The 60,948-nt window shown below is 44.6% G+C and overlaps 3 protein-coding genes across 5 annotated transcripts; all 3 read left to right on the top strand.

Annotated features, from left to right (window-relative positions):
* The first annotated feature begins 2,304 nt into the window (after positions 1-2,304).
* On the top strand, positions 2,305-42,074 carry LOC115542327 (zinc finger protein 25). Of its 3 annotated transcripts, XM_030354574.1 has the most exons (7): positions 2,316-2,483; positions 3,333-3,466; positions 5,257-5,369; positions 33,678-33,741; positions 34,327-34,439; positions 34,691-34,757; positions 35,024-36,356. In XM_030354574.1, the coding sequence occupies exons 2-7, from the start codon at positions 3,376-3,378 to the stop codon at positions 36,157-36,159; spliced, it is 1,584 nt and encodes a 527-aa protein (XP_030210434.1). In that variant the 5' UTR covers positions 2,316-2,483; positions 3,333-3,375; the 3' UTR covers positions 36,160-36,356. The 3 variants fall into 3 exon arrangements, 1 of the variants encoding a protein (XP_030210434.1); XR_003976500.1 differs by lacking the exons at positions 3,333-3,466; positions 5,257-5,369; positions 33,678-33,741; ... (1 more) ...; positions 34,691-34,757; positions 35,024-36,356 and adding exons at positions 31,817-31,949; positions 32,511-32,567 and having other exon boundaries at positions 2,305-2,483; XR_003976499.1 differs by lacking the exons at positions 2,316-2,483; positions 3,333-3,466; positions 5,257-5,369; ... (2 more) ...; positions 34,691-34,757; positions 35,024-36,356 and adding exons at positions 30,448-30,808; positions 31,817-31,949; positions 42,040-42,074.
* On the top strand, positions 9,615-19,568 carry LOC115542399 (zinc finger protein 845). The gene is made up of 2 exons (XM_030354664.1): positions 9,615-11,244; positions 18,447-19,568. Exons 1-2 carry the CDS (start codon positions 9,859-9,861, stop codon positions 19,365-19,367), a joined length of 2,307 nt encoding a protein of 768 aa, XP_030210524.1. The 5' UTR covers positions 9,615-9,858; the 3' UTR covers positions 19,368-19,568.
* A 3,100-nt stretch (positions 42,075-45,174) lies between the features above and the next one.
* LOC115542402 (zinc finger protein 658B-like) lies at positions 45,175-59,017 on the top strand. Its single transcript, XM_030354667.1, has 3 exons — positions 45,175-46,496; position 47,290; positions 58,232-59,017. The coding sequence occupies exons 1-3, from the start codon at positions 45,298-45,300 to the stop codon at positions 58,814-58,816; spliced, it is 1,785 nt and encodes a 594-aa protein (XP_030210527.1). The 5' UTR covers positions 45,175-45,297; the 3' UTR covers positions 58,817-59,017.
* Positions 59,018-60,948: the final 1,931 nt, after the last annotated feature.

Consider the following 60,948-nt stretch of genomic DNA (forward strand, 5'->3'; position numbering starts at 1 on the left):
TCGGCTTCGTGTGAAGGGGGCCTTAATGTGCTGAATTTTTAAACATATAGGCCTATTTTGCACAGCAAGAGAGCCGACTTTATCTGATTCCGCATAAGGTTGCATTGATTGGCTCTCTAGTATAGAATATTTGTAGACATTAAAAATGCAACGTTCCATTCATACATTATCATTCAAACGCGGCTATTGTTGACCCGTTTAGGAGAGCTTGGATCCTGCCCATATTGTTGGGCAGGATGAAGTTGGCTATAGGCAGGGTTCAAGTTATGATTCCATCTCTGTGGGGGTCTCTTACGCCCCGTGCCCACTACCTCCGTCCGTTGCGTGATCCCCATTGACTTTAATGGGGACGGACGCGCAATGCATTGTGGATCCGTCCGTTCCGTTGGAGCCTTCGGCTCAGTCAAGAAGTTGAAAAATGTTCAACTTTTTCGGCAGCGACGGATCCGTCATCCAAACAGATCGCGTATGCAAATGTAAGCACTGTGACGCGACTCAGGCTCTGACGATACTGGAAAGCGGGAAAGCGGGTCATCTTGCATCGCAACAAGCAGGAAGTAGCGGGAAGAACCCGGCGAAGCGATTTGATTGGCTGACGGATGCCTCTGCAAAGACTACTCCCCCATCAGTCAGCCACGCCTTCCCACGTCCGTTGACTGAAGGAGGTAGTGGGCACGGGGCGTTAAAATTGTTGACGGTGTGGGGAGACCGTACCGGCCTTGCGCTGAATTTTGACGGGGGGGGGGGGGGGGGGGGGATATAGGACGTAAATATGGGCTATTATGACACGGCTCTTCTCAATGCCGTGGAACGCTCCGTTCACTTGCATGGGACCTTCACAACAACGCCAGCGTCTTCGGTTGCTAAGCGACGTCAACGTCTTTGGCGAACTATTTCTCTGCTGATCAACTTTATCAACAAATAAATTATAAAAAGACACCTTGTGAAGTCAGGCTATTTTTTCGTTTGGCAAGTAGCTGCTCATAATCGAAAGCTCCCACTACCTCCCACCTAACTCGAACCCTGGCTATAGGTCTTTCTACACTGCCGAGCCGGTTCGGTCGCAGCATATTGGCATGCCCGGCAATTTCACCTTCTTATCTCAAGTTTCCTGTGTTAAACCGAGGGGGTTAAATCCCCCATTCGTCACGGCGCGGGGTTTCTTGGTTCACTGGGAAGGCGGGGCTGTGCACGGAGTCTCTGACCTCTTTAGAATAATTTGTATTATTGCATACTCCCAAATGTTTTATTTTTTTATGAATGAAGACACCCGCATGCAATAATGAGTTCACTCTATAGTAGGCTAACGATGCTCTTAGCGTCCTTCGAGTGCCCTGGAGCACTCGTTAGCTACGAGCGTTTTCAAGACATTCGTTACCAACGATGCTTTCGGGAAACGGTGTGAAAACTGTACGATGCTCGTACGACCCACTCTGCGATACACTTAGGCTAACGATGCTTTCGGGAAACGGGGCCCGGCTTTACTTGGCGCCTACTCTCTTTGCAGCCTGCAGATGTTAGGCAGTGGAATCTGCATTTGCTGCAGGGTTTTATAACCAGTGGTCCATTTTACTTGTATTGCTTTTTTAATTGTCTCCTTTCCTCAGCGCATTCCTCTCTTGTTAACACAATATTCATCCCTGTTCCTTCACTTTGTTGTTGTTTTTCAAGTTGGACACACACACACACACACACACACACACACAGTCTTGTTGTCTGACCCATTGTTTAATAAAAAAATACTTTCATTTGTTATTCTTTGATATATGTGATACTTTTGATTCTGATTTCAGAACAGATATAGTAAGGTTAAGCCACTAAAGTCAGTAGCCTAGTGCAACCCATGCTATTGCTAACACGAACGTGAAGCTTTCCCTCAAACTTAAACGTATCTAAGTAGCTTGCAGTTTTCACCCTACCACTCCAAATGTCAAACTGACGTTTACAAATATGCAACAATGGTCAAAAAAGTACTTGTGTTTTTTAATTTATATTTACCATTCTATATTGCAATCGCTGCTGGCAGTCCCATTGAAGAACACGGCAGCGCGGCCTGTTTTTGAACTATGCAGGCTTACATGAACCACGTGACGACCCTGCCGGCGAGATCAGAGAGTGTCGCAACCATAGACATACATATTAACTAGATGCCTCGTTCTAAACGCCACCGTAGGGCATCTAGTTAATATATATCTATGGTCGCAACTCTTCTCTCTCTATGGCTCTGGCAGCATCTTTAGACAGATGAGGAAGCCGGAGCCAATACGTCATAGGCCACGCCCACTGGATACGAAGGCAGCGCGGGAGTCAGATGAGGTCAGGAACGTATGGCCGTCCCGTTGCTAGAACACGGCAGCGCCAAACATTTCACTGACTACTGCTTCCTCAACTTGGGCCAATACAGAGCTGGACTTGCTCAACGTCTGAAAATCAAGTCTGGATCAGTACCAACTCTCCTCGGCTCAGCTACAAACCTCGAAAAGGTAAGTTAACTAACGCCATATCATTGTGTTGCTTTACTGTATAAAATGTGTATGGTTACCTTGTTAGCATTATAATGTTGCTTTAGCATTAGCGCTACAGCTAACAGCCAAGTTATTGTCGCTAATGTTAAGGTAGATAGCATCAGTTATGTGTGTAAATACCATGGACCTATTACAGAGAAAGGACAGTGGACTAATACATGGCCGCCCATTCATTCCTATAAATACACACACTGTAAGTCGAGTGTGCATCTCAGCAAGCATGGGGCATCACACGAGAATGGGCACAATTCAACAAAGGGGCTACAGGCACTGATCTCCACTGCTTGGATACCAAGGGAATGCAATGTTTTACAATGTCTGCTCACCATACAACAAACGAATACAACTGTATTCTACCGGCCACTGGACCGCAGTAGTTGTAGCGTTTTACTGATGAGGAGATTGACCTGTTAAACTCATCCTAAATACATATGGTGCGTTCCTGGGAAACACGTGTTTTCGCACCCTTCTACCCTCTTGTACTCCCAGTTATAGCTGGTTATTTTCGGGCAAAAAAGTGTACCTGGAACACACTATTATAGGGATGTTTTCCCCTTAACACCTGATTCAAATCAAAGGGTTATTAGCCGATTTCTGCAGAGCTTGATGTCATGTATTGGGTTGTTAAGATGAACTATAAAATATGTAAACAAATCAAGGATGTAATATCATTTCATAGAACTCATTTTAAGTATTAGGCTAATGTAATTCACTAAACATGCTTCTTATATCTTCAAACAACTTGCACCTGGAATACATACAAGGTAAAAAATGGAGTACTGATTTTTCTTTGTTGTCTCTACGCAGGCCAGCTCATCAAGTGCTTACATTCAGCAGCTTCTCTCAAGGGATGTTGCCTGCCAGACGGAAAACCTGGAAACGCATATTTGTAGGCACAAAGCTATCCTTAAAGTCTATGCAGCCCCATTTTAAAAGTGAAGGTGTGTACATTACTCATTGAGTATTTTTTTTCTTTGATTTGGTAGATTCTAGGCAGCATAAATTCTAGGCTGATGCTAGATTCTTCCTGCGTTAAAAAGCCTGGTCCTCGTTGGAAAAGCATCATGACCAGCGCCCTGCTAAAACACGAGTCAAACTTGGGAGTTGCATTTCAAAGATGGAATCAGTCAAGAGCCCAGAAGGGTTTCAAGACAGAGGAGCTGGTTTATCCTTCTCAAACATCACTGAATTCATAATGTATGAATGTTAGCTGATCAGCTTAGAGGGAAGGACACGTTGTTGCTTTTTAGTGTCAAAATAGAATTATTGTGCTTGCCTCGCATGTCATGTGGTGCTCAGATCACTTTGCGCTGGTATTCGTTGAGTGTCCTTAACCTGGCCAACCACTTGAGCTTTGAGTCTATGGAGGAGGGTGCTGGAGGAGACGTCCTTCCCCAAAACTGTGAATCTTTGTCAGCAGTACATATTTTAAACCCTCTGTGTCAATGTTACATACATTTAAAGAACTTCTTTCACGTGTACAAATACACAATGCCTCCCTTTATGCAAATAATGTATCAAAACAATTACTTTTCCTTTTTTCTCCCTCTGCAGTAGACTGCGATGCCTTTGGAGACCGTAGCAATCATCACAACGCCACCTCAGAGAGACTGGGTGTGGACGCCCCTGGCTCCTCCCACATGTCCAGTCACTGCAAGGAGCTGAAGATTCTGAGCGTCTACGGAAAAGGGGAGGACCCACTGGCGGTGGACGACCATGACACCCTCTTCACCGCGTCAGAAGTGGAGGCCCTGAACTCGCTGCCTGCGGACCACAGCGTGGCCAAGAGCCTGGAGCGTGGCGAGCGGCTGGTCTGCCGTGAGGAGCTGAGTGTGCAGGTTGGAAATAATCTTCTGATTCACCATCCAAAAGAGAGGCTTCCACTGTTACAACTCTAAAACAAACCCATAGAAAGCACACACCTTTATGATTCAGTAGATGTTTTTACTGCCAATTATGCCCGTTTTATGCCCAACTAATCTGTCTTTAGTGGGGATCGACATCTATTCTGTGAAAATGAAAGAATATGTCTTGTGTGTGTTTCCTTCTTATGTGGAAAGCAGCAGACCCCAGACACCATTTCAATCAAGGTTGAAGAGGATATTGGTGGAGGCTTGCCCGCCGTAGGTTAGTAATACACATTGCATCTATTCAAGAAAACAACCTTTATCAACTGAGAATGTACTTGATTCTACCTGCGCTAAAAAGCCTGGTCCTCTTTGGAAAAGCATCATGACCAGCGCCCTGCTAAAACACGAGTCAAACTTCAGAGTTGCATTTCAAAGATGGAATCAGTCAAGAGCCCAGATGGGTTTCAAGACAGATGCCACATGAGCTGGTTTATCATTCTCAAACATCAATAAATTCATAATGCATGAATGTTAGCTGATCAGCTTAGAGGGAAGGACACGTCGTTGCTTTTTAGTGTCAAAATATAATTATTGCGCTTGTCTCGCATGTCATATTGTGATCAGATCACTTTGCGCTGGTGTTCGTTGAGTGTCCTTAACCTGGCCAACCATTTCAGCTTTGAGTCTAGGGAGGAGGGTGCTGGAGGTGACGGCCCTCTCCAAAACTGTGAATCTTTGTCAGCAGTACACATTTTAAACCCTCTGTGTCAATGTTGTGTACATTTAAAGAGTTTCTTTAACTTGTACAAATACACAATGCCTCCCTTTATGCAAATAATGTATCAAAACAATGACTTTTTCCTTTTTTTCTCCCTCTGCAGAAGACTGCGATGCCTTTGGAGACCGTAGCACTCAGTGTGGCGCCACCTCAGAGATTCTGGGTGTGGTCGCCCCTGGCTCCTCCCACTGGTCCAGTCGCTGCGAGGAATTGGTGGTTAGCAAAATAAAGATTATTTTTGCACTTGTAAATAGTTAATCGCGTTTTAACCTACACTCAGCTGTGAACTCATTCTTGCATGCGAGGGTCTTGAATCAAAAAAAAAAAAAAGCAGGCAAGACATTGAAATTGCAGGGCGTGCCAAGCCGCGACCGAACCAGCTTGGCAGTGTAAAAACGCCTAATCTGTCGGTAGTGGAGATTGACAACTATTCTATGAAAATGAAAGAATGTCTTGTGTTTGTTTCCTTCTTTATGTGGAAAGCAGCAGACCCCAGACACCATTTCAATCAAGGTTGAAGAGGATATTGGTGGAGGCATGCCCGCCGTAGGTTAGTAATACACATTGCATCTACGCAAGAAAACAACTAACTTTGATAAACTGAGAATGTACTCGATTCTTCTACCTGCGCTAAAAAGCCTGGTCCTCTTTTGAAAAGCATCATCACCAGCGCCCTGCTAAAACACGAGTCAAACTTGGGAGTTGCATTTCAAAGATGGAATCAGTCAAGAGTCAAGAAGGGTTTCAAGACAGATGCCACATGAGCTGGTTTATCATTCTCAAACATCAATGAATTCATAATGCATGAATGTTAGCTGATCAGGTTAGAAGGGAAGGACACGTTGTTGCTTTTTAGTCTCAAAATATAATTATTGCGTTTGTCTCGCATGCCATGTTGTGATCAGATCACTTTGCGCTGGTGTTCGTTGAGTGTCCTTAACCTGGCCAACCACTTGAGCTTTGAGTCTAGGGAGGAGGGTGCTGGAGGAGACGGCCCTCTCCAAAACTGTGAATCTTTGTCAGCAGTACACATTTTAAAGCCTCTGTGTCAATGTTACATACATTTCAAGAGTTTCTTTCACGTGTACAAATACACAATGCCTCCATTTATGCAAATAATGTATCAAAACAATTGATTTTTCCTTTTTTTCTCCCTCTGCAGAAGTCTGCGATGCCTTTGGAGACCGTAGCAATCAGCGCAACGCCACCTCAGAGATTCTGGGTGTGGACGCCCCTGGCTCCTCCCACATGTCCAGTCACAGCGAGGACCTGCAGATTCTGAGCGTCTACGGAAAAGGGGAGGGCTCACTGGCGGAGGACGGCTATGACACCCTCTTCAGCGCGTCTGAAGTGGAGGCCCTGAACTCGCTGTCTGCGGACCACAGCGTGGCCAAGAGCCTGGAGCGCGGCGAGCTTTTATTTTAAAGAAATAAAAGCTTATTTAAAATTTCAGATAAGCACAAAAGGCTGGTCTGCAGCGAGGAGCTGAGTGTGCAGGTTGGAAATCATCTTCTCATTCACCATCCAAAAGAGAGGCTTCCACTGTTACAACTCTAAAACAAACCCATTGAAAGCCCACACCTTTATGATTCAGTAAACCAGGGTGTCCACGGAGGTCTTAAAAGTCTTAAAAAGTCTTAAATTCATTTTTCTAAATTGAAGGCCTTAAAAAGTCTTAAATTCGTCAAAAATGTCATATGCTGGTCTTATATTTATAACTCCGAGGTCTTAAATTTGTCGGGGCAGGGCTATTTAATATTTTTTTCTCGCGGGACTTTTCGGGAAGGAGATGTACGAGAGGCTACTTTCTTGCTAGCTGCATATATAAACGGATGTCTGCGCGCTTGCTAGCTAGTCTGCAACAATGGTTAAAAGCAAGTTCAACGTCAGTTGGCTGGAAGACGTCCGTTGCCAACCCAGAACAGGCCAGATGCATTCCGTGCAAAAGTAGCCTACATTCAAGCTCGGCACCATGGGGATTAAGGCTGTCGTCGGCCATATGCAGAGCCAAAAACATAAGACCTCTGCCAGGAGCCACACACAGACCCCAGCCATTTCTACGTTTTGCATCTCTGCCCCGGCGCCACCGCCGCAGACGGTCCGCGCTGCTAGCACTGACCTGAGGGTAGCATTTGGTGCGACACCAACACTGAAAGCAGAGGTGTTGTGGATTCTAAACACAGTGGTCAAGCACCAGTCCTACAACTCGAATGAGGGGATAGGAGATCTCTTCGGTTTGATGTTCCCTGACTCTCAAATCGCGAGCACCTTTACTGCTGGAAGGGACAAAACGGCGTATATAACTCGCTTCGGACTAGCGCCTTTCATCCGAAACGAGCTAATCTGCAGCGTCAACAAGGCTGATTTTGTTTTGATGTTTGAGACGTTGAACCACGCCACTAAAAGCAAGCAACTTGACGTGCACGTTCGATATTGGGTCGGAGATCAAGTGCATTCCCGGTACTTGGGCTCGCAATTCATGGGGCCCCACATATATGGGGGTAAAAGGGATGATGATGCATAATATTTTTTAGACAATATGCAGAATCTTTACACTCACGAATTAACACGGTCGGCTATTTTTGCCAGCACGCCACCCTAGCCATATTATGGGCAACCGTGTTCCCCTTGGCTGTGATTTGAACTTTTAATTCCTCGTAGGAGTTCATAATAATACATTGCTCGCCTTGGATGAAATACACCGCTCTTGCACGATTTATTTTGCATAAGGGTGAGTCAAATGACGCGAGAAACGCCCCTTTTATGTGAACGCGAATTGAACCTAAAGCGGAAAACCTGGTTCAACTAATTGAATCTAAAGTGAGCGTCGTGGTACCATTTTAACTGTGATTGCGAGTTGCGGCTCTGTCGAGCCAGGTTTTCCCAAGAAAGCCTGGGTATGTTCAACGAGGTTCGTGGTATACCCCCCAGGTCTTACTGAAGGCATTTATTTAATGGTGAAAATATTATTAATCAGTGGCGTAAATATCGACGGTCCAACCGGTGCAGCTGCCCGGGGGCCCAGACGCTGTCCCCCCCCCCCCCTCCCTCTCAACAACTCACAACTTGGGTGCACCATAAATACGTGCTGGTGCACCCAAATTAAAAATTTAGGCGCACCAGTGCACCCAAGGAAAAAGTTAGTCTGGAGCCCTGGAATATCACTTTCTGTTCAATAAACAGACAGAAAGTAAACTTGAATGAGTCTCATTGAGTGACACACATGCTATGCTTGGGTTGTAATACAGCGGGATCCCCCCTACCATCGCGGGTTTAAGGTCTTAAATTCCATTGAAGGTGGTATTAAAAAGGTCTTAAAGTCTTAAATTTGACTTGCTAAAACCTGCAGATACCCTGAGTAAACGCTTTACAACGCCAAATATACGCACAATTTTTCCCCTTTGTGATCCGCACGTTTACACTGACCGAGGTAACTAACCCTCTCTGACCCTACCCATATTGGCGGTTTCATGTTGATGTAAATGCGATGAGACAGCTTTGTGGTTCTAGGGGCGAGGCTTGGGTAGAGGTGTTGCCGCATTGTCTCTACAACAGAGACGATGCAGCGATATCAACATGAATAGTTGTAACTGGAGAGAAGGTGAAATCCGCAAGCTGCTGACCATCATGGGAGAGAAGGTGAGGCAGTCGCATTTAAAGAAGACGAAAAATGGTTGATCTAAGAGAAAGTACCAGACAAATTTTCCTTACAATGCTTCGTCAGCAAAGTGGTTAGCAAAATAAAGAATATGTTGGGATTTTTGCACTTGTAAATAGTTCATCGCGTTTTAGCCTACACTCAGCTGTGAATTCATTCTTTCATGTGAGGGTCTTGAATCAAAAAAATTATATATATATTTTTTGCAACTTCAGCTTGGCAGTGTTGCAAATTGCAGGGCGTGCCAAGCCGCGACCGAACCAGATTGGCAGTGTAAAAATGCCTAATCTGTCGTTATTGGGGATTGACATCTATTCTGTGAAAATGAAAGAATATGTATTTTGTGTGTTTCCTTCTTTATGTGGAAAGCAGCAGACATCAGACACCATTTCAATCAAGGTTGAAGAGGATATTGGTGGAGGCATGCCCGCCGTAGGTTAGTACACACAAAAAATGCAAGAAAACAATCTTTATAAACTGAGAATGTACTCGATTCTGCCTTCTCAGCAGGAGCCTTTAACCCTTGACCATCCAAAGGGCGACAAGGAAAATGCATAATCAACAAATAGAAGTTAGAAAGAATGTCAAAATATAATTCTTCCAACACACAAGTGTGTACAAAGTACATACTGTATACCTTTTGTGAAAACGATTAATTAAAAACATCACTTTCTCTCTTTCTCTGTTTTCCTCTCTGAAGAAGCCGGCATTGACATCAGAGACTGCAGCACGCAGCGCGGCGCCACCTCGGAGAGTCTGCGTGTGGACGCCCCTGGCTCCTCCCACGTGTCAAGTCACAGCGGGGAGCTGCGCATCCTGAGCGTCTACGGACAAGGGGAGGGCCCTCTGACGGTGGACGGCCATGACACCCTCTTTGTCGCGTCAGAACTAGATACCTTGAGCTCGCTGTCTGCTGACCACAGCGTGGCCAAGAGCCTGAACTGCAGCGTGAGGTTCGTCCGCCTTGAGGAGCTGACTGGGCATCAGGGTGGCCGCAAGGGCCGGCCCGGTGTCTTGTGTGGAAAGGTTATTCCCAACAATGCCAATATGATCGTCCACATGATGACTCACTCCGGGGAGAAGCCCTACAGGTGTGACCAATGCACAAAGCGCTTCAGTTATAGCTCCCACCTGAAGATTCACATGAGAACTCACTCCGGCGAGAAGCCCTACAAGTGTGACCAATGCAAAAAGCGCTTCAGTCGGACAATCGACCTGAATATCCACATGAGGACTCACTCCGGGGAGAAGCCCTACAGGTGTGACCAATGCAAGATGCGCTTCAGACAGAAACGCCACCTGAAATTCCACATGATGATTCACTCCGGCGAGAAGCCCTACAAGTGTGACCAATGCATGATGCGCTTCAGTCAGAATTACATCCTGAAGAACCACATGAGGACTCACTCCGGGGAGAAGCCCTACAGGTGTGACCAATGCACGAAGTGCTTCAGTCAGAAAGGCAGCCTGAATAACCACATGGGGACTCACTCCGGGGAGAAGCCCTACAGGTGTGACCAATGCACGAAGCGCTACCATCGGAAATGCGACCTGGAGATCCACATGAGAACTCACACCGGCGAGAAGCCCTACAGGTGTGACCAATGCACGAAGTGCTTCAGTCTGAAAGGCACCCTGAAGTTCCACAGGTCGACTCACTCTGGGGAGAAGCCCTACAGGTGTGACCAATGCACGAAGTGCTTCAGTCAGAAAGGCAGCCTGAATCTTCACATGAGGACTCACTCCGGGGGGAAGCCCTACAAGTGTGACCGATGCACAAAGGGCTTCAGTCTGAAATGCATCCTGAATATCCACATGAGAACTCACACCGGCGAGAAGCCCTACAAGTGTGACCAATGCACGAAGCACTACGGTCTGAAATCCCACCTGAAGCGCCACATGATGACTCACTCCGGGGAGAAGCCCTACAAGTGTGACCAATGCAAGATGCGCTTCAGTCTGAAAGACCACCTGAAGTACCACATGATGACTCACTCCGGGGAGAAGCCCTACAAGTGTGACCAATGCACGATGCGCTTCAGTCGGACAAGCAACCTGAAGATCCACATGAGGACTCACTCCGGGGAGAAGCCCTACAAGTGTGACCAATGCAAGATGCGCTTCAGTCTGAAAGACCACCTGAAGTACCACATGATGACTCACTCCGGGGAGAAGCCCTACAAGTGTGACCAATGCACGATGCGCTTCAGTCAGAATACCATCCTGAATAACCACATGAGGGCTCACTCCGGGGAGAAGTCCTACAAGTGTGACCATTGCACGAAGTGCTTCAGTCTGAAAGGCCCCCTGAAGCGCCACATGAGGACTCACTCCGAGGAGAAGCCCTACAAGTGTGACCAATGCACAAAGCGCTTCATTCGGACAGACCATCTGAAGATCCACATGAGGACTCACACCGGGGAGAAGCCCTGCGTGTGTCTGCAGTGCAAAGCCAGCTACAGCGACCCAAGCTCTTTGCGAGTGCACATGCTCAAGCACACTTTGGCACGGGGTAACGGGACGCTTTGATTGAGACCTATGTCCTGTATTGGTTGAAATTACTGCTTTTAGTTTTTCTTTTCATCACGATTAAACGCTTTCAACTTTTGATTCGCTTTCAGTTTTTATTGATAATCGATGTCTCTGTTTAACTCATTTCTAGGACACTTCTGACAGCAAAATATTTGATTTAATGTAGAGCTTGATCAGGGGAAGATACAGGCAGCAAAGTTACCAAGCATACAGTCAATGAGACGATGGTACATGATTCTTATAGGAAACGTTGACATCGTGGGTAAATACAAAGGAAACAAAGGTCAGGGGGAGGGGCCTTCGTGGAGTTTAGGATTGGCGAGAGGAGAGACCGAGTTAAATTGCAATTCACAATATGGGTGAAGTGGACATGGCTGCAAGACGGTTAAAGGAATCTACACAACAAAGAATTCTGGATTGGCCTCAGTATCAAACTTGGTGCCCACAGTTTCAAATGCAAACTATCTTAACACCTTTCAATTAGAGAGGGCGGGAGGTATCTAGGTCCATGGAGAATGCATAGAAATTTATTGAAATTGACTTATTCAAACAGGGTTCATATAATTGGTATATTAAAGTTATGCTTGACATTGCCACAACATTGTCATTACCGTTATCTTTGTTATTACAAAAAGCCTGCAAAGTTCACTTGTGAAGTAGACTGAGATTAAACCCCACATTATACATGATTGTGTTCATTCCACTGACCTTTCCACTCCGTGCGCTTAATGCTAACTACCTTGGATGGATTGTCTCATAATAGGTGATAATGGTTGAAGATGATCCATTTTAAAAGGTCCCTGGTTAAATGTCTAGATCTCAGTGATGCTCAGTTTAGGCCGGTCCTCCCTCTAGAATGCAGCATTATTCTAACGGGACAAAGTCAGAAGATTCCTAGCATTGGTCCCCCTTCACTCCCTGTTTGCAGCGGCGGCTGGTGATCCAATTCGTTGGTGGGGTGCAGTAATGGACGGGGGTCCTCCCCAAGAAAATATAGAATAGGTTCCTGGGATGCCCACTAGAAAAATGTATTCTGATTCATTGCCTACATCCTGAATTGCAGGGCCTGGACAAGCTTACACTGCTTTCACTTTCATTCCACTAGCCATTGCTATTTGACCCATGGTTTTTATTCTGATATTGAGGCATATCATGATCAATGTCCTATAGTGTTTTACCGGAGTCTCGAGGTCAATTTCAAATGCTGTTTGGGACCGTTGTATCATTTTTTTTTTATATGCTACAGGCCAAATGACTTAATTAACATGTAATTTACTTGTTCCTTTTAAGTATAACATTGCATGAGGAGTCCAATTCCTCCACTGACATGGGTAGAAAGTGCTTTTACGGCTCTCTGCTAGTTAACTATCTGTCACTTCTCTCTGCTTGTAGTTATGTTGCACAATGCACGAATGCTGCTGAGGGAGGTAGCCTATTTGATTCATTGGCTGAAATGTCCAATCAGCTCCAAATTACTGCAATGAGTTGAAACACAAGACACAGTATAGTGTCAAGTGTTTCTTTAATACTCTTGGTAGGATAACAAACCTACCATGATTTATCGTTCCTTATGTCGTATGGTCATGTACAGGGGTTGGGTTTGTGTCGGGTCTCTTCTTTTTCTGTTTACTAATTATTTGTGTGTGTGTGTGTGTGTGTGTGTGTGTGTGTGTGTGTGTGTGTGTGTGTGTGTGTGTGTGTGTGTGTGTGTGTGTGTGTGGGGGGGGGGGAGTTCATAAGCCAGAGGGAAACTTTGAACCAATGCAAAAGGCTTAAATTTGTTAAGAGCTGGAGCAGTGAATTTCTGTTTTTCTTTTCTTGTTTGATGGTTTCGGTTCATCTGTTCAAATATTGTGTTATTGTTTGGTCCAAAAGCTTTGATTTCTTTTAACAAACGAGCTGAACATCATCATCATCATCATAATTAAAAAAAAACGGTATCATTTGAACTTCATTATTTATTGCTCAGGATTTTTTCTTGCATTTATTCTGTTTGTATTATTTTATCCATGTTTAATAAAATCGATATTACGGGGAAAGGTTACCTCACCTTCCTCTTATTTTGCCCGCCCAGATTATTTGTCCCGCCGACCGCCCATGAGAAAATGAGTTAAGAACGTGTTCACATAGTTCTTTCCTTGAGAGACACCGTGGCTTGCAAACGAGCGAATGATCGCAGTTGCTCAGTGTTTGGATGTACAAAACCTCTAAAAAGTAAGTTAACTAACGCCATATCATTGTGTTGCTGTACTGTATATGGTTACCTTGTTAGCATTATAATGTTGCTTTAGCATTAGCGCTACCGCTAACAGCCAAGTTAGTGTCGCTAATGTAACGGTAGATAGCATCAGTTATGTGTGTAAATACCATGGACCTATTAAAGAAAGGACAGCGGACTAATACATTGCCGCCCATTCATAACTATAAATACACGCACTGTAACTCGAGTGTGCACCTCAGCAAGCAAGGGGCATCATACGAGAATGGGCACAATTCAACAAAGAGGGCACTGATCTGCTGCTTGGATATCAAGGGAATGCAATGTTTAACAATGTCTGCTCACCATACAACAAACGAATACAACTGTATTTTACCGGCCACTGGACCGCAGTAGTTCTAGCGTTTTACTGATGAGGAGATTGACCTGTAAAACTCATCCTAAATACATATGTTGCGTTTCTGGGAACCCGTGTTTTCGCACCCTTCTGCCCTCTTGTTCTCCCAGTTATAGCTGGTTATTTACGGGCAAAAAAAGTGTACCTGGAACGCACTATTATGGGCATGTTTTCCCCTCCACACCGGATTCAAATCAAAGGGTTATTAGCAGATTTCTGCAGAGCTTGATGTCATGGTATTGAGTTGATGAGATGAACTTTAAAATATGTAAACAAATCAAGGATGTAATATCATTTCATAGAACACATTTTAAGTATTAGGCTAATGTAATTCACTAAACATGCTTCTCTTATATATTCTTACGATGCACCTGGAATGCATACAAGGTAGTAAATTTAGTACTGATTTTTCTTTGTTGTCTCTACGCAGGCCAGCTCATCAAGTGCTTGCATTCAGCAGCTTCTCTCAAGGGATGTTGCCTGCCAGACAGAAAACCTGGAAACGCATATTTGTAGGCACAAAGCTATCCTTAAAGGCCCACTATGCAACTTCGGGCATTTCTTCGCTGTTTTCTTGGTTTTGGCACGCACATTTCTCTACACAGCGCCCCCTAAAGCTTCGTAGTAGATATTTCACAACATTGTCGTAACAACTCGTTGACGACCCTTCCCCATGCACTTCTACGCGAGCCATGTGCATTTGTTTTCAAAGAAGCCGGCCAATGCGTGGAGCCATGTCCGAAGTAGATGTTCATAAAGTGTAGGCAAGGTTATACATTTTTAAAAGGGTGTATTTGTATTGGAATAAACATAAATCCATCCTTTTATAGTTGACGGGGAGAATTTATATCCTAGATTATAATTGTTTTATCTTAGGTTGAACAGAAAAATCAGTGTAAGAGGTTTGGCCAACATAATAATCTAAATAAACAAGAACCTGGATTCAGGGATTCAGTCTGTATCTGGGGGACGAGACAGACGAACAGCAAAACACCCATGGAACCAAAGGTGTTTATATGGTTGCAACCAAGCAAGCTAGAAACATACAGGGCTCACAACAAAACGGTCGAAAAAACAATTTTTACAGGGCTCACAACAAAATGATTGAGCAAACACATTTGTACAGAGACTATCAACATCAAGAATACCACGAAGACAAAGGCCACCCAAGGGTACTTTCAATTACAAAAGCAACACGGCCGAGTCGGCGTCTGATTTGCAGTCTTCTTTTTCTTTCAGTACACGCTATTCCTGAACAGCTTGCCCAACGTTTACTCGTGTCTGGCCTCTCTGCCGGTCAGTCTCCCTTTTCTCTTCTTCTGTTCCTCCGACATTGGGTTTCTCTGTCTCTTTTTAGTCGGCTGATCTATGATGAATATAACAATCCCTTAGTGACTTGTGTTTATATCGAGCCGGTTCCGTGTTTGGGGGTCTGTGCCGTAAAGCAATTCGTTACTTCGCGAGACCCGAGACTCCCGCGAGAGTGGGCGGCGGGTCGCCGGCAGAAACATATTCCTTTTCTCCGCCAAGATGCACAAGGGTGAGTCGAAACAACGAACAATCGAACAAATGTATAATAGAACCATCGCAATGACTCTTAGCCTGTTATATTAAGGTAAATCAAGCCAAAAAAGTTGCATAGTTCCCCTTTCACTCGTGTCTGATCTCTTTTCTGGTCCATTCTTCTTTTGTTCCACCGACGGTCGCCTTTTGGGTCCCTTATCAGTCGATTGATCCATGATGAATGCAACAATTGCCTCGCAACTGGCTGTTTATATCTAGCCGGTGTCATGTTTGGGTTGTGTGTCTGTGCCGTAAAGCATTTTCGAAACTACAATCTGACTACATTTTCGAGGATACTTCCGCTGCGTCACATCCGGAATGTCCCGGTCCGAGCAGATCAAGTTGCATATGCGCTTTTTCACTGAAGAGGCGACATGGGAAAATGACATACCCACCAATCGACCCAGAAATGGATGCAGAACCATCAGCATAACTCTCAACCTGCATACTTAATGTGATTTTGGCTAAAAAAAGTTGCATACTGGGCCTTTAAAGTCTATGCAGCCCCATTTTAAAAGTGAAGGTGTGTACATTACTCATTGAGTATTTTTTTTATTTGATTTGGTAGATTCTAGGCAGCATAGATTCTAGGCTGATGCTAAATTCTGACTGCGCTAAAAAGCCTGGTCCTCGTTGGAAAAGCATCATGACCAGTGCCCTGCTAAAACACGAGTCAAACTTGGGAGTTGCATTTCATAGATGGAATCAGTCAAGAGCCCAGAAGGGTTTCAAGACAGATGCCACATGAGCTGGTTTATCATTCTCAAACATCACTGAATTCATAATGTATGAATGTTAGCTGATCAGCTTAGAGGGAAGGACACGTTGTTGCTTTTTTGCGTCAAAATAGAATTATTGCGCTTGTCTCGCATTTCATGTTGTGATCAGATCACTTTGCGCTGGTGTTCGTTGAGTGTCCTTAACCTGGCCAACCACTTGAGCTTTGAGTCTAGGGAGGAGGGTGCTGGAGGAGACGTCCTTCCCCAAAACTGTGAATCTTTGTCAGCAGTACACATTTTAAACCCTCTGTCAATGTTGCATACATTTAAAGAGTTTCTTTCACATGTACAAATACACAATGCCTCCCTTTATGCAAATAATGTATCAAAACAATGACTTTTTCCTTTTTTTCTCCCTCTGCAGTAGACTGCGATGCCTTTGGAGACCGTAGCACTCAGCGCAACGCCACCTCAGAGAGTCTGGGTGTGGACGCCCCTGGCTCCTCCCACATGTCCAGCCACAGCGAGGAACTGAAGATTCTGAGCGTCTGCGGAAAAGGGGAGGGCCCTTTGGCGACGGACGGCTATGACACCCTCTTCACCGCGTCAGAAGTGGAGTTCCTGAACTCGCTGTCTGCGGACCAAAGCGTGGCCAAGACCCTGGAGCGCGGCGAGCGGCTGGTCTCCCACGAGGAGCTGAGTGTGAAGGTTGAAAATCATCTTCTTATTCACCCTCCAAAAGAGAGGCTTCCTCTGTTACAACTCTAAAACAAACCCATAGAAAGCTCACACCTTTATGATTCAGTGAACGTTTTTACACCGCCAAATATGCCTGTCTTATGCACAATTTTTCCCGTGTGATCCGCACGTTTACACTGACCGAGCAAACTAACCCTCTCTGACCCTACCCATATTGGCGGTTTCATGTTGATGTAAATGCGATAAGACAGCTTTGTGGTTCTAGGGGCGAGGCTTGGGTAGAGGTGTTGCTGCATTGTCTCTACAACAGAGACGATGCAGCGATATCAACATGAATAGTTGTAACTGGAGAAAAGGTGAAATCCGCAAGCTGCTGACCATCATGGGAGAGAAGGTGAGGCAGTCGCATTTAAAGAAGACGAAAAATGGTTGATCTCAGAGAAAGTACCAGACAAACTTTCCTTACAATGCTTCGTCAGCAAAGTGGTTAGCAAAATAAAAGAATATGTTGGGATTTTTGCACTTGTAAATAGTTAATCGCGTTTTAGCCTACACTCGGATGTGAACTCCTTCTTGCATGCGAGGGTCTTGAATCAAATTTCTTTTTTTGCAATTCATTGTAAAGTCCTCCAGTGTGTAGCCCCGCCTTCTCCTGTTAACCAAGAAAGCCAGCTCCGAGATGAAGGGGGATTTTATCAGATGGCAGGGTAAAAATGCCTAATCTGTCTTTAGTGGGGATTGACAATGATTCTGTGAAAATGAAAGAATATGTATTTTGTGTGTTTCCTTCTTTATGTGGAAAGCAGCAGACCCCAGACACCATTTCAATCAAGTTTGAAGAAGATATTGGTGGAGGCATGCCCGCCGTAGGTTAGTAATACACATTGCATCTATGCAAGAAAACAACCTGGATCAACTGAGAATGTACTCGAATCTGCCTTCTCAGCAGGAGCCTTTAACCCTTGACCATCCAAAGGGCGACAAGGAAAATGCATAATCAACAAATAGAAGTTAGAAAGAATGTCAAAATATAATTCTTGCAATACACAAGTGTGTACAAAGTACATACTGAATACCTTTTGTGAAAATGATTAATTAAAAACATCACTTTCTCTCTTTCTCTGTTTTCCTCTCTGAAGAAGACAATGACATCAGAGACTGCAGCACGCAGCGCGGCGCCACCTCGGAGAGTCTGCGTGTGGACGCCCCTGGCTCCTCCCACATGTCAAGTCACAGCGGGGAGCTGCGCATCCTGAGCGTTTACGGACAAGGGGAGGGCCCACTGGCGGTGGACGGCCATGACACCCTCTTTGCCGCGTCAGAACTGGAGGCCTTGAGCTCGCTGTCTGCGGACCGCAGCGTGGCTAAGAGCCTGAACTGCAGCGTGAGGCTCGTCCGCCTTGAGGAGCTGACTGGGCATCAGGGCGGCCGCAAGGGCTTGTGTGGAAAGGTTATTCCCAACAATGCCAATATGATCGTCAACATGAGGACCCACAACGACGAGTAGCCCTACAAGTGTGACCAATGCACAAAGCGCTTCAGTCTGAAAGGCCACCTGAATAGACACATGATGAATCACTCTGGGGGGAAGCCCTACAGGTGTGACCAATGCAAGATGGGCTTCAGTGATAGCTACGCCCTGAAGATCCACATGAGAACTCACTCCGGGGAGAAGCCCTACAAGTGTGACCAATGCATGAAGGGCTTCAGTCCTAAAGGCAGCCTGAATAGACACATGATGAATCGCTCTGGGGAGAAGCCCTACAAGTGTGACCAATGCGCAAAGCACTACAGTCATAGCTACACCCTCACGATGCACATGAGGACCCACACCGGCGAGAAACCCTACAGCTGTGACCATTGCAAAAAGCGCTTCGCTCGGCATGGCAACCTGAACGTCCACATGAGGACTCACTCCGGCGAGAAGCCCTACAAGTGTGACCAATGCACGAAGCGCTTCAGTCAGACAAGCCACCTGAAGAGCCACATGATGACTCACTCCGGCGAGATGCCCTACAAGTGTGACCAATGCACGAAGCGCTTCAGTCGGACAAGCCACCTGAAGATCCACCTGAGGACTCACTCCGGGGAGAAGCCCTACAGGTGTGACCAATGCACAAAGTGCTTCAGTCGGAAAAGCCACCTGAAGATCCACATGAGGACTCACTACGGGGAGAAGCCCTACAAGTGTGACCAATGCACGAAGTGCTTCAGTCAGAATGGCACCCTGAAGATCCACATGAGGACTCACTCCGGCGAGAAGCCCTACAGGTGTGACCAATGCCCGAAGCGCTTCAGTCGAGGCCGCGCCCTGAGGTTCCACATGTCGACTCACTTTGGGGAGATGCCCTACAGGTGTGACCAATGCACGAAGAGCTTCCAACGGAAATGCGACCTGGAGATCCACCTGAGGACTCACTCCGGTTAGAAGCCCTGCCTGTTAGTGCATTGCAACGCCAGCTACAGCGACCCAAGCAATTTGAGTGTGCACATGCTCAAGCACACGGGCAATGGGGTGCTTTCACACAGGGTAACGGGGCGCTTTGATTGAGAGCTCTGTCCGGTATTGGTCGAAATTACTGCTTTTAGTTTTTCTTTTTATCATGATTAAACACTTTCCTGCTTTTGATTCGCTTTGTTTTGTCATTTTAGTAATTTATGTGTGTGATAAAGAACTTATTTCTTTGATTCTTCTGGCAGCAAAATATTATGAAACGTTCACATCATTGGTAAATACAAAGGAAACATGTGAGGGGAGTATACCACGAACCTCGCTGAACATACCCAGGCTTTCTTGGGTAAACCTGGTTCGACAGAGACGCAACTCGCAGTCAGAGTTAAATGGTTCCACGACACTCACTTTAGATTAAATTAGTCGAACCAGGTTTTCCGCTTTAGGTTCAATGCGCATTCACATAAAAGGTGTGTTTATCACGTCATTTGACTCCCCCTTATGAAAAGTGAATGGGCGTGCGTGGTGTATTATTATGAATTCCTACGAGGAATTCGAAGTCCACATCACAGCCAAGGGGAACACCTTTGCCCATAATATGGCTAGGGTAGCGTGCTGGCAAAAGATAGCTGTCCGTGTTAATTCGTAAGTGAAAAGATTCTGCATATTGTCTAAAAATATCATGCATCATCATGCCTTTTAGCCCCATAGATGTGCTGCACGCAAGCTCCTACGAACATGGGGCCAAGTCAAGAATAAATAAATATTAAAATAATATTTAATGTGCTAAGTTGTAAGCATCCATTTGAATAATTTCAGGTGAATCTAGCCTGTATGATTTGCAATGGCCTAGGCTCCAACCTTAAGTCACATGTTGATTACCTGTAGCAAAGAAAACCAAATTTAATACGACTGGGAGGAGGACCGCTCCGCCGCCCTTCACCACTTCGGAGGAGCTGGCTCTCGCCAATAACGAAGGTCGGCCGATGATGGTAGGAGTGGAAGGGGGGGCGTCCTCTGACCCCACTGCCTCGACTTCCAAGGCCTTTGTAATGAGTATGTATTCATGTATTGGCAATGGACATCAATAATTGTCTTGCTAATCAAATTGTTGTGAAATTGTTGTAAATTAATTGTCATTTTTAGTTGAAGGTATAAACATTAGTTTGGAGGAGCTGCCGGCAATCAATCTCCAATCAGAGGTATATAACTAACAAAGCAAAGTGTCATGTATTCTTCTAAATGTTTAATTTCTGGACAGAATGTCCTATAATAGGTTTCCCTGATTCTTGCAGGAGACTGTCGCCCTGTGACTCCAGGGCGACTATGGAGGTGATTTTTTTTTTTTTTTCTGAACAATTCTCACATCTATAGTATGAATTTGTAGAATAAAAAATGCCTGGGCCTAATTGTGTCACAGACATAGCGGTTATGTGTATGCGGCTGATGGTGGATGCTGCTGAAGGTGAATGCTGCTGATGGTGGATGCTGCTGAAGGTGAATGCTGCTGCTGGTGGCTGCTCCTGCTGGTGGCTTGAGCTGGCTGGGGCCGGATAACACTGCTGCTGCAGGTCGCTGCTGCTTGAGGCGATGGCTGCTTGAGCTGGCTGGGGCCGGATAACACTGCTGCTGCAGGTCGCTGCTGCTTGAGGCGATGGCTGCTTGAGCTGGCTGGTGGTGGCGAAGGATGGTGGTGTCGCCTTCTGCTGCTAGTGGTGGCGGCTTGTGCTGGCGACGGCTGTTGGTGGTGGTGGCGGCGGCGACTGCTGCGATTGTTGTCCTTCCTTTCGACCTGATGCACTTTATGTTTGTGGAGTATTTTCTTTGTTTATTAATAACTTATAATATTCCTCCCTGTTCCTTCACTTTGTTCTTGTTTTACAAGTTAGATATAGGCCTACACGCACACCTGTTTACACATTTGTTGTTCTTGTAGCACACATGACTAACATTGTTTTATTTATTGATACCCCCTGGCTCTACTTTGCTGTTCTTGTTCACTTACTGTATGTTTGCTCTGTCGTTCTTAGTCCTTGTTCCCACTTGTTTTTGGTTCCACAAACCTCAGCCTGATATATCTGGCATCTCAAACACTGGGGCCAGGGCCCCGTTTCCCGATAACGATGGATCTTCGCTCGTAAGATCATTCTCCCGATCGATCATTTCTTTGGAGCGTTTCCCGAAACTCCTCTTAACGTGAACGTGCATTCGCTGCACTCACGACGATCGTAGGATTGTACCTGTCCGCTGACATGGTTCTTAAACGGGCTATGACGCAGGTGGAGACGCAGGAATGTCGCAGGAAAATGGGGTTAAAAAGGGTTAAAATATCTCCCCATCAAGGCCAACCGCAGAGTAGCCTACGAAAAGAATAGATTGCAATAATATGAATGCTAAAGATATTAAAACACAATTGATTAAGCCTAGGTCGACATATCAGTCCGAATCCTGAACGCACTGTGCATACATTTATTCACGGCATTTCCCCCCCTGAACTAATTCCATATTACAAAAATCCAAAATAGCTTGTGTGACAACTACATTTATCTTAGGCCCCGTTCACACGAAGCCGATTTCATGGCGAAACCGCAAAGGTCTTGTACGGTTCGGCCTTCCGTACGCACGAAGCCGGCGAATCCGGCTTCGGAGACACAGGAGTCTAGGAGTTGTCCACAGCATTTCCTCTCTATATCCGTAGGCATCTCCTTGCATTTGGTGCAAATGCACCAGGCTGACTGCTGTGGGTCACTTGGACCAGGCTGTTGTGGGTCAGATGTGGGATGAGGGATGGACATGGCCAGGAGGTCAAAGATGAGGGATGGTTCCCGTTCCAAACACAGCTCCAGCAGATGGTGGGAAGCTTCTAGGTTCAGGTTTCTGATTCGAACCTGGCCAGGAAATGTACAATTACTTATTACACATTTATACAGAAAATTGGCTCGCCTGATTTTTTTTTGTTAAAAGTATGACATGAAATAAACATACCTGCTCATTTGTGATTCGTTGAATCCTGATTGTTTCCACACGGGCCATGTCCTCTTGCCCTATCGTGTCAAGACCTCTCCGACCGCGACCTCGTCCCCTTCCTCTGCCCCTGCCTCTGCCCCTAGGCTGCCTGCCTCTAGCAGCAGGACGACCGCTGACCCTACATATCCCACGTCCTGTGCTGCTAGGACCTGGGACATAATCGTCCCCAGAGCCAGCTTGGCTCTCTTCTTGGACACTCTTATAATGCAAAAAAATAGCGTTATTGTAGTACAATTCATGACTTCAAAACGTCAGTATATAATATATTGATGACCAGGTTACTAGCTCTGGCAGCTTATGCTAACGAACTACAGTTGCAATTAGTCTGCTATCTTGCTTGGCTGATACAGCTACCTTTCTTAGGCCTACCAGCGCAATTGCAATGATTTTAAGATAACATACATGGTATGTCTGTGAGTAAGATGTTGATGCTATATATGTAGGCTACTTATGTAGCTATCAGCACTAATGTTTAATTACCTCGGAATCGGACATGGTGTTTCGTCTTCCTATCAATGTAACTGAATTCACATGAACGCGCATAACTGACGTTCGGTGGGAGGAGCTACAGCAGGTAGCGTGGCAGGGAGAGGCCAGAGAGCACGCGACGGAATCTCAACGGCTGTTTTCTCCAAAATCGCTCACCCTAGCTTTAAGCCCGCGGAGTCTCAGAAATCACATGCGAGCATGCGCATAAGGGCAGCCTTTATGCGCATGCTCGCCTCTTCTTATTTCATTTCTTCTGGATTTCTGTACCAGAAGCAGCGCCCCTTATGGGCCTGGAATGTGTACTACAGCGTTTCTACAGATCTACCCGGTTTCGCTTGGCTTCGTCTTTACGGAGATACTCCGAAACCGGATAGATCGAATCCGTAACGGTTTCGCCCGTTTCGGCTTCGGGGCCTTAGGCCCCGTCCACACGAAGCCGATTTCATGGCGAAACCGCAAAGGTCTTGTACGGTTCGGCCTTCCGTCCACACGAAGCCGGCGAATCCGCTGACCGAAACCGCAAACTTCTGAAACCACCCTCGGAGGTGGTTTCAAATCTATCCGGTTTCGTTTTGGTTTCGTGTGGACGCCTGAAACCGACTGAAACCGCAAACACTGACGTCATCGCCCCACCCCTCAACCTCCTAGCCAATGGCTCTTAAGCCCGCGGAGATCACAACAAAAAAGATGATGGCGGACCACAAGCTTGTAATCGTTCTGCAGCATATCATGTCCCTTGTTGGGTTGCTAAGCCATTATTTATTGAGAATCTAGTTCGCCATCGTAGAAGAGCTGTTTGTTTGTGTTGTTAGTGGTTCGGGGGGCAGCCTTTATGCGCATGCTCGTCTCTTCTTCTTCTGGATTTGTGTACCAGAAGCAGCGCCCCTTATGGGCCTGGAATGTTTACAGCGTTTCTACAGATCTATCCGGTTTCGCTTGGCTTCGTCTTAACGGAGATACTTCGAAACCTGATAGATCGAAACCGTAACGGTTTCGCCCGTTTCGGCTTCGTGTGGACGGGGCCTTAATGTGCTGAATTTTTAAACATATAGGCCTATTTTGCGCAGCAAGAGAGCCGACTTTATCTGATTCAGCATAAGGTTGCATTGATTGGCTCTCTAGTATAGAATATTTGTAGACATTAAAAATGCAACGTTCCATTCATACATTATCATTCAAACGCGGCTATTGCTGACTCGATTAGGAGAGCTTGTGTGACCCCCAGGGGTACTTGTTTCTATAGTTTAGAGAATGATTAAACAATACTATCAAACTATATCCAGGTGTGTCCAATGAAGGCACAGAAATGGGACTGATGCAATCAATAAACATTTATTATACAATAATCAATGAACATGCTGGTTAGCAACAAGTGCAAATAAAACCCATGCAGTTAGCAGCAAATGAAAATCAAACACTAAAACACTGAAAACAAATACTGTTCCCACAAGAGATGATGTAAAAATGCCCATGGGCCACACAAGAAAGATATAATAAACAAAACAAACAAAAGACAAAACAATTTGGGTTAAAGGGCTACCACTAGCCGGTCTTCCCCCTAGTCTCCCAATTAGCCCACGATACGAGTGGCAGATGGTTATAGCACTCGTAGCAAGGTTACATTCAAATAGATACAAGTAGACGAATTCGGTCCTGGGAAAAACAGTGGCTGGTCGAACAGACGATGGCAATCCTCGTGTTTGGGCCAGCCCAGATGAACTAGACCAACAACTCCAGCACCACTGCGTTCACGTGTGGATGACGCAAAGCAGTGCACTCTCACCCGACGTGAGCTTTCCGTCCCTACACAAATAGCGAACGTGAAATGATCAATGCTAAAAACACTACTCCATACATTTGTATTAGACCAAGGGAGCCAGCACACTTACTGGCTGCTACCCCGTGTGACTCACAAATCGCTGTTATGCGCTCACGTGTCAGTAGACTCGTGGTTGTGTGTACCATTTACTGGTCACCATATGAAAAGTCACCAAGCCAGGGCTACGTGCAGACACCAGGCTGAAGCTACAAACAGACAGTAGACTGTGTTAGGCGCTGCTTAATAAGAATAAGTTTGCATAAAAGGATAAAACGAACATTTCAAAAAGACTCACGTTCTGTTTACGCAGCTGCTACGGAGGCTTTTACTTCCACCGTCTTTGCACTAATACTGAGTTTGCACCTCTTTTAAGACGTGCCACATGTGCCACCTGATCTAGATTGTTGCCAGTGGGAGGGGCCAAGGTGCATTACCCATCACTACCGTCCTACCTGCTACACTTGGATCCTGCCCATATTGTTGGGCAGGATGAAGTAGGCTATAGGCAGGGTTCAAGTTATGATTCCATCTCTGTGGGGGTCTCTTAAAGTTGTTGACGGTGGGGGGAGACCGTACCGGCCTTGCGCTGAATTTTGACGGGGGGGGGGGGGGGGGGGGGAGATATAGGACGTAAATATGGACTATTATGACACGGCTCTTCTCAATGCCGTGGAACGCTCCGTTCACTTGCATGGGACCTTCACAACAACGCCAGCGTCTTCGGTTGCTAAGCGACGTCAACGTCTTTGGCTAACTATTTCTCTGCTGATCAACTTTATCAACAAATAAATTATAAAAAGACACCTTGTGAAGTCAGGCTTTTTCGTTTGGCAAGTAGCTGCTCATAATCGAAAGCTCCCACTGCCTCCCACCTAACTCGAACCCTGGCTATAGATCTTTCTACACTGCCGAGCCGGTTCGGTCGCAGCTTATTGGCACGCCCGGCAATTTCACCTTCTTATCTCAAGTTTCCTGTGTTAAACCGAGGGGGTTAAATCCCCCATTCGTCACGGCGCGGGGTTTCTTGGTTCACTGGGAAGTCGGGGCTGTGCACGGAGTCTCTGACCTCTTTAGAATAATTTGTATTATTGCATACTCCCGAATGTTTTATTTTTTTTATGAATGGAGACACCCGCATGCAATAATGAGTTCACTCTATAGTAGGCTAACGATGCTCTTAGCGTCCTACGAGTACCCTGGAGCACTCGTTAGCTACGGGCGTTTTCAATACATTCGTTACCAACAAAAAAAAAATTTGTTGGTAAAAATTTGAAAACTGTACGATGCTCGTACGACCCACTCTGCGATCCACTTAGGCTGACGATGCTTTCGGGAAACGGGGCCCGGCTTTACTTGGTGCCTACTCTCTTTGCAGAGTGCAGATGTTAGGCAGTGGAATCTGCATTTGCTGCAGGGTTTTATAACCAGTGGTCCATTTTACTTGTATGGCTTTTTTAATTGTCTCCTTTCCTCAGCGCATTCCTCTCTTGTTAACACAATATTCATCCCTGTTCCTTCACTTTGTTGTTGTTTTTCAAGTTGGACACACACACACACACACACACACACACATTCTTGTTGTCTGACCAAGGGCCGGCGATTGGCATAGGCGAGCTAGGCGACTGCCTAGGGCGACAAATGCGTTGGGGGCGCCCTTAATCAGTCAATTAAAATATACGACGCGAACGGAGAAGGGAGGGGGCGCGGGAGCAATCGCCAGGGCGGCCCGAAACCGAAACCGTCACCGTAGCACCCCCCCCGCTCGGAAGACCTCAACTTAAAGACCTGTCCGCCTAGGGCGCCGAAACGGCCAGCGCCGGCCCTGGTCTGACCCATTGTTTAATAAAAAACAAAAAAACTTTCATTTGTTATCTTTTAATATATGTGATACTTTTGATTCTGATTTCAGAACAGATGTAGTAAGGTTAAGCCAATGAAGTCAGTAGCCTAGTGCTACCCATGCTAACACGAACGTGAAGCTTTCCCTCAAACTTAAACATATCTAAGTAGCTTGCAGTTGTCACCCTACCACTCCAAATGTCAAACTGACGTTTACAAATATGCAACAATGGTCAGAAAAGTACTTGTGTTTTTTAATTTATATTTACCATTCTATATTGCAATCGCTGCTGGCAGTCCCATTGAAGAGCGCGGCCTGTTTTTGAACTATACAGGCTTACATAAACCACGTGACCACCCTGCCGGCGACATCAGAGAGTGTCGCAACCATAGATATATATATTACCTAGATGCCTAGTTCTAGACGCCACCTTAGGGCATCTAGTTAATATATATATATATATATATATATATATATATATATGGTCACAACTCTTCTCTCCCTATTATGACTCTGGCACATGGACATAATAAAGGATGGACCACGGACTGGAAAATGGCCGCCCATTCATTCATATACAAACTGCTCAGTGGCGCATGGTAACATACAGGAGCGATTGGCTTCCGCGTTATGCGGCCAAGACACGTGGGCTAGTCCGTGACGTACCGGATGCAGAAATATAGAACTGATACCGTAATGCACCGCTTCTTTGTCTTTGGATCTTTTGAATAAATGGATCAATACATGATGAATCACAATGATCGCAAGCAGAGGACCGTGAGAGTTATTGAGCAGCAGATGAACCAGTCCAAAAATCGGACACGTTAACGGAACACTGAACTAGGCCCTCTCGGATGCCATTTGTTTCACTAGCACTCCTTTCAGCTGCACACCAGCGAGATAACGGCTAATAAAACGCTTGAGGTGGCGTTTTGAAAAGAAAAAACTTACATTTTTTTAGGACATGGCATGAAGGTAATTATGAGCCTTTGGTTGATATCCAGACATTTTTTGCGGAGACACAATCCTGTTCCCCACTTGTATTGGAGTGGACGGCGATATCTACTTCTGGGCCGCCTGAAATGACGGACCCCCGTCCACAGCCAGCTTAAACAGCTGCAATACCAGGCTTGGCCTCTGAGCACTGGTGGATTGCGGAAGTATGTGCCTATCCTGGGGGCCTGCCCTGGCAGCATCTAATAGTGACCTGTGTTTACATCGAGCCGGTTCCGTGTATGGGGGTTTGTGCCGTAAAGCAATTCGTTACATCGCGAGACCCGAGACTCCCGCGAGAGTGGGCGGCGGGTCGCCGGCAGAAATATATTCCTTTTCTCCGCCAAGATGCGCAAGGGTGAGTCGAAACAACGAACAATCGAACAAAAATGTATAATAGAACCATCGCAATGACTCTTAGCCTGTTATATTAAGGTAAATCAAGCCAAAAAAGTTGCATAGTTCCCCGTTCACTCGTGTCTGATCTCTTTTCTGGTCCATTCTTCTTTTGTTCCACCGACGGTCGCCTCTTGGGTCCCTTATCAGTCGATTGATCCATGATGAATGCAACAATTGCCTCGCAACTGGCTGTTTATATCTAGCCGGTTTAATGTTTGGGTGTGTGTCTGTGCCGTAAAGCATTTTCGAAACTACAATCTGACTACATTTTCGAGGATACCTCCGCTGCGTCACATCCGGAATGTCCCGGTCCGAGCAGAGCAAGTTGCATATGCGCTTTTTCACTGGAGAGGCGACATGGGTAAATGACACACCCACCAATCGACCCAGAAATGGATGCAGAACCATCAGCATAACTCTCAACCTGCATACTTAATGTAATTTTGGCTAAAAAAGTTGCATAGTGGGCCTTTAAACAAATTAGACATAGTCCAAACAAAAGCCTTAAGAGTGTGCTGTGGAGCATTCTGTACAACTCCAATAGCAGCATTACTAATATAAATGGGTGAGATGCCGCTAGTATTAAGAAGATATAAACTTGGCTTGAAATACCTAATGAAGCTCAAAGGGCAAAGGGAAGTGTTACCAACAAAAGACCTACTGAGTGATCATTGGGAGTTTATGGGAATAAGAAAAACTAAAACTAACTTTGCAGAAAATCTTAAATCTGTGGCGCAGGACATTGGTATCAGGGATGTTAGTGTTTGTCCTCCAGTGTGTCGCTCAGTTGCTCCGCCATGGCTGATCCCAGATCCCAGTGTTGACCTAAAGTTGATGAGTATAAGCAAATCAAGGATGTCAGAGGGTGTAGTAAAAGAGATAGAAGTCTGGCAGCAACAAGTATGGGGAGACCATCTACTCATTTACACTGATGGGTCAAAGGAGCGTGAGAGTGGTAAAGTAGCAGTGGGTATTAGCATTCCTGAAATCGGGTACAGAATAGGGCATAGAGTCTCAGATCATATGTCATTATTCACAGCAGAGATGGTGGCAGTCTTATGGGCCTTACGATGGGTGGAGGATAATCAACAGGGGTATTCAACAATATGTAGCGATTCAGCTGCAGCTTTAATTTCAATAAAAGAAGGAAAATCCAAGTCCAGACCGGGTTAGGGTTAAGGCGGGAAGGGAGGTGGGGTTTCTCTGGGTGCCGGCTCATGTGGGTGTGAAAGGGAACGAGGAGGCGGATGAGGAGGCAAAGAAGGCGGTGAAGGAGGAAACAGTGCAAATTCATCTGCAATATGGGGCACCCGAGTACTTGGCAAAAATGAACAGGGCTCTAAAGGAAAGGTGGCAAAATTCTTGGGAGAAGGAAAGGAAGGGAAGGGCATACTTTACAATACAGGAAAATGTAAAGAAAGATAGGTGCACTTTTAGGTGCATAAGAAAAGATGATGTAGCAATCACAAGACTGAGGCTTGGACACTGTGGGCTGAGGAGTGGGCTGGCTCTGATTGGCAAACACCCAGATGGCAGGTGTGAGTGTGGAGAAGGAGAGACTGTACAACATGTACTTCTCCAGTGGGGGCGCTATTCCAGGCAAAGGAGGACTCTGTACCGGAGGCTTGGATCAGCTGGGGAATCAGTTTTTAGTATGCGCACCCTTTTAAATCTGGATTCAGTGGATAAAACAAAGGAATTGATGGACTACCTTCACATCATTGATAGATAGATAGATAGATAAATACTTTAATAATCCCAGAGGGAAATAATTTTTGTCACGAACTCCAGATATACACACACAAATAAATAAATAAATAAATATTAAGAATAAAATATAATGTAAAATATAACATATATGTATCCATATCCATGTATATACATACACACACACACACACACACACACACACACGCATATACGTATATATATATATACACACATATACATATAAATACAACATAAATACACATACATACACAAAAGATAAAAGATACAACCTAAGAAAAACAAATCACAAATTTAAGGACAATATAAATATATATACAACACCAGGCATATATACATACATATATATATATACATATACATACATATATACATACACACACATATATATATATATATATATATATATATATATATATATATATATATATATATATATATATATATATATATATATATATACATACACATACATCCATAAAAGACAGCACTGTACAAAAAGAATTGTACAGTATTGTGCAAAAGGTGCAAGAATTATAGTCCTTGTTTGAGGTCAGAGATTACAGAGAGGGACGGTGTCTGACATTCTAAGGGAGTATTTACCTTTATTGCCTTTATTTAGTATTTACGTAGTCATTGGAGTATATAAAAGGATTTAAAGTTTAGGGGGAAATAACAAACAGTGGGGGGCAGTAATACGCCATAGCTGCGTCCAGACTACCTAAATAAAAGAAGAAGAAGAAGAAGAAGAAGAAGAAGAAGAAGAGGAAGTTACGCCTCCGTCTTGCAGGACGCAGACAGGCCCTACTCTACGATTGTGTACTACACGTAGTTCTTTCCTTGAGAGACACCATGGCTCGCAAACGAGCGAAGCATAGCAGTTGCTTAGTGTTTGGATGTACAAATGAACACAAAAGTCTGTATTTTGTTCCTTCCTCCGAGCCGCTGAAGAACCAGTGGGTTAATTTCATTGTCTCTGGAAATGCGCCAGTCTGCGCCAAACATTTCACTGACGACTGCTTCCTCAACTTGGGCCAATACAGAGCTGGACTTGCTCAACGTCTGAGAATCAAGTCTGGATCAGTACCAACTCTCCATGGCTCAGCTACAAACCTCGAAAAAGTAAGTTAACTAACGCCATATCATTGTGTTGCTTTACTGTATATTGTTCCGTTGTTACCATTATAATGTTGCTTTAGCATTAGCGCTACAGCTAACAGCCAAGTTACTGTCGCTAATGCTACGGTAGAGAGCATCAGGTATGTGTGTAAATACCATGGACCTATAAGAAAGGACAGCGGACTAAATCATGGCCGCTGTAGCACCCGATTTGGTTCCCCCCCCCCCCCCAGTTCCTGTTCCCCCTTACGCTGATTTACTGATGAGCCGTGCGTAGTTGCTATGTTACCGTACGTAATTGAGGAAGAAACGCTGATCGATAACAGCTGGATGTACGGCAAGCGAAATGGGACAAACCTCACACCAGGCTGTGCGGCAGTAGTCGTCTACTAGTCTGCTACGTTGATTTTAGCGTCACAACACAACTATAACACACACACGTTATTCATGAAGGTATTTGTTAGACCATTCATTGTCAATCTTTGCAAAGGAATACGGTTAAGAGAAAAATAGGGGAAACCATCTCCATCAATAATGTATTTATTACGGTTGGACAAAGATTAAAAGTTTTAATCGCATCAACTCGCGATTAATCACTCTTTTATCCACTCCAATTTAAGTTGAATGAGATATCAAATTGAATGACACATTACCATTTATACCAAATGTACTTATCAATAACTTGGCCAAGCTTTCTTGAGGGAGTTTTATTCAGTCACCCAGTGTGGTTTGAATATGACAATTACGGAACACTATTATAGGCAAGTTTTCTCCTTCACACCTGATTCAAATCAAAGGGTTATTAGCAGATTTCTGCAGAGCTTGATGTCATGGTATTGAGTTGATGAGGTGAACTATAAAATATGTAAACAAATCAAGGATGTAATATCATTTCATTAGGCTAATGTAATTCACTAAACATGCTTATCTTATATCTTCTTACAACTTGCACCTGGAATATATACAATGTAATAAATTGAGTACTGATTTTACTTTGTTGTCTCTACGCAGGCCAGCTCATCAAGTGCTTACATTCAGCAGCTTCTCTCAAGGGATGTTGCCTGCCAGACAGACCACCTGGAAACACGTACTGTAGGCACACAGCTATCCTTAAAGACTTTGCAGCCCCATTTTAAAAGTGAAGGTGTGTACTTTCTACATTGAGTATTTTTTCCCTTGATGTAGTAGATTCTAGGCAGCATAGATTCTAGGCTGATGCTAGTTTCTACCTGCGCTAAAAAGCCTGATCCTCTTTGGAAAAGCATCATGCCCAGCGCCCTGCTAAAAGATAAACTTGGAGTTGCAATTCAAAGATGGAATCAGTCAAGAGCCCAGAAGGGTTCAAAATGTATAAATGTTAGCTGAGCCGCTTACAGGGAAGGACACGTTGTTGCTTTTTTGTGTCAAAATAGAATTATTCTGCTTGCCTCGCATGTCATGTGGTGCTCAGATCATTTTGCGCTGGTGTTCGTTGAGTGTCCTTAACCTGGCCAACCACTTGAGCTTTGAGTCTAGGGAGGAGGGTGCTGGAGGAGACGTCCCTCTCCAAAACTGTGAATCTTTGTCAGCTGTACACATTTTAAACCCTCTGTGTCAATGTTGCTTACATTTAAAGAGATTCTTTCACATGTACAAATACAAAATGCCTCCCTTTATGCAATATCTAAATGTAAACATACTTTTTCCTTTTTTTCTGCCTCTGCAGAAGACTGCGATGCCTATGGAGACCGTAGCACTCAATGCGGCGCCACCTCAGAGATTCTGGGTGTGGTCGCCCCTGGCTCCTCCCACATGTCCAGCCACAGCGAGGAGCTGAAGATTCTGAGCGTCTACGGAAAAGGGGAGGGCCCACTGGCGGAGGACGGCCATGACACCCTCTTCACCGCATCAGAAGTGGAGGCCCTGAACTCGCTGCCTGCGGACCACAGCGCGGCCAAGAAGCTGGAGCGCGGCGAGCGGCTGGTCTGCCACGAGGAGCTGCGTGTGCAGGTTGGAAATCATCTTCTCATTCACCATCCAAAAGAGAGGCTCCCTCTGACACAAACCCATAGAAAGCTCACACCTTTATTATTCAGTAAACGTTTTTACACCGCCAAATATGCCCGTCTTATGCCCAACTTTTCCCCTGTGTGATTCGCGCGTTTACACTGACCGAGGTAATTTACGGGCTGTATTTCGCACCCCTATTAACCCACTCTGACCGTACACATATTGGCGGTTTCATTTTGATGTAAATGCGACAAGGCAGCCTTGAGGTTCTAGGGGCGAGGCTTGGGTAGAGGTGTTGCTGCATTGTCTCTACAACAGAGACGATGCAGCGATATCAACATGAATAGTTGTAACTGGAGAGACGGTGAAATCTGCAAGCTGCTGACCATCATGGGAAAGAAGGTGATGCAGTCGCATTTAAAGAAGACGAAAGATGGTCGATCTAAGAGAAAGTACCAGACAAACTTTCCTTACAATGCTTAGTCAGCAAAGTGGTTAGCAAAATAAAGAATATTTCAGTATTTTTGCACTTGTAAACAGTTAATCTCGTTTTAGCCTACACTCAGATTTCAACTCATTCTTGCATGCGAGGGTCTTGAATCAAAAAATATGTAAATATATTTTGCATTCATTGTAAAGAGTCCAACTCTCCGTGTGTAGGCCCGCCTTCTCCGGTGTACCAAGAAAGCCAGCTCCAAGACGAAGGGGGATTTTACCCCTCAGTTTTACATAGGACATTGAAATTGCAGCGCGTTCCAAGCCGTGACCGAATCAGCTTGGCTGTGTGAAAAGGCATAATGTGTCGTTAGTGGGGATTGACAACTATTCTGTGAAAATGAAAGAATATGTCTTGTGTGTGTTTCCTTCTTTATGTGGAAAGCAGCAGACTCCAGACACCATTTCAATCAAGGTTGAAGAGGATATTGGTGGAGGCTTGCCCGCTGTGGGTTAGTAATACACATTGCATCTATTCAAGAAAACCACCATGATCAACTGAGAATGTACTTGATTCTACCTGCGCTAAAAAGCCTGGTCCTCTTTTGAAAAGCATCATGACCAGCGCCCTGCTAAAACACGAGTCAAACTTCGGAGTTGCATTTCAAAGATGGAATCTGTCAAGAGCCAAGAAGGGTTTCAAGAGCTGGTTTATCATTCTCAAACATCACTGAATTCATAATGCATGAATGTTGGCTGATCAGCTTAGAGGGAAGTACACGTTGTTGCTTTTTAGTGTCAAAATATAATTATTGTGCTTGCCTCGCTAGTCATGTTGTGATCAGATCACTTTGCGCTGGTGTTCGTTGAGTGTCCTTAACCTGGCCAACCACTTGAGCTTTGAGTCTAGGGAGGAGGATGCTGGAGGAGACGTCCCTCTCCAAAACTGTGAATCTATGTCAGCAGTACACATTTTAAACCCTCTGTCAATGTGACATACATTTAAAGTTTCTTTCACGTGTACAGATACACAATGCCTCCCTTTATGCAAATAATGTGTCAAAACAATTAATTTTTCCTTTTTTCTCCGTCTGCAGAAGACTGCGATGCCTTCGGAGACCGTAGCACTCAGTGTGGCGCCACCTCACAGATTCTGGGTGTGGACGCCCCTGGCTCCTCCCACATGTCCAGTCACAGCGAGGAACTGCTGGTTAGCAGAATAAAGAATATGTTGGCATTTTTGCACTTGTAAATAGTTAATAGTGTTTTAGCCTACACTCAGATGTGAACTCATTCTTGCATGCGGGGGTCTTGAATCAAAAAAAATAAATACACAGGGAAGACATTGAAATTGCAGGTCGTTCCAAGTGCAGTGTAAAAATGCCTAATCTGTCGGTAGTGGGGATTGACAGCTATTCTGTGAAATATGTCTTGTGTGTGTTTCCTTCTTTATGTGGAAAGCAGCAGACCCCAGACACCATTTCAATCATGGTTGAAGAGGATATTGGTGGAGGCTTCCCCGCCCTAGGTTAGTAATAGACATTTCATCTATGCAAGAAATCCACCTTGATCAACTGAGAATGTACTCGATTCTGCCTTCTCAGCAGGAGCCTTTAACCCTTGACCATCCAAAGGGAGACAAGGATAATGCATAATCAACAAATAGAAGTTGGAAAGAATGTCCAAATATAATTCTTCCAACACATAAGTGTGTACAAAGTACATACTGTATACCTTTGTGAAAATGATTAATTAAAAACATTACTTTCTCTCTCTCTGTTTTCCTCTCTGAAGAAGACGTCAATGACATCACAGACTGCAGCACGCAGCGCGGCGCCACCTCGGAGAGTCTGCGTCTGGAAGCCCCTGGCTCCTCCCACATGTCAAGTCACAGCGGGGAGTTGCGCATCCTGACCGTTTACGGACAATGGGAGGGGCCACTGGCGGTGAACGTCCATAACACCCTTTTTGCCGCGTCAGAACCGGAGGCCTTGAGCTCGCTGTCCGCTGACCACAGCGTGGCCAAGAGCCTGAACTGCAGCGTGCGGCTCGTCCGCCTTGAGGAGCTGACTGGGCAGCAGGGCGGCCGCAAGGGCCGGCCCGGTGTCTTTTGTGGAAAGGTTATTCCCAACAAGGCGAATATGATCGTCCACATGAGGACCCACAACGACAAGAAGCCCTACAAATGTGACAAATGCACAAAGCGCTTCGGTGATAGCTATGCCCTGAAGATCCACATGAGAACTCACTCTGGGGAGAAGCCCTACAGGTGTGACCAATGCATGAAGTGCTTCAGTCTGAAAGACACCCTGAATAAACACATGAGAACTCACTCTGGGGAGAAGCCCTACAGGTGTGACCAATGCATGAAGTGCTTCAGTCTGAAAGACACCCTGAATAAACACATGAGGAGTCACTCCGGGGAGAAGCCCTACAAGTGTGAGCAATGCAGTAAGCGCTGCAGTCGGAGAGATGCCCTAAATATCCACATGAGGACTCACTCCAGCGAGAAGCCCTACAAGTGTGACCAATGCATGAAGTGCTTCAGTCTGAAAGACACCCTAAATATCCACATGAGGACTCACTCCGGCGAGAAGCCCTACAAGTGTGACCAATGCCAGATGCGCTTCAGTCAGAATAACATCCTGAAGAACCACCTGAGGACTCACACCGGCGAGAAGCCCTACAGGTGTGACCAATGCCCGAAGTGCTTCAGTCTGAAAGGCAGCCTGAAGATCCACCTGAGGACTCACTCTGTGGTGAAGCCCTACAAGTGTGACCAATGCACGATGCGCTTCAGTCAGAAAGGCACCCTGAAGATCCACATGAGGACTCGCTCTGGGGAGAAGCCCTACAAGTGTGACCAATGCACGATGCGCTCCAGTGACAAAGGCACCCTGAAGAACCACATGAGGACTCACTCCGGTTAGAAGCCCTGCGCGTGTCTGCAGTGCAACGGCAGCTACAGCGACCCAAGCAATTTGAGTGTGCACATGCTCAAGCACACGGGCAATGGGGTGCTTTCACACAGGGTAACGAGGCAAGATTGAGACCTCTGTCCGGTATTTGTCGAAATTACTGCTTTTAGTTTTCCTTTCATCATGATTAAACACTTTCCAGCTTTTGATTCGCTTTGTTTTAATTTTAGTAATTTATGTCTGTGTGATTAAGAACTTATTTCTCTGACTCTTCTAACAGTAAAATATTAGGAAACGTTCACATCGTTGGTAAATACAAAGGAAACTTGTGAGGGGAGTATACCACGAACCTCGCTGAACATACCCATGCTTTCTTGGGAAAACCTGGTTCGACAGAGACGAAACTCGCAGTCAGAGTTAAATGGTTCCATGACACTCACTTTAGATGAAATAAGTCTAACCAGGTTTTCCGCTTTAGGTTCAATGCGCGTTCACATAAAAGGTGTGTTTATCACGTCATTCGACTCCCCCTTGTGCAAAGTAAATCGAGTGTATTATTATGAATTCCTACGAGGAATTCAAAGTCCAAATCACAACCAAGGGGAACACGGATGCCCATAATATGGCTAGGGTGGCGTGCTGGCAAAAAATAGCCGTCCGTGTTAATTCGTAAGTGAAAAGATTCTGCATATTGTCTAAAAAATATCATGTATCATCATGCCTTTTACCCCCATAGATGTGGTGCCAGCACGCTCCTACGAACATGGGGCCAAGTCAAAAATAAATATTAAAATTATATTCAACGTGGTAAGTTGTAAGCATCCGTTTGAATAATTTCAGGTGAATCTAGCCTATGATTTGCAATGGCCTAGGCTCCAACCTTTAGTCACATGTTGATTACCTGCAGCAAATAACAATAAAACTAAATTTAATACGACTGGGAGGGGGACCGCTCCACCGCCCTTCACCACTTCGGAGGAGCTGGCTCTCGCCAATAACGACGGTCGGCCGATGTGGTAGGAGTGGAAGGGGGGGGATGTCCTCTGACCCCACTGCCTCGACTTCCAAGGCCTTTGTAATGAGTATGTATTCATGTATTGGCAATGGACATCAATAATGGTCTTGCTAATCAAATGTGAAATGATTGAGTGTAAATTAATTGCCATTTTTAGTTGAAGGTACAAACATTAGTTTGGAGGAGCTGCCGACAATCGATCTCCAATCAGAGGTATATAACTATCAAAGCAAAGTGTCACGTACTCTTCTAAATGTTTAATTTCTGGACAGAATGTCCTATAATAGGTTTCCCTGATTCTTGCAGGAGACTGTCGGCCTGTGATTTTTCTGAACAATTCTCAGCTATAGTATGAATAAAAAATGCCTAGACCTAATTGTGTCACTGACATAGCGGTTATATGTATGCTGCTGATGGTGGATGCTGATGATGGTGGATGCTGATGGCTGCTGCTGCAGGTCGCTGCTGCTTGAGGCGATGGCTGCTTGAGCTGGCTGGTGCCGGATAACACTGCTGCTGCAGGTCGCTGCTGCTTGAGGCGATGGCTGCTTGAGCTGGCTGGTGGTGGCGAAGGATAGTGGTGTCGCCTTCTGCTGCTAGTGGTGGCGGCTTGTGCTGGCGACGGCTGGTGGTGCTGGTGGCGGCAACTGCTGCGATTGTTGTCCTTCCTTTCGACCTGATGCACTTTACTATCCTTAACCTCAGCCTGATGTTTGTGGAGTATTTTCTTTTTTTTAACAATAACTTATAATATTCCTCCCTGTTCCTTCACTTTGTTCTTGTTTAACAAGTTAGACATACACGCACACCTGTTTACACATGTTGTTCTTGTTGCACACATGACTAACATTGTTTTATTTATTGATACCCCCTGGCTCTACTTTGCTGCTCTTGTTCACTTACTGTATGTTTGCTTTGTTGTTCTTAGTCCTTGTTCCCACTTGTTTTCAAACACTGGGCCCAGCTTTACCTGGCGCCTACTCCTTTGCAGCGTGCAGATCTTAGGCAGTGGAATCTGCATTTGCTGCAGGGTTTTAAAACCAGTGGTCCATTTTACTTGTATTGCTTTTTTAATTGTCTCCTTTCCTCACCGTATTCCTCTCTTGTCAACACTTATGTATACAATAATCATCCCTGTTCCTTCACTTTGTTGTTTTTTTGAAGTTGGACACACACACACACACACACACATATTCTTTTTGTCGGACCCATTGTTTAATACAAAAATACTTTCATTTGTTATTCTTTAATATATGTGATACTTGGTGTTCGGCTTAGTCTTAAAAATAGCATGGTTGTGTGGTCAGCTCCTGCCTCATCAGAAGAAGTTGCCTGGAAACTAAATGCTAAATGGACTGTTGCTACTCTGCTTTCTCAATCGCGCTCTGACCACGGGTACGTGAATCGGAATTACAAGCAAAATCAAGAAAATGTAATAATAAATTTAATTTAGAGGCGCCTTTCAAGACACCCAAGGTCACCTTACAGAGCATATAGTCATCATAAATCGTTTAAAAAACAAGACTGGAAAATAAATAATAATAAATAAATATTTAAAAATATTTATATATAATAGTCGAGTTGTGCTAAAATGAACATCTTGAATCGTCTTTGGGGTCCACAGATGTAGTAAGGTTAAGCCACTAAAGCCAGTAGCCTAGTGCTACCCATGCTAACACGAACGTGAAGCTTTCCCTCAAACTTAACAACGTATCTGAGTAGCTTGCAGTTGTCACCCTACCACTCCAAATGTAAAACTGACGTTTACAAATATGCAACAATGGTCAGAAAAGTACTTGTGTTTTTTAATTTATATTTACCATTCAATATTGCAATCGCTGCTGGCAGTCCCATTGAAGAACACGGCAGCGCGGCCTGTTTTTGAACTATTCAGGCTTACATGAACCATCCCCAGAGAGTGTCGCAACTCTTCTCTCTCTATTATGGCTCTGGCAGCATCTTTAGACGGATGAGGAAGCCGGAGCCAATACGTCATAGGCCACGCCCACTGGATACAAACGCAGCGCGGGAGTCAGATGAGGTCAGGAGGCCGTCCCGTTGCTAGAACACGGCAGCGCCAAACATTTCACTGACGACTGCTTCCTCAACTTGGGCCAATACAGAGCTGGACTTGCTCAACGTCTGAAAATCAAGTCTGGATCAGTACCAACTCTCCTCGGCTCAGCTACAAACCTCGGACAAGTAAGTTAACTAACGCCATATCATTGTGTTGCTTTACTGTATATGGTTACCTTGTTAGCATTATAATGCTGCTTTAGCATTAGCGCTACAGCTAACAGCCAAGTTACTGTCGTTAATGTTACGGTAGATAGTATCAGTTATGTGTGTAAATAAATACCATGGACCTATTATAGAGAAAGGACAGTGGACTAATACATAGCCGCCCATTCATTCCTATAAATACACACACTGTAAGTCGAGTGTGCATCTCAGCAAGCATGGGGCATCACACGAGAATGGGCACAATTCAACAAAGGGGCTGCAGGCACTTATCTCTACTGCTTGGATACCAAGGGAATGCAATGTTTAACAATGTCTGCTCATACTACAACAAACGAATACAACTGTATTCTACCGGCCACTGGACCGCAGTAGTTCTAGCGTTTTACTGATGAGGAGATTGACCTGTTAAACTCATCCTAAATACATATGGTGCGTTCCAGGTAACCCGTGTTTTCGCCCCCTTCTACCCTCTTGTACTCCCAGATATAACTGGTTATTAACGGGCAAAAAAGTGTACCTGAAACGCACTATTATTCTGATTCAAATCAAAGGGTTATTAGCCGATTTCGGCGGAGCTTGATGTCATGGTATTGGGTTGTTGAGATTAACTATAAAATATGCAAACAAATCAAGGATGTAATATCATTTCATAGAACTCATTTTAAGTATTAGGCTAATGTAATTCACTAAACATGCTTCTCTTGTATCTTCTTACAACTTGCACCTGGAATACATACAAAGTAAAAAATTGAGTACTGATTTTTCTTTGTTCTCTCTACGCAGGCCAGCTCATCAAGTGCTTACATTCAGCAGCTTCTCTCAAGGGATGTTGCCTGCCAGACAGAAAACCTGGAAACGCATAACTGTAGGCACAAAGCTGTCCTTAAAGTCTATGCAGCCCCATTTTAAAAGTGACGGTGTGTACATTACTCATTGAGTATTTTTTTTCTTTGATTTGGTAGATTCTAGGCAGCATAAATTCTAGGCTGATGCTAGATTCTAACTGCGCTAAAAAGCCTGGTCCTCTTTGGAAAAGCATCATGACCAGCGCCCTGCTAAAACACGAGTCAAACTTGGGAGTTGCATTTCAAAGATGGAATCTACGATGGCTCATTGCATTCACTCAATAATAAAAATTTCACCAGGTTATCTCATAATTATGAGATAGTATCTCATAATTATGAGATAGTATCTCATAATTATGAGATAATTATCTCGTAATTATGAGATACTATCTCGTAATTATGAGATAGTAGAGAGTAGTGTCGCTTGCACAGAAGCATACGGCCGACATCTTTCTTTATTCTGGTTGGAAATAGTTACATAGTTACGCCATTAAATGCGTTTATGGAAACATTTTTAGCGAGAAATGTGCATTTTACTTTCATAATGTTCGCTCGGTGAATGTGAAGGATGTTTGGTTTGATAGTTATGACGAAGAGTGAACGCTCCGTTCACTTGCATGGACAGAGTCTCTGGTTGCTAAGCAACCTCAACGTCTTGGCGGACTATTTCTCTGCTGATCAACACTACGAATGCTGGAAACACACCAGACACACCATGTGAAGTTATTTAACCCGATTATTGTTATTTATATCCGAGATTATTTAATCTAACCCGATCCAAGCTCTATCATGCACCCAAACACGGCGGCGTTTGGGTTTCCTTCCTGGGACTCCTAAATCCAGCGCAGCCACAGGCGCGTAGCTGCGCGTAGGACAATTTTTGACACAAAATGGTCAAGCAACATTTTAGCTGCGTGATATACGCACGTACATCTATATCACGAAAGCAACCCTCAGCAAGCCTGGGACTAGTGCAACTGCACGGTTGCCAGGTGAGACTGATGATGTCCAGCCCAAAAATGCTCAAAATCCACCTGGAAGCACCCAATCCCTCCCAATTATAACTAAATTCTATTGCTTTCTATGGCCAGAAATCTGCAGAAAAACCCACCCAAATACCCTTTTTACCCATTTTTACCCGCAGACGGCCATCCTAAGCAGCTCAATTGGGTGGGAAACCGCCCAATCTGGCAACACTACTGATGGTCAGAACACCAGTTATCTCATAATTACGAGATAATTATCTCATAATTATGAGATAATTATCTCGGAATTATGAGATAATTATGTCATAATTATGAGATAACCTGGTGAAATTTTTATTATTGAGTGAATGCAATGAGCCATCGTAGGAATCAGCCAAGAGCCCAGAAGGGTTTCAAGACAGATGCCACATGAGCTGGTTTATCATTCTCGAACATCAATGAATTCATAATGCATGAATGTTAGCTGATCAGCTTAGAGGGAAGGACACGTTGTTGCTTTTTAGTGTCGAAATAGAATTGAGCTTCGCATGTCATGTTGTGATCAGATCATTTTGCGCTGGTGTTCGTTGAGTGTCCTTAACCTGGCCAACAACTTGAGCTTTGAGTCTAGGGAGGAGGGTGCTGGAGGAGACGTCCCTCTCCAAAACTGTGAATCTGTGTCTGCAGTACACATTTTAAACCCCCTGTGTCAATGTTGCGTACATTTAAATAGTTTCTTTCCCGTGTACAAATACACAATGCCTCCCTTTATGCAAATAATGTATCAAAACAATTACTTTTTCCTTTTTTTCTCCCTCTGCAGAAGACTGCGATGCCTTTGGAGACCGTAGCACTCAGTGCGGCGCCACAACAGAGAGCCTGGGTGTTGTCGCCCCTGGCTCCTCCTCCCACATGTCCAGTCACAGCGAGGAACTGGTGGTTAGCAGAATAAAGAAATATTTTGGCATTTTTACACTTGTAAATAGTTAATCGCTTTTTAGCCTACATTCAGATGTGAACTCATTCTTGCATGCGAGGGTCTTCAATCCAAAAAAAAAAATAGGCAGGCAAGACATTGAAATTGCAGGGCGTGCCAAGCCACGACCGAACCAGCTTGGCAGTGTAAAAACGCCTAATGTGTCGTTAGTGGGGATTGAAAACTATTCTGTGAAAATGACAGAATATGTCTTGTGTTTGTTTCCTTCTTTATGTGGAAAGCAGCAGACCCCAGACACCATTTCAATCAAGCTTGAAGAGGATATTGGTGGAGGCTTGCCCGCTGGAGGTTAGTAATACACATTGCATCTATGCAAGAAAACAACCTTGATCAACTGAGAATGTACTTGATTCTACCTGCGCTAAAAAGCCTGGTCCTCTTTGGAAAAGCATCAGGACCAGAGCCCTGCTAAAACACGAGTCAAACTTGGGAGTTACATTTCAAAGATGGAATCAGTCAAGAGCCCAGAAGGGTTTCAAGACAGATGCCACATGAGCTGGTTTATCATTCTCAAACATCAATAAATTCATAATGCATGCAATGTTAGCTGATCAGCTTAGAGGGAAGGACACGTTGTTGCCTTTTAGTGTCCAAATAGAAATTGTGCTTGCTTCGCATGTCATGTTGTGCTCAGATCACTTTGCGCTGGTGTTCGTTGAGTGTCCTTAACCTGGCCAACCACTTGAGCTTTGAGTCTAGGGAGGAGGGTGCTGGAGGAGACGTCCTTCCCCAAAACTGTGAATCTTTGTCAGCAGCTCACATTTTAAACCCTCTGTGTCAATGTTGCATACATTTAAAAAGTTCCTTTCACGTGTAAAAATACACACTGCCTCCCTTTATGCAAATAATGTATCAAAACAATTACTTTTTTACCATTTTTTTCTCCCTCTGCAGAAGACTGTGATGCCTTTGGAGACCGTAGCAATCAGCGCAACGCCACCTCAGAGATTCTGGGTGAGGACGCCCCTGGCTCCTCCCACATGTCCAGTCACAGCGAGGAACTGAAGATTCTGAGTGTCTACGGAAAAGGGGAGGGCCCACTGGCGGTGGACGGCCATGACACCCTCTTCACCGCGTCAGAAGTGGAGGCCCTGAACTCGCTGTCTGCGGACCACAGCGCGGCCTGGAGCGCAGCGAGCGGCTGGTCTGCCGCGAGGAGCTGAGTGTGCAGGTTGGAAATCATCTTCTTATTCAGCATCCAAATGAGAGGCTTCCTTTGTTACAACTCCAGCACACACCCTTAGAAAGCACACACCTCTATGATTTAATGAGTTGTACGTGTAGCCTGGCTATTTCCAGACTTGTTGGTCTAGGGAAGCTGCTGTCATTTTCTTCAGCACAAGAGGCTTGATCAACTTGTTCAACTGACTCTGTACGCAAATGGCTGCTTGCCGTCGCTTACCTGTCGTCATTGTGTTAAACCAGCCAATAGGGCGCCAGGGGGAGAGGCCAACTAGTTGATTGGCGCTGTCGCACCAAAATTGTACCGGGGGTGAAAATTGTACCACCTACGTAATTTGCGTTCGAAACATTACGTCATCGTTCGACACGATTGTCCCGTTGCTAGGCTAGTTTCAAAAAACTTTTGCGCTGATGTTGCCAAAGAAGAAATGACTGTAAATAATACAGTAAATAATAGACAACACTTTTTTTTACTTTATATTTGTAATGTATTGAATTTAGCTAGTAAACTGAGTGTTTTAAAGTGTATCATAGTCTTGCTAGCTTGTGTTAATACACTCAGTTTAGTAGCTAAATGCCATTAAACAATTACATCCAATGCAAATATAAAGTTAGAAACGCTAATAAATGTCATTTGTAAAATAAGTGTTATCTGCTTAATGTTATTTCGTCTTGTGACGCTCAATGAATGAGCGCGAATGTTTGTGAATATTCATGAACCTTCCTACGTCATCGTTCGACGCGATCGTCCGTTGCCAGGCAACGTTCGACGCGATCTTCCGTTGCCAGGCAGGTTTGGAAATTTCGAACGCAGATCACGTAGGCGGTATAAGTTTCGCCCCCGGTACAATTTGGGTGTGACAGCTTCTCCAAAAACGTATCGGAAGCAGAAAGATAAGAATTGCTCTTCTCCAGACCCTTCTACAGGGCGAATTCAAATCGCCGTCAGAACAGGTTGGGGGAACCCAGTCTATCGTAAGGGGGGATTAACAACTATTCTGTGCAAATGAAAGGAAATTAAAATGTGTTTCCTTCTTTATGTGGAAAGCAGCAGACCCCAGACACCATTTCAATCAAGGTTGAAGAGGATATTGGTGGAGGCATGCCCGCTGTAGGTTTGTAATACACATTGCATCCATGCAAGCAAACTGACCTACCAACTGAGAATGTACTCCATTCTAACTGCGCTGGTAACTCTTTCGAAAAGCATCATGACCGTCACCCTGCTAAAACACAAGGACTACTATACAGTTTATAGTAGAATGATTTACATCTTTTTCATGGCAGATGTCAGGAATGCTGAATCCGCTCTGATTCCCAGTATAACTACAGTATTGGTAAAGCAGATGATCGGAAACAACAGATGACCTGGGTTGTGTCTTTATGACCTCCCCACCTCCTTAAAAGGTGGAGACATAGCGGTGCCTTCTCAGCTGACGCCTTTGACCCTTGACCCCCCCCAAGGGGAACAAGGGAAATGCGTAATAAACAAAAAGACGTAAGAAAGAAAGTGTCAAAATATACTTCTTCCAATACATCAGTGTGTAAAAGTACATGCTGTATCCCTTTGTGCAAATAATGAATTCAAACCATTACTTTCTCTATCTTGTTTTCCTCTCTGAAGAAGATGGCTATGACATCAGAGACTGCAGCACGCAGCGCGGCGACACCTCAGAGAGTCTGGGTGTAGACGCCCCTGGCTCCTTCCACACGTCCAGTCACAACGGGGAGCTGCGGATCCTGAGCGTCTACGGTAAAGGGGAGGGCCCACTTGCGGTGGACGGCCATGACACCCTCTTCACCCCGTCAGAAGTGGAGGCCTTGAGCTCGCTGTCCGTGGACCGCAGCGTGGCCAAGAGCCTGAACTGCAGCGTGCGGCTGGTCCGCCTTGAGGAGCTGCACATGAGGACCCGACCAGACGAGAAGCCGTACGGGTGCGACCAATGCAAGAAGAGCTTCAGTCAAAGTGAACACCTGAAGAACCACATGAGGACTCACACCGACGAGATGCCCTACGGGTGTGACCAATGCATCAGGCGCTACAGATGGAAAGATTCCCTGAGGATCCATAAAATGACTCACTCCGGGGAGAAGCCCTACAGGTGTGACCTATGCACGAAGCGCTTCAGTCAGAAAAGCAAGCTGAAGAACCACATGAAGACTCACACCGGGGAGAAGACCTACAGCTGTGACCAATGCACGAAGTGCTTCAGTCAAAGTGAACACCTGAAGAGCCACATGAGGACTCACACCGACGAGAAGCCCTACAGGTGTGACCAATGCGCAAAGCGCTTCAGTTATAGCTGCTACCTGAAGAACCACATGAGGACTCACACCAGGGAGAAACCCTACAGCTGTGACCAATGCACGAAGAGCTTCAGTCAGAAAGGCAACCTGAAGATCCACATGAAGACTCACACCGGGGAGGAGCCCTACAGGTGTGACCAATGCACAAAGCGCTTCAGTTATAGCTGCTACCTGAAGAACCACATGAGGACTCACACCAGGGAGAAACCCTACAGCTGTGACCAATGCACGAAGCGCTTCGCTCAGCATGGCACCCTGAACGTCCACATGAGGACTCACACCGGTGAGAAACCCTACGGGTGTGACCAATGTATCAAGTGCTTCAGATGGCAAGATTCCCTGAGGATCCACAAAATGACTCACTCCGGGGAGAAGCCCTACAGGTGTGACCAATGCACGAAGCGCTTCAGTCGAAATGAAAGCCTGAAGAACCACATGAAGACTCACACCGGCGATAAGCCCTACGGGTGTGACCAATGCACGAAGCGCTTCAGTCGAAATGAAAGCCTGAAGAACCACATGAAGACTCACACTGGCGAGAAGCCCTACGGGTGTGACCAATGCACGAAGTGCTTCAGTCAGAGCTACTATCTGAAGATCCATTTGAGGACTCACACCGGCGAGAAGCCCTACAGGTGTGACCAATGCACGAAGCGCTTCAGCCAGAGCTCGTCCCTGAGGATCCACATGAGGACTCACACGGGGGAAAAGCCCTACAGTTGCGACCATTGCACAAAGCGATTCGCTCAGCATGGCGCCCTGTACGTCCACAGGAAGACTCACACCGGCGAGAAGTAGGGCTGGGCGATATGACCAAATATCATATCTCGATATAGGTCACTCATATCCCTATAACAATATGTATCACGATATAGCACATTTTCTGTAAATTCGATGAATAAATACTGTATTTTCCGCACTATAAGGCGCACCGGAGTATAAGCCGCAGCAGCTAAATTGAATGATGTATACATAAGCCGCACTGGACTATAAACCACAGGTGTTTTAATGTTTAATTACCATTAGGGCTGGCCCAAATGCCATTTTTCAGGCTTCAAATACACGTTGGTTTTTCCGAGCGAATATTCGAATACTCGTTCAAGAAAAAAACACCATCAAAAACAACATTAATAATCCCTATATACTCCCTGGAACCGATTTTGACAGTATCTGCATATTTTGTTGAAGATTTAATAGCTTTTAAAGGTTGATTAGTAGGCCTAAGTAGGTTGAAGTTCCTTAGTTTTTCCCCGTGAAAGCGAACAGCTGTTGTTCCGTTCCAAATCAGCTGTCCTCTGCCGCACCGTTATATAAGCCGCAGAATCAGAGAAAAAAAAGAAGAAAAAAAAGGCGCGTCTTATAGTCCGAAAATTATGGTAGTTTATATAAAGTGACCACATGGAAAGGCCTATTTCGTAGCCCCTCTTTAAGGTACGAGCTCACTTTGTCTTGGCTGGTTGTTGGAGTCCTTCTCCTATTCAGAATTGTCACGTTCACTCTCCTCCATGTTTGTTTGGGTTGCGTTCATGTGTTCATGTATTCATGTATTTTACGTGTGTCCAAATGACGTAAAATATTACCGTGAAGAGTGTGATTTGCGACAAGACGATTTAAACGATAGAGGATAATATGAAACGATAGACATTTTTATATCATCACACGATATATATCGTCATATCGCCCAGCCCTAGCGAGAAGTTTAATTTCTAACGCAAGGTTAGTTTTATTTCTAACATTATCAGATCAGGCCCTTTGTCCAAAATTCCAAACTACCCCTTTAAAGGGATTCTTTGACACGTGTATCCAGGTGCTGCTTTTTTTTTTCATCATGATTAAACGCTTTCCAACTTTTGATTCGCCATGTTTTTATTTTTGAGAAATGATATCTGCGTGATGACGAATGACTTAGTTCTAGGACACTTCTGACTGCAAAACATTTTAATTTTAGAGCTTAATCATGGGAAGAAACAGGCAGCAAAGTTACCAAGCTTTCGTTCAGTAAGTTAAATTGCAAATGCGAACTATCTGAACACCTTCCAATTAGAGGAGACGGAAGGTAGCTCTAGGTCCAAGGAGAATGTATATAAATTACTTTAAATTGACTAATTATATAAACAGGGTTTATATCATTTGTATACAATTGTAGCTCGAGTTACGTTCGATATTTCCACAACTATGTCATTCCCTCTACCTTTGTTATTAGAAAAAGCCTGTGTAGCAATGTAGAAGCATTTCTAAACGGTGTTGAACATAGTGCTCTTGAACACAGCATGAAAATGGCCCAGTCCCCTAATCAAGCCCCTTATATAAGGCAGGTGTGATGTGCCTCAGTATGGCTTTGTCTCTGCTGTGGCTGGTGACCATCTTTAGGATATCCCCCTGTGACCGAGTGACTTTCATGCTTACCCCCACACCCGTGGTGGAGAGTAGTTTGTAGGCCACACCAATTGATCTACGTATGCAGCATAGTGAGCCGTACTTAATTATAAAAAGTGTAGGTGGTAAAAGGTACATGTTAGTTATTGACAGGTTCAGCAGATGGGTAGAAGCAGTCCCATCAAAAGACCAAAGTGCAGCTACAGTAATTAATTTTCTGACTAGAGAAGTCATGCTAAGGTTTGGAATTCCGTCAGAAGTAATCTGAGACAATGGGACAGCGTTTTTTCAGAAAACACTCAAACAAGGGATTCAGCATTTGCATGTCAAACAAAGACTAGTTTGCGTCTAGCATCCTCAATCATAAGGTATGGTGGAAAGAGTGAATGGGACGCTCAAGACAAAAATCCATAAAGATTTGTGTAAGCACTAAATTGAATTGGATTGATGCACTGGCACTAATGAGCTATCGAATGCAAGCTAACAGAACGACGCATCGTACACCGCATGAAATGCTTACGGGTCGACCCATGCCTTCACCCATCATTCGAGGGCCCCATAAGGGACCTCCATTAGAACAGTTGGAAACGGAATCAAGACGGTATATAGGACAGCTAACTGGCATACACAGGCTTATATTTCAACAGGAAAAAGGCTGAATTCCAGAGTAGGAGTAGGAGCACCAAGAGAGTCGGAGCCAGGTGACCAGGTGTACCTAAGGGGAGTTCAGGAGGGGGTGGAACCAGCCCAGGAGAGAAGGACCATATAAAGTCACCAACGCAACACCAACAGCCATCCAGGTGGAAGGCAGTGCCACGTGGTATCACCTCAACCACTGCACAGAAGCCGCTCAACCCAAAACCAGGGAATAGTGTGAGGAGGAACCAGATGTAGACACGCCTGGGGCTGACCAACTACCCGAGGACCAGACCCAGCCGAGCAAGGAGCAACAGACACACGATGATGCTGAAAATGGCGAGCCTACTCCTGATCCTCTACGGGTTGGGCCAGGCTCAACCCGTAGGCTCAAGGACAGATCCTGGGGAAGGATGAAACTACAGAGACAACACGGACCTGGAACAGCCAGGAATCAGGAGCTGGTACTGAAGGAAGCGTAAGAGAGACCCACGACAATCCAGCCCCGACACATTCAGGAATAGTTAAAAAGGAAGAGAGAAGAGTCTTGTATGCTCAGATACCACCGCAAAACCGAGTTAATGAACAAATTATGTTTTCTGTTATGTCTGGTGACCAATTGTTATGTGCATTAACTTTCCATCGGTTGTATGAACTAGCTTGGAGGAATAGTCAGTGTAAAGTGAACAGGTCATACTCAGAAAATTAGAATATTGTGCAAAAGTTCATTTATTTCAGTAATTCAACTAAAAAGGTCATGCTAATACATTATGTAGACTCATTACATGTCAAGTGAGATACTCCAAGCCTTTATTTGTTATAATTTTTAAGATTATGGCTTCCACCTTATGAAAACCCAAAATTCTAAATCTCAGAAAATTAGAATATTACATGAAATCAATAAAAAAAGGATTTTAATTAAGGAAATGTTGGCCCTATGAAAAGTATAATCATGCATATGTACTCAGTACTTGGTTTGGGCCCCTTTTGCATGAATTACTAATGCGGCGTGGCATGGATGCTATCAGCCTGTGGCACTGCTGAGGTGTTATGGAAGACCAGGGTGCTTCAATAGCGGCCTTCAGCTCTTAGCCATTGTTTGGTCTCAAGTCTTTCATCTTTCTCTTGGCAATGCCCCATAGATTCTCGATGGGGTTCAGGTCAGGCGAGTTTGCTGGCCAATCAAGGACAGTAATCCCATGGTCATTGAACCAGGTTTTTGTAGTTTTGGCAGTGTGGGCAGGTGCCAAGTCCTGCTGGAAAATGAAGTCGGCATCCCCTTAAAGATGGTCTGCTGAAGAAAGCATGAGGTGCTCTAAAATGTCCTGGAAGACGGCTGCGTTGACTCCGGTCTTAATAAAGCACAGTTGACCAACACCAGCAGATGATATGGCTCCCCAAACCAACAGACTGTGGTAACTTCACACTGGACTTCAAGCATCTTGCATTCTGTGCCTCTCCAATCTTTCTCCAGACTCTGGGACCTTGGTTTCCGAAAAGAGGACTTTGGACCATTGAGCAACAGATCAGTTTTTTTTTTCTTTAGCCCAGGTAAGACGCTTCTGATGTTGTTTTTTGTTCAGGAGCGGCTTGACAAGAGGAATATGACATTTAAAGCCCATTTCACAGATTTGATGCACTCGCCCCAGCCTCAGTCCAGTCCTTGTGAAGCTCTCCAACACTTTTGAAAGGCCTTTTGCGCACAATCCTCTCCAGGCTGCGGTCATCCCTGCTCCTTGTGCACCTTTTTCTTCCACACTTTGCCCTTCCACTTAACTTTCTATTAATGTGCTTTGATACAGCACTTGGCGAACATCCAACTTCTTTTGCAATTACCTTCTGAGGCTTTCCCTCCTTGTGGAGGGTGTCAATGATGGTTTTCTGCACAACTGTCAGGTCAGAAGTCCCCATGATTGTGAATCCTACTGAAGCAGGCTAAGGAACTCTTTTCTGGTGTTTTGGATTAATTAGCTGATTAGAATGTGACACTTTGAGCCTACAATATCGAACCTTTTCACAATATTCTACTTCTCTGAGATTTTGAATTTATGGTTTTCATAAATTGTAAGCAATAATCTTCAAATTTATAACAAATAAAGGCTTGGAATATCTCACTTTGCATATAATGAGTCTACATAATGTATTAGTATGACCTTTTAAGAAATACTTGGTTAAAAATAGAAGTACCGATTCAACTTCTAATTGCATAAGTACAGAGCCTTTAAAGTTCAGGCTCTGAAATTAAGTATAAGTACTGTAACCCTGTAAAAGACGTCTCTGGCTCCACATGCATATATTTTATTAAAGCAAAATATAAATGATGCCAAAATAGACATCAACATTTGTTGCCTTGGCAGAAGCTAAATTCTGACTCTCATTTCTGTGTCCAATGTAATGTGAGAGCTCTAAATTCTACTAATAATTATTCATTTTTATGATCCCAGTACCTGAATTTCATAATGGAACAGTCTTTTTTCTAAATTGCCAGTTCATTTTTCTGAAGTTCCAATCTCAAATCAATATCAATATTTAAAATGTACATACAGGTTTTTTTTTTAGCTACAATGACTCAGCCGATGTTCTCTTCCTGCTGCGGGACCCTGGTGGGGTGTAAATTCTGCGTAGATGAATGGAAGAAAACGTCCGATCACTGCCTCAAGTGCAGGGAAGACCTGCCCATGTATACAGAGGTAGCTGGACTCTCTGCAGCACTGGACAGCTTGAAGTCCCTTCCATAAAGAACACTAGGCTAGCTTCCTGCATGTTGGTCGAGTTTTTTTTTTTTGACGTTCTTATGATGTTCTAATGTTGCTTTGTTATTGTGTTAGACGGGTTGTGGGCGGCAGTAGCTCAGGAGGTAGAGCGGGTTGGCTGGTAACCTGAAGGTTGTTGGTTCGATCCCCGGCTCCTCCTAGCTGAGTGTCGAGGTGTCCTTGAGCAAGGCACCTAACCCTGACTGTTAGCTCCCGACGAGCTGGCTGTCGCCTTGCATGGTTGACTCCGCCGTCGGTGTGTGAATGTGTGCGTGAATGGGAGGCAATATTGTAAAGCGCTTTGAGTGGCCAATGGTTAGAAAAGTGCTATATAAATGCAGTCCATTAGATGTTCAGATGTTTTGTTGACCTGATTCGTCTCCCACTCTGTTCAAATAAAAGTGTGCTACTGCTGCAAAGTCTTTTTTGTCTTTTTCTTTTCTTTAATGTATTTGGAAATTACCTTTAGTGATGTTAACTAGATCTTATAAATGGCCTAAACACATAAAATGTGTATATACAGTAGATAAAACACACTGATACAGTCGTTTGCAGTAAAGCACCACATCTCATAGGAGTTGTATTTAAGTTGGCTGTTTACAAAGTAAATCTGCCTTCTTTCGTATGTTTTTGTCTCATGTTGTTCTAATGTGCCGGCAACTCTATAACTCGACTCCTCAGGAGTGAATAAGCCAAGTTGGCAATTTAACGTCCTATAGACTCTGCGTTCTATATACGTTTGCTGTTATCAGTGTTTAACGATGTTTCACGTGTGTTAGTTTGATATTAAAATCTTTATTGAACGTATCGCATTTCAGACTCAAACGACGTCTGCTGCAGCTTTGTTCTCGTCGTCAGAAGATGAGGAACACCAGTCAGCACCAATGATGTCAACACCAGTCAAGCATCTCTGGCCAAGCACCGTTTGTAAGTTTGTACAGCATATTGTCTCTAATTAAATTGTAAAACTACTGTAATCTGTTGAATTTAACATTGAAAATAAACCTCTTGTTTTACAGTCACCAGGCCTCAATACCAGTGCCAGTAGCCTTGAAGTTGGTGAAACCGACGAAAGCTATCAGCCTGAGTCAACCCTCACGCCCACATCGGCGTCGTCATCACAAGATGAATGTGTAAAGGACTGCCGTGAAAAGATTATTGGCAATGAATTCAGCCTTATATCACTATTCAAATTCAAACATACTTGTGAGAATAGATGGCCCTTTTCTCTCGCATATTAACAGCCAAGTTAACGGCAATACACAATGGGGGAGGTGGACATGTCTGTAAGGAACAACAATCTACACAACAAAGTATTCAGTCGATTGGCCTGGCCTTAGTATCAGACTTAATGGTAGGAATGCAAATGTGAACTATCTTTATGGGGTCAGAACAGTCTCATTAATAATGAATGCACAGAGAAGGATTCACAAATGTATTTTCTACCCATGACACAATTCTTTCATTTGTGAATAAAAAATACAATGTATCTCCTGCTTTGTCGACACCAAAGTTCAAAGTTATAAACTTAGAAGGAGGTAACTGATAGGCAGCTAACTTATAGTGCAATTTAGACTTATAATAAATGTTTTAGACTGGTAAAATGTTCTCATATACACAGCTGAAAAATGTCCTCTCAAACACATATGAAACCATTCACATACTATACTGAAAACCTCACACATACACAAGTAAAAGCTTTTACATACACAACTGATACACCTTCACTCAATCAACTGAAAAGCTCTTATAGATTATTTGAATGGTTTCATGTGTGTATGTGAGAGGACATTTTTCAGCTGTGTTTATGAGAACATTTTACCAGTATGTGTGAAAGCATTTCAGTAGTCCATGTAAAAGGTTTCACTAGGTTGTATGCAAGCTTTTCAGTTGTGTATGTGAGCGTATCATTTTTCAGTTGTTTGTGTGAGAGTGTTTCAGTTGTGTATGTAAAAGCTTTTCACTTGTATGTGTGCGAGTTTTTCAGTATAGTATGTGAATGAGTTTGGTTTCATGTATTATTCTGAATAATGTCCCATACGGCCCCTCATAGATCACTGGGGTCTCAAAACAAACATCTTTTGGTTCAAACTACGGCCAAAACAAAATGTGGTGAGTCAGCCTTTAGTGTTTATGCAGCTAAACTTTGGAGCAAACTGCCAGAAGAAATTAAAAAAGAATCAAGAAATTACGGCACAACTTGTATTTTTAAATCCAAACTAAAGGCTAAGCTCTTCAGTGATGCATACTATTAACTTTTCTAATGTTTTCCGTCTCTTTTTTATTTTTATTCTAATCGATCTATACTTATTCATACTACTTATATCTGAAGGTCTTTTTATTCCTTTTTATCTTTTTCTCCCTTTTATTATGTGTCATTTCATAGAAGTACTTTCATTATATTGTTTGCATGTACTTCGTCACTATAAATGATACTGTTGTTTTTTGTATTCTGTAAAGCACATTGAACTGCTTGATGTAAGAAATGCGCTATACAAATGGAATTGCCTTGCTTACGTGACCACAGTAGTTCTTGCGTTTTACTGATGAGGAGATAATTATGGCCTATTAACTCCTCCTAAATACATATGGTGCGATCCAGGCAACCCGTAAACCGTGGTTTCACAACCCTCTACCAGATCGATGACCTCCGCTACAGCTCGTAACTTACGGTCTAAAAAGTGTCCCTGGAACGCAGCATAATGTTATACATCGATCTGATACGAGTTCACAGGTAGTGAGTTGCGGGTTGGACTGCCATTCCAGGACCCACTCATATGTTCCCCATCACACCTGATTCAAATCAATGGGTTATTAGCAGATTTCTGCAGAGCTTGATGTAATTGTATTGAGATGATGTGATGAACTTTTAAGATATATGAAATACCCAAACAAATAAATGATGTGACATAATTTTATCATTTCTTAGATCTCATTTTAAGTTAGGCTAATGGAATTCACTAAACATGCTTATCTTATGTCTTCTTCCAACTTGCACCTGGAATATATACAAAGTAATACATTGAGTACTAATGTGACCTTTTTGTCTCTACACAGATCAGCACATCAAGTGTTTACATTCAGCTGCTTCTCACAAGGGATGTTGCCTGCCATACAGACCACCTGGAAACACATACTGTAGGCACACAGCTATCCTTAAAGACTTTGCCGTCCCACTTTACAAACTCAGGTTTGTACTTTCCACCATAAGTACATTTACTTTTGATGTAGTAGATTCTAGGCAGCAAAGACCAGGCTGATTCTAGATCCTACCTAAAAAGCCTGGTCATCTTAGGAAAAGCATCATGACCAGCGCCCTGTTAAACACAAGTCAAACTTGGGAGTTGTATTTCAAAGATGGAATCAGCCAAGAGCCCAGAAGGGTTTCAGGACAGATATCACATGAGCTGTTAATCATTCTCAATCAATCATCAATCATCAATGAATTAAAAATGTATAAATGTTAGCTGATCAGCTTACAGGGAAGGACACGTTGTCGCTTGTTATTGTCAAAATAGAATAATTGCGCTTGTCTCTCATGTCATGTTGTGCTCAGATCATTTTGCGCTGGTGTTCGTTCAGTGTCCTCCACCTGGCCTCCGCTTGAGCTTTGAGTCTAGGGGGGAGGATGCTGGAGGAGACATCTCTCTCCAAAACTCTGAATCTTTGTCTGCAGTACACATTTTAAACCCTCTCTCAATGTTACATAAACATACCTTTAAAGAGTTTCAAATGTACCATTACACTTTCTTCTTTTATGCAAACAGTGTATGAACACTATTACTTTCTGTCATTGTTTTTCTCCCTCTGCAGAAGACTGCGATGACTTTGGAGACCGTAGCACGCAGCGCGGCGCCACCTCGGCGAGTCTGGGTGTGGACGGCCCTGGCTCCTCCCACATGTCCAGTCACAGCGGGGAGCTGAAGATCCTGAGCGTCTACGGTAAAGGGGAGGGCCCACTGGCGGTGGACGGCCATGACACCCTCTTCACCGCGTCAGAAGTGGAGGCCCTGAACTCGCTGTCTGCGGGCCACAGCGCGGCCAAGAGCCTGGAGCGCGGCGAGCGGCTGGTCTGCCACGAGGAGCTGAGTGTGCAGGTTGGAAGTCATCTTCTTATTCAGCATCCAAATTAGAGGCTTCCTCTGTTACAACTCCAGCACACACCCCTAGAAAGCACACCCCTTTATGATTCAGTAAACGCTGCAAAATATGCCCGTCTTATGCCCACCTTTTTCCTTGCATGGTCCGCGCGTTTACACTGACCGTGGTCATTTACCGGCTTGATTTCGCACCCCAATTTACCCTCTCAGACCCTACACATATTGGCGCCTTTCATTTAGATGTAAATGTGATCAGACAGCTTTGAGGTTCCAGGGAAGGGACTTTGGTAGAGGTGTTACTGCTGCATTGTCTATGCAACAGAGACAACGCAGTGATTTCAACATGAGTAGTTATAACTGGAGGGATACTGATATCTGCAAGCTGCTGACCGTCATGGGATGGAAGGTGATGCAGTCGCATTTAACGAAGACGGGGAAAGAGTGCGATCTACGAGAAAATACCAGAAGAACTTTCCTTACGCTGCTTGGTCAGCAAAGTGGTCAGCCAAATAAAGAATATGTTGTTGATTTTGCGCTTGTAAATAGTGAATCGCGTTTTAGTCTACACTCAGATGTCAACTTATTCTTGCATGCTAGAATGAGTGAATCTAAAGAAAAAAGACATTCGGAGTATGCAATTTATCGATAAGACGTGTACTGTCTCCGTGCATAGCCCCGCCATCTCCAGTGAACCAAGAAAGTTGGCTCCGTGACGAAGGTGGATTTTACCCCCTCTGTTGTACACAGGGATGACAATGAATTTGCAGGGCGTGCAAAGCGGCGAACGAACCGGCTTGGCAGAGTAAAAATGCATAATGTGTCCTTTGTGGGGATTGACAACTATTCTGTGCAAATGAAATAATGTCTTGTGTGTGTGTTTCCTTCTCTATGTGGAAAGCAGCAGACCCCAGACACCATTTCAATCAAGGTTGAAGAGGATATTGGTGGAGGCATGCCCGCTGTAGGTTAGTAATACACATTGCATCCATGCAAGCAAACAACCATGATCAACTGAGAATGTACTCGATTCTAACTGCGCTGAAAAGCCTGGTCCTCTTTGGAAAAGCATCATGACCAGCATCATGATAAACATGAGTCAAACTTGGGAGTTGTATTTCAAAGATGGAATCAGTCAAGAGCCCAGAAGGGCTTGTCTTGTGTGTATTTTGTGTGTTTCCTTCTTTATGTGGAAAGCAGCAGACACCAGAAACCATTTCAATCAAGATTGAAGAGGATATTGGTGGAGGCATGCCCGCCGTAGGTTAGTAATACACATTGCATCCATGCAAGAAAACAACCTTTAAACTGAGAATGTACGCAATTCTGCCTTCTCAGCAGGAGCCTTCAACCCTTGACCATCCAAAGGGCAACAAGGAAAATGCATTATCAACAAATAGAAGTTAGAAAGAATGTCCAAATATAATTCTTCCAATACACAAGTGTGTACAAAGTACATACAGTGTTTCCCACAGACCAAGGACCAATGTGTGGTGCGCGGGGGGGGAGGGGGGGGGGGGGGGGGGGGGTGGCAGCGCGCACGGTGGCACAGGCGCAGCACGGCGACGCGGCCGTCGGTGAGTGTTCATGTAACTCCGCGTTTACATGCGGACACATCTGATTCGCATAGATGTGGAAGAACAGCTCAATCGGAATAGAAAAGTATCATATATATACGCCTCAATCGGTTCGGAATACAATTCTATGCGGAATAGAATAGGTGGTGTAGTCCGCTATAAATACTTCCGATTAGTTTGGGGTTGAACTTGGAGCAGCTGCAGTAGTTCGCAATTGGTCCACTCCGTCTGTACTTTAATGCACACCGAACATTACCGCTGTCAAGAAAATTGAATTTATTGCCTGATTCACGTCTTTGATATTATCACTCCGTAGTAGTTAAAGTAGTCCGGTAACTTATCAACCCCAGCGTGTCCGGTTGCTAAGCGACGGGTAACATCGGTGGGTTTTCATGTGTTAGCGTATCGTGGCTCTCGCTACGTGTGTGTGTGTGTGAATGACAGGGAGAACGAGTGCTATGCAGAGATGAATGGACGGAACGATATTTAGATTTCCAAAGCGCAAAAAAAAATATATATATATATATATTTTTTAATACAATAAATAATAATAAAAAAAAAAGACAGAATCAATTCGTGGCGCTAAATGTTGATTCTGTGGCGCCGCGCCACACAATGGTCTATGTATGGGAAACACTGACATACTGTATACCTTTTGTGAAAATGATTAATTAAAAACATTACTTTCTCTCTTTCTCTGTTTTCCTCTCTGGAAGAAGACGTCAATGACATCAGAGACTGCAGCACGCAGCGCGGCGCCACCTTGGAGAGTCTGCGTGTGGACGCCCCTGGCTCCTCCCACATGTCAAGTCACAGCGGGGAGCTGCGCATCCTGAGCATTTACGGACAAGGGGAGGGCCCACTGGCGGTGGACGTCCATAACACCCTTTTTGCCGCGTCAGAACCGGAGGCCTTGAGCTCGCTGTCCGCTGACCACAGCGTGGCCAAGAGCCTGAACTGCAGCGTGAGGCTCGTCCGCCTTGAGGAGCTGACTGGGCATCAGGGCGGCCGCAAGGGCCGGCCCGGTGTCTTGTGTGGAAAGGTTATTCCCAACAAGGCCAATATGATGAGGACCCATAACGACGAGAAGCCCTACAAGTGTGACCAATGCACAAAGCGCTTCAGTGATAGCTACGCCCTGAAGATCCACATGAGAACTCACTCTGGGGAGAAGCCCTACAGGTGTGACCAATGCATGAAGTGCTTCAGTCTGAAAGGCCACCTGAATAGACACATGAGGACTCACTCTGGGGAGAAGCCCTACAGGTGTGACCAATGCAAGATGCGCTTCAGACAGAAAGGCCACCTGAAATTCCACATGATGATTCACTCCGGCGAGAAGCCCTACAAGTGTGATCAATGCATGATGCGCTTCAGTCAGAATTACATCCTGAAGAACCACATGAGGACTCACTCCGGGGAGAAGCCCTACAAGTGTGACCAATGCACGAAGTGCTTCAGTGAGAAAGGCACCCTGAATAAACACATGAGGAGTCACTCCGGGGAGAAGCCCTACAGGTGTGACCAATGCAGTAAGCGCTGCAGTCGGAGAGATGTCCTAAATATCCACATGAGGACTCACTCCGGCGAGAAGCCCTACAAGTGTGACCAATGCCCGATGTGCTTCAGTCACAAAAGCAACCTGAAGATCCACAAGAGGACTCACTCCGGTTAGAAGCCCTGCCTGTTAGTGCATTGCAACGCCAGCTACAGCGACCCAAGCAATTTCAGTGTGCACATGCTCAAGCACACGGGCAATGGGGTGCTTTCACACAGGGTAACGGGGCGCTTTGATTGAGACCTCTGTCCGGTATGTGTCGAAATTACTGCTTTTAGTTTTTCTTTTCATCAGGATTAAACACTTTCCTGCTTTTGATTTGCTTTTTTTTGCTTTGTTTTAATTTTAGTAATTTATGTCTGTGTGATAAAGAACTTATTTCTCTGACTCTTCTAACAGCAAAATATTAGGAAACGTTCACATCGTTGGTAAATACAAAGGAAACTTGTGAGGGGAGTATACCACGAACCTCGCTGAACATACCCAGGCTTTCTTGGGAAAACCTGGTTCGACAGAGACGCAACTCGCAGTCAGAGTTTAATGGTTCCACGACACTCACTTTAGATTCAATTAGTCTAACCAGGTTTTCCGCTTTAGGTTCAATGCGCGTTCACATAAAAGGTGTTTATCACGTCATTTGACTCCCCCTTATGCAAAGTGAATCGAGCGTGCGTGGTGTATTATTATGAATTCCTACGAGGAATTCAAGGTCCAAATCACAGCCAAGGGGAACACGGTTGCCCATAATATGGCTAGGGTAGCGTGCTGGCAAAAAATAGCCGTCTGTGTTAATTCGTAAGTGAAAAGATTCTGCATATTGTCCAAAAATATGTATCATGCCTTTTACCCCCATATATGTGGTGCCAGCACGCTCCTACTAACATGGGGCCAAGTCAAAAATAAATATTAAGATAATATTTAATGTGGTAAGTTGTAAGCATCCATTTGAATAATTTCCGGTGAATCTAGCCTATGATTTGCAATGGCCTAGGCTCCAACCTTTAGTCACATGTTGATTACCTGCAGCAAATAAAAATAAACCAAATTTAATACGACTGGGAGGAGGACCGCTCCACCGCCCTTCACCACTTCGGAGGAGCTGGCTCTCACCTATAACGAAGGTCGGCCGATGATGGTAGGAGTGGAAGGGGGGGGGTGTCCTCTGACCCCACTGCCTCGACTTCCAAGGCCTTTGTAATGAGTATGTATTCATGTATTGGCAATGGACATCAATAATTGTCTTGCTAATCAAATTGTTGTGAAATGATTGAGTGTAAATTAATTGTCATTTTTAGTTGAAGGTACAAACATTAGTTTGGAGGAGCTGCCGACAATCAATCTCCAATCAGAGGTATATAACTATCAAAGCAAAGTGTCTCCTATTCTTCTGAATGTTTAATTTCTGGACAGAATGTCCTATAATAGGTTTCCCTGATTCTTGCAGGAGACTGTCGCCCTGTGACTCCAGGGCGACTGGAGGTGATTTTTCTGAACAATTTTCACAGCTACAGTATGAATAAAAAATGCCTAGGCCTAATTGTCACTGACATAGCGGTTATGTGTATGCGGCTGATGGTGGATGCTGAAGGTGGATGCTGCTGATGATGGTGGATGCTGATGGCTGCTGCTGCAGGTCGCTGCTGCTTGAGGCGATGGCTGCTTGAGCTGGCTGGGGCCGGATAACACTGCTGCTGCAGGTCGCTGCTGCTTGAGGTGATGGCTGCTTGAGCTGGCTGGTGGTGTCGCCTTCTGCTGCTAGTGGTGGCGGCTTGTGCTGGCGACTGCTGTTGGTGGTGGTGGCGGCGACTGCTGCGATAGTTGTCCTTCCTTTCGACCTGATGCACTTTACTATCCTTAACCTCAGCCTGATGTTTGTGGAGTATTTTCTTTGTTTATTAATAACTTATAATGTTCCTCCCTGTTCATTCACTTTGTTCTTGTTTTACAAGTTAGACATACACGCACACCTGTTTACACATTTGTTGTTCTTGTTGCACACATGACTAACATTGTTTTATTTATTGATACCCCCTGGCTCTACTTTGCTGTTCTTGTTCACTTACTGTATGTTTGCTTTGTTGTTCTTAGTCCTTGTTCCCACTTGTTTTTGGTTCCACAAACCTCAGCCTGATATATCTGGCATCTCAAACACTGGGTCCAGCTTTACCTGGCGCCTGCTCCTTTGCAGCGTGCAGATGTTAGGCAGTGGAATCTGCATTTGCTGCAGGGTTTTATAACCAGTGGTCCAT

The sequence above is a fragment of the Gadus morhua genome, chromosome 4, assembly GCF_902167405.1.
Source record: "Gadus morhua chromosome 4, gadMor3.0, whole genome shotgun sequence".
NCBI classification, from domain to species: domain Eukaryota; kingdom Metazoa; phylum Chordata; class Actinopteri; order Gadiformes; family Gadidae; genus Gadus; species Gadus morhua.

Bases quoted from the DNA above. Each gene is read 5' to 3' on its own strand.
- LOC115542327 (XM_030354574.1), top strand. From the start codon at position 3,376: ATGTTGCCTGCCAGACGGAAAACCTGGAAACGCATATTTGTAGGCACA. The intron at 5,370-33,677 runs GTTAGCAAAATA...TGTGGAAAGCAG, and splicing joins GTCGCTGCGAGGAATTGGTG to CAGACTCCAGACACCATTTC. The intron at 34,440-34,690 runs GTTAGCAGAATA...TTATGTGGAAAG, and splicing joins GTCACAGCGAGGAACTGCTG to CAGCAGACCCCAGACACCAT.
- LOC115542399 (XM_030354664.1), top strand. From the start codon at position 9,859: ATGATCGTCCACATGATGACTCACTCCGGGGAGAAGCCCTACAGGTGT. The intron at 11,245-18,446 runs GTGTGTCTGCAG...AACGACGAGTAG, and splicing joins ACACCGGGGAGAAGCCCTGC to CCCTACAAGTGTGACCAATG.
- LOC115542402 (XM_030354667.1), top strand. From the start codon at position 45,298: ATGAGGACCCGACCAGACGAGAAGCCGTACGGGTGCGACCAATGCAAG.